The 71,793-nt window shown below is 40.7% G+C and overlaps 2 protein-coding genes across 13 annotated transcripts in view; one reads left to right on the top strand and one right to left on the bottom strand.

Annotated features, from left to right (window-relative positions):
- Positions 1-789, bottom strand: part of THAP12 (THAP domain containing 12) — a 20,700-nt gene extending 19,911 nt beyond the window's left edge. The window contains exon 1 of one of the 2 annotated variants that reach the window (XM_053934058.1): positions 448-789. In XM_053934058.1, coding sequence (XP_053790033.1) covers positions 448-536 — 89 coding nt within the window. In that variant the 5' untranslated portion in view covers positions 537-789. Of the gene's footprint in view, positions 60-447 lie in introns of those variants that run through there. The other variant, XM_053934059.1, reaches the window with a different exon arrangement.
- A 20,073-nt stretch (positions 790-20,862) lies between these two features.
- On the top strand, positions 20,863-62,375 carry EMSY (EMSY transcriptional repressor, BRCA2 interacting). Of its 11 annotated transcripts, none has more exons than XM_053933061.1 (22): positions 20,863-21,054; positions 21,689-21,838; positions 22,059-22,167; positions 25,537-25,636; positions 26,281-26,355; positions 28,579-28,754; positions 30,000-30,152; positions 34,253-34,383; positions 38,902-39,166; positions 41,179-41,451; positions 43,586-43,735; positions 45,477-45,650; positions 48,009-48,145; positions 49,606-49,779; positions 50,682-50,880; positions 52,169-52,333; positions 52,593-52,751; positions 54,441-54,500; positions 55,589-55,740; positions 57,141-57,704; positions 58,684-59,052; positions 60,628-62,375. In XM_053933061.1, the coding sequence occupies exons 3-22, from the start codon at positions 22,098-22,100 to the stop codon at positions 60,820-60,822; spliced, it is 3,741 nt and encodes a 1,246-aa protein (XP_053789036.1). In that variant the 5' UTR covers positions 20,863-21,054; positions 21,689-21,838; positions 22,059-22,097; the 3' UTR covers positions 60,823-62,375. The 11 variants fall into 11 exon arrangements, with proteins under 11 accessions (XP_053789036.1, XP_053788995.1, XP_053789004.1 ...); XM_053933020.1 differs by having other exon boundaries at positions 34,253-34,512; XM_053933037.1 differs by having other exon boundaries at positions 20,864-21,054; positions 34,253-34,512; positions 52,596-52,751.
- The last annotated feature ends 9,418 nt before the right edge of the window (positions 62,376-71,793 follow it).

Genomic DNA, 71,793 nt, shown 5'->3' with positions numbered 1-71,793 from the left:
GCCCCACATCTCTCGCAGCTATTACACCACCTCATATACAGCCTCACCCTGCCCACAGGCAGGCAGCTCCCACCCCCGTCTTGGCCAGGCACCCTCTCCCCACCGCATCCCGGAGCGCCGCCACTCTCGTCCCCACCACTCCCCCGAGGGGCGGCAGCCGCAGCCGCTACCGTCCCGGCGCAGGCGCAGCCGCCCGCCGCCACAGCCCGGAGGGTCCCACGGCCCCGCCCCGCCGGAGCGAGCGCGGCCTCCTCAGGCACCATCGGAGGTCCAGGCGTCCGCCAGCCCGCGGGTAAGGAGGCACGGGGGAAGCAGAGCGGGCAGGGGGAAGGGAGCCAGCTCTCCAGCACGATGTATCCTCAGACAGACAGCGCTGTGGGCCGGCGGGGCCTGAGGGGGAGAGCCGGGCGTCCCTCCCTCAGCCCGCCCCTCCCGAGGTGGTCTCACCTGGCCGGATCGCGGGGGAAGCGGAAGAAGGCCAGGTCGGACTGGGTGCTCTTGCGGGTGCAGTTGGGCGCCGCGCAGAAGTTCGGCATGGTTCCCCCGGCCGGCGCCGCTGCCCCTTTAAATCCGCGGGCCGGCGGGACGGGGGCGGGGGGAGGGTGCCTGTGTGGGGTGGTGGAGGAGGAGGAGGTGGCGGCGGCGGCGGCCGGAGGGGAGGCAGAGCGGGAAGCGGCTCCACAGTGCTGTGAGCGGCCGGGAGGATTCAGCGCCGCACTCCGCCTGGCCGGGGCCGCCTCCTTCCCAGACTGCACAGCGCGCGCCCGCGGCGGACACGGCCCTGCGCGTGCGCGCGAGGAGTGGATACGGCTGGGGCGCGCATGCGCGGGGTATTGGGATCTGTGTGCGGGTTGCACCGTGTGCGTGTGTTAAGGGCATGTGTCCGTTACGTGCGTGTTACGCCGTCTAGGCATTACGCCGTGTGCGTGTTTCACCGTGTTACGCCGTGTCCATGGGCTGTGCCGTGTGTGTTATACCGTGTGTGTGTGTGTTGTGGCATGTGCATATTTGTTACACCGTGCGTGTAACGCCACATGTGTGTTACAGCACGTGCGTGTGTTGCGCCGTGCATGTAATGCCATGTGCTCGTGTGTGACGTCAAGCGTGTGTGTGCACATGTTACAGCGTGCATATTTTACACCGTGGCCACCCCAAAACCCAGTGTAGGAAGGGGATCATAACATTTTTTGTACAGACAAGCACTTTTCTCTCTTCACAGCTCTTTCTTCTCCAGTCCAACTTATTCATGTCAGCCTGGTCTTCCTGCTCTTTCCTGCCACATTATCCCTTTTTATTCATTCATGTATTTGCAGCCCTACATAGTTTCCTCATCTAACCCCCACTCTCCAAGCACAGTACCTCCCATTTTCCCATTAACTCCACGACTGGTTTCCCCCCTCTCTTTGCTTACAGCTCCTGGTCGCCAGCCACAGGTCTTCAGCCAGCCACCCAACTCATTGTTACAGTTCTGATCATTTGTGGCTTGTAGGAGGAGGGGTTGGGGAAGGCAGTCTAGGGTTGCCATGAGAAACAGCAGTTGTATGAGTTCTCCACCCCCTTTTGTAAGAGAATTGTACCCTCCCCCTGTCCTGTCAGTTATTGTTCAAGTCTGCCCCTTAGCCTAGAACTTTCTCTGTTCCACGTTTTCCCTTTGGTTCTTCCACCAAGAACACTCCTTTCCCTTTTCCCCACTGGTTAATGTTATATTTCCCCTCCCTTTAGCCTTCTCCCGTTTGTACCCTCAAATGCTAAACCCTCCTACCCCTACGCAGTAAAAGAATCCTCACCCCGCCCTTCGGGGCTCTCGGAATCTGCCTCCCTTCTGCTTCGTTGTCTCCCTGTTTGCCCCTTCTGCGACCCTTCAATAAACGAGCAGGATTTCAGCAGCCCGAGTGTCCCTCCCGTTCTTCTGGTGGACCCTCAGATGTACCAGCTATCCGAGCTTCGTGCTGAGTGGCTAAAAGCCCCCACGGCTCAGCGGTGGCTAAGCTTCCCTTAGTTTCCCTCCCTGAAGAAACTCACGGAGGGGTGAAAGGAGCGGAGCAGGGCAGGGCTGGCATGCCTTTGCCTGGAGCTGCTTCCCATCTTTATATATGCTACACTGTGTCTGCTTTAAAACCAGGCATAGGGTGGACATCGAGGTAATAATGATGTTCTCTTATTTTCTTTTGTTTGGCTCTAGGTGAATGTTGTTACTCTGCAGCCTGATGGATAATCACACAGAGTCATTGAATCAATTAAAAAAGAAAAGACTTCTGCAATAATTGAGTCCAGCCTATGATGGATCATAACCTTGTCAACTATACCAGAGCACATCCAGGGTTTCCTTAAATATCTCCAGGGATGATGACTCTACCACTGAAACAGAGATTTTTGGAGTTTACTTAAGTTAACAAAATGAATTAAGCATTTATATTTTAGCTTGTAGAGTTAGGTATTGAATTTTAACCTTTTACTTAAGAAACCTCTGCCTGGTACAAAGGGCATAAGAAAATGCAAAATCCTGAAGCTTCTTGCATAAAGAACAATACCAGAGGAGGCAAAGAACCCAGATAAAGAAGCTCCTCTGTCTCCAAGCCTATTAAGACTGACAGACCTACTCAGGTAAGCACCAAAGGAACGAAAGCACACACACAGAGAGGGAAAAGTTCAAAAGTTCAGTCATGAGGAAGACCACAATCTTCAGCCTCAGGGCCACCAAGAGACCCCCGTACGACCACCACAGCAAACCACGCGTGCCCAGAAGGGCGTGGACTTATTTAGCATGAGAGGCGAGGACAGGCGGGGCCAGGGGTTGAATATGCATGAAAAAGTTGTGCAATGTATTGCATATGGAACATCTTTGGGAATAAAGGTGTGGGTCAGACTGAGCTCGGGGCACAAGTTTTGGAGAGCTATCTCACTTGTGCCAGGCGCTGACATACTTACCCACTTCATAACTACCCTTGGTTATGGAGTCTATTTATTTATTCCGTGTATCGCTTCACCACCTCACTTGGCAGACCCTTCCAATATCTAGTCACCCTTTCTGTGAAAAACATTCCTCCTGATGTACAACCTAAACCTTCCCTGGCACAGCTTAAGACCCTGTCTTCTCATTCTATTGCTGGTTGCCTGGGAGAAGAGGCTAATCCCCACCTGGCTAAACCTCCTTTCAGGTAGTTAAAGAAGTAATGGTAAAAGCCACAAGCTTTTTAAGTAATGAAATAATTAGATAGAGGTTGTACTGGTCAGAAGCCATTATTAGGTAAAAATAAAAGTTTAGGAAAAAAAAACAGGATACAGAAAACTGGATGGTAGGAAGTAGGTAAGGCCTCCCTCACCAAGTATGTCCTGTTTAAAAGTAGGTAGAACATCTGTGAAATTACAAATTCTGATGGCAAGTGATGATTGTTTCAGGTGTGATACTCCTGTAGTTTTAAGAATTCAGCTGTAATACATCCTTTTATGTATCTTCACATAAAAAGTCCTACTGTCCTGGAAATGTGCTGGGCTCTAGAAACGATAATCCAAAGACATGAAATGGCCAAAAGTATAAGTTTTCAAAAGAGTGCATAAAGAAAAAATAACAAAAAAACCCTACTTATTTGATTCCTTTTGAGATTCAAATATTTTAAGCTTTCTTTGTTTAGTATGAGCAGGATTAAAACTGTCTTTTACATGAGGAAGTCTTGTCATCAAGTGCTCCTGACCAATCACAATAACATCAGTTTATTTGTGTTAATTGTTTGCCTGAATTCTACCTTGGGTATGTAGCTGAAGTAGTTTTGAGTAGTGTCATGGTTTGACACTGGCGCAATGCCAGCGCCCCCATGAAAATACACCTTCCCAAATAAATGCTGTGAGATGTTATCAGGAACAGAGCAGAGCAGGCCCAAGCTTAATAACAAAGGAAAAAAACTTTATTAAACTACTACTACAGAAGACACACAGACTAAATCCAGGATGAAGACCTTTTAAAACACCCCTCCTCCTCCCAATTTCCAAAACACCCACCATGAAACATCACCCGGGATTCCTGATCAAATTACCACCCTTCAGATAATCAATACTCAATCTATCAAGGGAGAGAAAAGTCTCTCTTGCACCACAGACCCCTCAGGAAACACAGTTGCCACCTCCTGTGTTTCCATGTCACACATGGCAACTGCCCGGAGAAAATCTACCAGTGTGACACCCTCCTTTCCATGTCACAGTGCTCTCACCACCATGCATGGACAGACTGCTCATAGGGCTGCTTTAAGGATGCTTTAGGACCCAAAGATACAACAGTTCAGCTTCTCATCTTGGGTCTACAGTCCCCCCCATTTTCCCCTGGGGCCAAGGGTCCAGGAACAGACATCATCTTCTTTTTGAAGACAGAGGGCATCACCATTCCCTCCTCAGCTTTCCTCTGTTCTTGCCATTCCTGTGCTGTTAGTTGCTGAAGCAGGTCTCCTTGGGTCACCACTGCATCCCCCTAAAATACAGTCTCTATTGCAGGAGATTTTGGTTCAGTCTATGGCTAACAAGAAAAGTCCAGCTAAAAGCTACTTCATCATCTCCTCCCACCTAAAAATTTCTTCTTCTAACGTCTCAGGTCCCGGACTGTCTCTCTTCCACTACAAATCAAGGAGGAATAATATTTTACAAAGCCCTCATTTCCCGGAAAGGGTTAAAAGTTCAGACTCCCTGGACGGCTGAAATCTCTGCTCAGCATTCTGGACTCCCATGCTGGGCATCATCCCCCCCCTTTCTGCTTCTCCTCTGCTGGCAGATCTCCAGGTGCCATCAGGCTCTCTGTCTCTTTCTCTCAGCGGGGGGGGGGGGGGGGGGGAACGACAAAGGCATCTCCACTTCTCTCCACCCTTCCATCTGCAGGAGCTGGCTCAGTTCCAGACCCTCAGCCCCCTTGGCCTACCTGGACAAGGCTGCATGGCTTCCCCTCCCCCACCCAGCCCATGGCTGGGCAGGGGAGAGTCTGCACTCTCTGAAGACCAGAACCAAAGAGCGAGTTCTCCTGGGCGTTCTTGCTTTTAATCCTCTGTGTTCTCAGAGGCGTGTCCATACTTTCAGTGGTCACTCTGGGTGCCTATATCCAAACCTGACCACTGATTGGTTTGACCCAACTTCCTGAAAAAAAATTCACTTCCATGTCAAACCACGACAAGTAGTCATTTAAGCTAATGCTAAAGATAACTGCTGCACACCATTGGTTTGACTTTACTTGGCAGTCACCAACATTCATGGACAGTGAACTGTATAAATGAGTTAATCAGATAAGTAATCTTTTTTAAAATAAATTCAGGTTAGATTTAGTTGAGATAACTGCCATATGATCTGTGGCGCAGGTCACATAAATGTTCATGCTGATACAAGGAAACACAAAAAAAAGAGAGCAGGATCATTTTCAATTGTAGTAATAGTATAGGAGCACGACTGCATAATGTTAGAGTGAATTTTAAAACACTGAAAATCTGTTTCAGTAGGAAAAAAATTACTTCTTACATAACTAATAAGAAAATTGTATGTTCTGCCCAATACTGAAATACCTTTTCTCCTCCAAATTGCTTCACGAAACAGAAGTACTAGCATGCTAAACTCCTTTTTTGGGGCTCTGAGCAAGCCAGACCAGAATGGCAGTATTAAATTTAAATTAGCCATTGCACATTGTCGCAGTGCGCTGTCGTATCGTGCTGGGCAGTGACAGCAGGGGCGCGACCTTCCCTCCGTGAGCTCTGCTATTCCCAGTTATCGCTTGGTCCGGCGCAGGAACAGATAACGACGACATGGGACTTGGGGTAAAACTGAATGGATTTATTAGGTCCACAACCTGGGACCCCAAGACAAAGCCCAGGGCGTCTGCAGAGGTTTTTACAGGGGGAGTGGTATAGGACAACTAACCAATGAGGGCATGGCAGGGGAGGAATCTAGGGCAGGACTAACATTCTATAAACCTATCAGTGAGAGCAGGGGACGGGGATAATACAAAGCAACAAATGGAGTATCGAATACTACAAGATAGACAAGGAACACTCTGGAAAAAGGGGTAGGGATAGGGAGGATTGACAACTTGGGAGGGAGGAAGTTAGGGAAGGGCTTGGGGAGATTGGTAACTCGGGAGGGGAGGAGATTAGGGAGGAGAATAGTGGGCAAACACAAACTTAAAGCAAAGACCACACCACAGCAGCACATATTTGTGAGCTGCCACTTCTGACCAAAGTCTCCATTGATATTGGTTGTATCATTTGAAGCACTATACAAGTATGTTATGGCTGTTACCTTCTAGATGTGTGTATATTTGCATAGGAGCTATCCTGAAATGAAATGAAGGTAAGGACTTGTTTATAAAGTGGACTTACTGAGGTCTGCTGGATGGTGGTTTTTATGTGGAGACTTATTCTTAAGTGCTTTCTACGTAATGGAAAGAAAATAGACTTAATAGTTTTCAAAACCCAGTAGTAATACTAGAAACACTTTCTTAAAAATAAAAAATAGTTTACATTACTACTTACTTGGAAATGTCAAAAATTATCTTTTGTTGTAGAGTGCAGAAATCCCTAAAACTGTTCTTCCTGCACAGTAGCCTCTGAAGTGTACATATATATTTTAAGTAATCCTCTTAATTATTCAAGTCTTATTCACAGTATGCTTCCGAGTATGTCTATAGAACATTTAACAGAGATTATATATACTGTATTACTGTTGAACATATCATCTGTATTCTGATAAATTATTCTTAAATGAATTTTGTGTGTTAGTGTTGCTTTTTTCTCTGTCTTCAAAAGTTAGTTGTATCTTAAATACAGGATTTTCTTTCACATATTAGTGAAAGGGTAGTAATAGTAGTAGGTAGTAATAGTAATAGGGTATAAAATAACTTTTTCTGTTTGCTTCTGGAAATGGACTTTATGTCTCTTTCCCAAGGTGAAAGTTGATATGCCTTAATTTTCTGAGAGTACTGTTAGTGTGACAGTGTACTTCTGCAGGTTTCCTGCTATGAAAAATTTATTTGCCAGAGAATACTTAAAGTCTGAAATGCTTCCATGATTCTTTTTATTGCTATATTTCTCTTCCAAGCCTTACAGCCCTGTTGTTGGGATAACCTGAGTGTAAGACCTAAATGGACATCAGGTTCATCCCACAGAGCTAGTTTTGTAGATTTGTATCCAGAAGTATCTATTCACGAAAACTCTATGAACCCCGAGATACTTCTGTCCACAGGGTTCACAGAATCACAGAACCACTAGGTTGGAAGAGACCTTCAAGATCAAGTCCAACCCATGCCCTAACACCTCAACTAAACCATCGCATCAAGTGCCACATCCAGTCTTTTTTAAATACATCCAGGGATGGTGACTCCACCATCTCCCCCAGCAGACCATTCCAGTACTTTATCACTCTTTCTGTAAAAAACTTTCTCCTAATATCCAACCTATATCTCCCTTGATGTAGCTTGAGACTGTGTCCTCTGGTTCTGTGGGTTGCTGCCTGGAGAAAGAGACCAACCCCCACCTCACTACAACCACCTTTCAGGAAGTTGTAGAGAGTGATAAGGTCACCTCTGAGTCTCCTTTTCTCCAGGCTAAACAACCCCAGCTCCATCAGTCATTTCTCTCAGGGCTTGTGTTCCAAGCCCCTCACCAGCCTTGTTGCCCTCCTCTGGACGCGCTCAAGTGTCTCAACGTCTTTCCCAAACTGAGGGGCCCAGAACTGGACACAGCACTCAAGGTGTGGCCTCACCAGTGCCAAGTACAGGGGAAGAATGACCTCCCTGCTCCTGCTGGCCACACTATTCCTGATACAGGCCAGGATGCCGTTGGCCTTCTTGGCCACCAGGGCACACTGCTGGCTCATGTTCAGTCAGCTGTCAACCAGTACCCCCAGGTCCCTTTCTGCTTTGGCACTGTTCAGCCACACCATCTCCAGCCTGTAACATTGCAGGGGGTTATTGGTCAAAATGCAGGACTCGGCACTTGGACGTATTAAACTTCATGTTACTGGACTTTGCCCATCCATCCAACCGTTCCAGGTTTCTCTGCAGAGCCCTCCTACCTTCCAACAGATTGACACATGCTCCCAGCTTAGTGTCATCTGCAAATTTACTAATGAAAGACTTGATACCCTCATCCATGTTGTCAATAAAAATATTGAACAGAACTGGCCCCAGCACAGAACCCTGAGAAACACCACTGGTGAGCAGCCACCAGCTGGATGCAGCACTGTTCATCACCACTCTCTGGGCCCAGCCATCCAGCCAGTTCCTAACCCAGCAGAGTACTCCTGTCCAAGCCATGGGCTGCCAGCTTTTCCAGGCATGTGCTGTAGGAGACAGTGTCAAAGGCCTTGCTGAAGTCTAAATAGACAACATCCACAGCCTTTCCTGCATCCACCAGGCAGGTGACCTGGTCACAAAAGGAGACAACGTTGGTCAAACACGACCTCCCCCTCCTAAACCCATGCTGACGGGGTCTGATACACTGGCCATCCTGTAAGTGCTGTGTGATGACGCTCAGTATAAACTGTTTTATAACCTTACTGGGTACTGAGGTCAGGCTGACTGGTCTATAATGATCAGGATCCTCATTCCCACCCTTTTTGTGAATGGGTGTCACATTGGCCAGCTTCCAGTCATCTGGAACCTCACCAGTGAGCCAGGACTGTTGGTAAATGATGGAGAGTGGCTTTGCAGGCTCATCTGCCAGCTCCCTCATCACCATGGGATGGATCCCATCTGGTCCCATAGATTTATGAACATCCAAGTGGCTCAGCAGTTCTCTGACTGCCTCCTCCTGGATAACAGGGGGACCATTCTGCTCCCTGACACCATCTACCAACCCAGGAGGGCAGTTGTCCTGAGGACAAGCCATCTTCCCAGTAAAGACTGAGCCAAAGAAAGTATCAAGCACTTCTGCCTTCTCATCTGCAGTTAGTAAGTTTCCTCCTGCATCCAGTAGAGAACAGAGGTTGGTCTTACCCTTCCTTTTGCCATTAATATATTTGTAAAAACATTTTTTATTATTCTTTACAAAAGTTGCCAAATTAAGTTCGAACTGAGCTTTGGCCTCCCTATTTTTTTCCTACATGCCCTAGCAACCCCCTTAAATACTTCCTGAGAGACCTGCAGCATGCTTTTATAAAATTAATCATGGAATCCCAGAGTGGTTTTGGTTGGAAGGGGCCTAAAAGATGTCCTGGTTACAGCCCCCTACAGGGGCAGGGACACCTTCCACTAGACCAGGTTGCTACAAGCCCCCTCCAGCTTGGCCTTGAGCACTGCTAGGGATGGGGCAACCACAGCTTCTCTGGGCAACCTGTGCCAGGGCCTCACCACCCTACATAAAATGCCTAGCTATTATATATCATTTGTTATAGATGGATAATGAGATGATTGGCTCTCACAATTAAGGGATGACTATCGTGTGAATATTAAGAAAAGCTTTAGTGATGTATAGTTGTTATTGTAGTTTAGATGTCCTCTGTTCTCCCCATAGTTCCCTTTCCCCCCCTCTGTATTATTGCCATCAGACAGCCTGGGTTGTCTAGGACAGGTAAAAAGAAGGTGTGCACATGTGCCCCTTGCATGGGGCAGTTGGGAATGGAAAAGCTTGTTGCTAAAGGGGCGCAGCATGACAACACCTGACCCTCCAATCAAGTTACAAGAAAGGAGTCTCCACCAATAAACGGCAAAGGAGAGCTGCCTAACAGACTCTGGGAGGGGCCAGGGTTGGCTGATGCAACCCCCCCCGCCCCAAGTATAAAAGAGGGAACATCCATCTTGAAGACGAACCCACCATGTAGTACCCACCAGGGCAGTTCCCAGCGCTGCAAATTTTTCCTTATGCAGTCCTTTTGTTGTATTTTTGTTAAGGTTTAATAAATCTTTTAAATTTTAAAAGTGAACAGTTGTTTTTCACATCATTGTTGTTAGTTTTTAAAATGCATTATAAAAGTGGGAAATGAAGGCACAGGAGAGATCACAACAACTTGAAGAGTGTTGCTCATCAGGTCACCAACAGATTTGATCATTTGAGTTCTTACCTCCCCTTGGCCGACAAATTAATTTCACCTTGTGGATTTTTTACACGGTTGAGCTTTGCTTCCATAGGAAAGATGACAAAATGCTACTGTCAACAAGTTTGTATCTTGTTTTACTTTCTGGACAGTCAGAAAGTGCTCTGTAATTTTGGGCTGTTGTAAATAGAGACAAGCCAATCCGAATTAATAATTAATAACTAAATTTATTTGCGATCACGTAATAATTTAGAGTTCGAATTTGCCCCGACTGCAGCTCGGTCAGGGTTCACCCACACTCTACAGAGCAGCTCTGGGTGCAAACTGACAGAGTCTGTGCCTCCTTCAAGTTTGCACACCATTGTATTTCTGCAGAGGGTTTTTATACTTTTATTTCGCCTTTGGCTATAAGTCATTGTGGCAAGCTGCATATTCATGCAGTCTTCTCTCACAGAGAAGGCATTTTGGCCCCTAATGTCTTCTGAGCAGCAGATCATCAGCTAGTGATGAGTCCAGATGTTCCCCTCCTTGTCTTCCCTCTTGGTGTTGAGTCCAGGTCCCACACTTGCCTGTGATTTGCTTGGGTGTGACCTAAGAGCCAGCTTTTTCGGTCATTGATTTCTGCTGGCTAGGGCTTTTAAAATGCTAATTAGGTGCTTGCAACTTAATCTGTGAATTCCCTTCGCCCTGTTTTTTTTACAGCAACTCTAAAACATTTTATGGCTACAGTGTATAACATTCATAACTACAATTTATTACATGCACCCCCAGCTGCACAAATTGCATATAAAACAGGGCCTCCTTAAATGATGACTCAACAAGGATGTAGGTTATGAGAAATGAAAAAATGATTAGTATCTGTGAGGCATCTAAGGCTAGAAAAAAATGCTGTCATTTTCACACTGCATTTTCTTCCTTTACCTAAAATGACCTCACTTATTTTATATGAGCTTACTGACCAAATGTGGGACATTTAGCCATGTTGCTGTATTAATGAAGTAAGCCTAAACTATATTGTCTTTTTTTCTTCTCATTTTTTTAGTTTATAACTGGAACACTTGATATTTTGGTCATGAGACATAAAGAAATGCTGTTAAGTCTCAGCCTGGATTAGGCTAGGAGATCTGAGCTGCCTGCATGCAGTCATTCTGAGTTCAGACAAGCCTAGCTCAGTTTTACAGAAAGATCCATGCTGTTCTTGGACTGGTTATGTGATGTGGGATTTGACCCACATCAGAGAAGACCCTCCTGACTGAAATGAACAGGGCTAATGCCTTTATTAATGTTCAGCTCTTTATTAAAAAGATCAGCTGGGCAGGGGACTTGACACAGAGCTCGCCCCCGCGGTTGTAGCTTTCCCAGGCAGCCAAAAGGAAGGAGGTGTGCAGAGTCTGTCACTGGAGTCCCGAGCAGCAGCTGTCCTTTCTTCTTTCCTTGTGGCACACCAGTGGCCCGAGAGTGAGGAGGCATGGCGTGCAGTCTGTTGCTGAAGTCCAGAACAACAGCTGTCCCCGCTCCTTCCATGGTGGCAGCACCAGGGCTCTCTCTCCCTCTCTGTCTCCCTGCTTCTCACAGCCTAACCTAGTCTATTCTTTCTTAGATGATGGCGACAGGTAAAAGTCAATCAGGGGATGTGTTTCCCTCTTCCTCAGCTAGGGCATTTGTCTAGACTCCTCTACTATGTTCAGTTTTTGATTTATAGTCCTTTTTATCTCCTAAAAATACTCCCATGATCCTAAGGGGTTTTTATTTGCATGTTAGTCCCAGAATGGCAGTGTGGAGGGGTGGGAGGCCAGTTATCTTCAGGTAGTTTAGAGAAAACAAACAGAGTAATTAGCTAATTAGCATTTCAATATCGGTACTTAGCTAGAGTTAGTAGTTTTTTTAGTGTTGCCATGGGAACTAAGAAGGCCCTGCCTGCATCTCTGGGGAACACGTGGAAATTGTTCATTACACTGACCAGATCTTGCTGGTGCATCTGCTTGGACAATCTTGGTTATTGATCCAAGCTGATTAACCACTGCAGAGCTCTGGCCTTTTTATGCTTTTCAGGACTCATTATTTATGTGCTTTGGGCATTTTTTTACTTTTTCCATGCCATCTCAGCCCTCCCATTTTTCTGGGTAATGGAGAATTGATTGTAGGCTAGTCTGAAGTAAATGGTAACATCATGGCTTTAACTACAAGGAAAATTTGGCTTTTGGACTTTCTGAACCTCTCATACATCTCTGAGTCTGGGTCTTCATCCTTTATTAAAACAAGTATACTTGGAAATCTTCTTCGGTCATTGTAGAAATGCAGCAATCACAGTTTCAGACATTTCATACATATGTAACTGGCTCATTTTTTACATCGCTTTTCTGCTCTGTGTACTAAAGGAAATGAAGCAAATACCACTTTCTTGAATACATACATATGTATCAGTGTGTATCTGTCCACCTTACCCACAATAACTTTTTCTCTTGGCTACTTTCATCCATGTTGGAAAAAAAAAATTTAAAGATTGAAAACAAATACAAAATAGATCTAATTAAGCAAGTCTGAAAAAGGTATTTCTGCTCCTTATGAGCTGCATAATTAGCAGTGATTTCACTCTGAGAACAGAGCACTTTCATAAAGACACAAAATCAAACATAAGATCTCGCTAAAATCTACATCTTAGTAGATAAGTTTTCTTTAAGAAGGCAGGTTTGGACATTTCTGCTCATGGAATAATTTATTCTATGTTATAAATGGAATGCTCCAATTTATTAATGAAAGGAAATTTATTAAATAGTCCAAATATAAATTTAGAAAATAACAATGAAAAACCACTATCAAAAAGGTCAGTGCTGAGCCCAGGATCGGCGCTGGGTCAGACACAGGTTCCACCACTGCAGCAGAGATTCCCCTATGCTTCACACCAACTCTCCTGTCCCTGTGATTTTTATAGGTTTTTTCTTGCCTGGGGCAAAAGTCCCTTTTTTCTTTTCTGGGCTGTACCCATTCATGTGGAGTTCTTTCACTGTGGCAAGTGGAACAAAACCCCTTCGGAGAGTGATGATCGCCCGTGATCATGTTCCCAGAGTTTGGTATTCAGATGTATCTTCCTGATGGTTGATCTCGGGTATTTATCGCGTGTTCGTTGTCCAGGCGTTCTTCCATTCTTCGGATTACCTTGATGGATGATCCATCTCCGGGCTGGCCACATCTATTAGCTTGCAAATGAAGCCCTCCCTCTTTTGTCCAGGTGGCTTCAACCCAGTGTTGCAATCCCCATCGCTGGCTTGTGCATTTTATATTTTAGTTTTCCTTAGAAACTTTTATAAGAATATTTTAATTTGCACGAATTATCACATACATACATGACATTCTACAAATATCAGGGCTGGCTGTTAAACATCTTGGGTGCAATAGAACTCATACTCTGCTAGAGCATCATAATTACAAATTGTGAATAAATCTCAAAAAGGTTATATTCTGGTAGGTGGTGAGGCTGTCCTTGCCTTTTCCTGTTGACCAGAGTAGTCTGACTAAAAGACACATCTTGAGCCACCTGGTCTAGTAGAAAGACTAGTGCATGGTAGGAGTTTAAACTGGATGAGCTTTAAGGTCCTTTCCAGCCCAAAGCATGCTGGGATTCTGTGATTTCCAGATTTGGAATTTGTGATTTCCTTTCCAGTGGAATCTCTGACATGGAAAGGAAAACTCCAACTTCTGGCACAAACCTGCATCTTCCCATTTGTACAAATCTTAGGACATTTATTAGACAATATTATGCAAAGATGATGCTACTTGCCTTTGTGATAAGTTAGAAAGGACTCTTTGTTCATCAAGACAGAAAGGAGAAGCCTTGTGTAGATAACAGAAAATTAAAGGAGAAGCCTTGTGTAGATATCAGAAAACCGCAAGACAGAAACTAGCTAATATGTTGATTACTTAAGCTGATTGTGTAACTAGAACTTAGGTGCATATAACATATAACCTTATATGGAAAAGATCATTACAAGGCCGTGGACTTTCACCGAGGAAGAAGAGAGGAGCCTTCCTCAAATGACCACCAGAGAGTAAAAGAAGACCCCCAGGCAACAGAGGGCGCAAGCGCAAAGTACACCCAGAGATACGGAAGAAAAAGAGTATAAGAAGACTGTGGGAAGGGGGAAACGGGGTGAGCCATTGTCAGAGCGCTGACTCCCCGGCTGCTGCACCCAGCGCTGTTTGCTTGCCATTGCTTGCTGTAATCAATAAATTTCTGGTTGACTCTCGAAAAGCTGAACAAATTATTCGCCTCAATTTATAACAATCTGGTGCCGTGACTCGGATAAGGGCTATCCATTGGAAGCTCCTCACGGGGCAGCTGATAGCTGCCTTGGCAGCGAGCCCTGATCAGGAGTCTTCCCTCTGGGACCCTTACCAACGAACCCAAATTCGGTGGCAAGCAAAGAATAGCCGGCAACCCCTTAATCTTTATACACGAAGTCCCGGGCGAAGACACAGGACTGTGTAAGTACCTTTCAGTGGTCCTTCGGGGCTACTGAGGTTGCTCCATTTAAAGGGAATGGGGGCTGCTCGGTTGGGGTTGGGATCCCGGAGTGTAATGAGTGAGACGTCTCTGTGAGAGGACGTGAGTGTGGACCTCATAGTAGTGCGTTTCCCACACCCAGCAATGGGCTGGGCCACGAATTGAGGGCAGCGTGGAGGTGTATGTAAGAAGGCACTCAGGAAGATGGGACAGAGGAAAAGCAAGCCCTCTGGTCCCATGGGTGGGGGAACCCCTGTAAAGCTTCCCCAAATTCCTCCAGATAGCCCATTAGGACTAATGATTAAAAATTGGGATGCCTTCCCCTCCAGGAAAGGAAAGGACAAGGTGAAAATGGTGCACTACTGCATAGAGGTTTGGGGAGGGAAACAAATAAGAGGAGACCATTTGTACTGGCCAGTGTTTGGTTCATTTGAGGATTAGATATGTCAGGCTTTAAATATTTATGTGAGTTCTAAAGAGCCCTTGAACTTAGAGGAAAGCAAGTATGCCTCCCTCTAGATAGTGGGGAAAATTCGCACTAAGTTGTTTGCACTTAGTACTAGGGAGAAGAAGAAAAGATTGAAAGAGGATACAGACTTACTCGATTCCACCCCTCCACCCTACATACCTCCTCCCCCTCCACCCCTACCTCCACATTCACCACAACATCCTGAACCCTCTGCCCCAGTACAAGATGACTCGGTACAAGATGAGTCGGAGGGGGATGAGGTGAATGTTGAGCTCCAGGGGAATAACCAGCGGGTAACTAGAAACCAGACTAGGAAAAGGTGGGAGGACCTCCCCAGCTGATAGCGCAGCTCGGGGAGGGAGAAATTGCGATTTCAGTGTGTTGTGTGTTGTGTCCCGATTGCAGTGTGGTGTGTCCCAGTTTCGGTGTGGTGTGTCTGTTACATCCGGATGTGCGTGCTTGTGTGTGTGTGTGTGTGTGTGTGTGTATGTGTGAGTGAAATCGTGAAGCACGGTGCGGTGTTACTAAGATACAGAGACACGGCCCGATGGTGCTGGAGAGCACATACGTGGGGCAGCTAGCAGCCCACACTACCTGATGGAGCGGGTGGTGCGCATGCATGCCACGGGCTGTCCCTGGCGAGCGAGGGGAGCGCGGCGCGGGGCTTAAGTCGGGGCTTGCAAAGGTGCTTTAGGCGCAGCCTAGCTGATAGCACAGCGGGCGCGCGGGCACATGCCGTGGTTTGGGGAGCTGCTTTGAACGCCGCTAGCTGATAGCGCAGCTAGTGGGAGCGTGGTACAAGGTGAGAGTTACGAGCACCGCTTACAAGCATCACTGGTTGGTAAAGGGCTTGCAAAAGTAGCCAGCCAACCCGGCTAGGCTAAGAGTTCTGTTGTGCGATAGCACTGTCCTTTAGCGTTAAAAGATGCCACTGAGAGCTCCTTTGCATTATGGGGTTTGCTGTTTGGTTCTTGTTACAAGTGAGAGGCAATCTGCCCACAGTGGCTGCAGAACTCCAAGCTCAGGCCGAGGGAGCCCAGCCTCCCAGACAGGCTCTCCACAGCTGGTTTCAGCTTGAACCAAGTCAGTCTCTTCATCCATCAGGGAACTCGGTAGTCATAGAGCAGGAGGACAGAGAGAGAGACAGAGTATTCTTGAGAGGGATATACCAAAGTTCAACAAGTTGCTATCTAGTCTTTGACTGGGAATATCCACCAGTAGAACGGGCGCTTAGGAACCCCTTGAGGCAGGGTCTGGAAGGGGTAATCCCCTGTTTTGTGTGCAGATTGACAACCTTTTGCTAGAAGCCAGACTGGCACACAGCTTGGGTTCTCCTCCGATGCTTGAAGTGTCAGAGGAGGTGGTATTGTATTTCATATAGACAGAGATCCACATGTCGTGCATGTACCCCTGAATTACCGAGATACTATAACCCAGGGGTTGAACAAGCAAGGTGTGAAATAGTGAATTTGATCTGTGAGAAAAGCCACCTAGTCCCTGAAACCTGAGTCGTGTTTGAAGAAGATTGAGAAAGGATAAAGGAGTGGCACAGCCTTAGCATTAAAAGGAAGAACGAAGGAAATTTTTTTCTCCTTTTCTTTTCTCCCCAGTAGTTTAGATTGAACCCTTAGGAGTTCGTAAATTTATGTGGGACAGGGCAGAAAAGGGGGGATGAATGTGTGTGAATGAGAGGCGGGCTGGTTACCCCAGACCTGCTAGGTGAGAGCGGTAGTCTCCCATGCTGTGTTTCCGTCTTTTTCGCGAGAAAAGCAGCCAGTAAAGAGACGAAGCAAGTGATAAAAAGAGTGAGAGAACCCCCTGCCGGGGAAACCGGGACTAGGTCTTAGGGAAAGAGTGGGACCCCTATGTAGGGGAGGAAAATAAAAGATAATTAATTGGGAAGAAAAAAAAAAAAGGTAAAAAGAGGGTTTTCTTGACATAATCTATTGGGGAAAAATAAAAGGTAAAATGTATTGGGAGGGGCCCCTAAAAATTCTGCTGGATTGAGGGATAAGAATGCCCAAGAACATCCAGGATTAAACCTGCTGGGTTGACGGATTAATATTCCAAAAGCATCCAGGGTTGATTCAAACCTGCTGGGTTGAGGGATTAACATTCCAAGAGCACCCAGAATTGAGTTTGCTGTGTTGAGATATTAATATTCAAGAGCACCCAGGATTGAGTAAAAATTTTGCCAGTTTGAGGTTAAGCCTGAGAGGATCTGGGGTTGGGAACAACACAGCTAGATTGAGGGGTATCCAAGAACACTGGGACTGGCCAGGGACACCTAAAAGTGTAATAAGTGTGTTGAAAAATAAAAGGTACCTTGTTGTTCTAGTTGTTTTGTTGTGTGTGAGAGTAAGTGAAAAATAAAGTTAAGTGAATGTGGACGAATGAAAGTATATGTATGCAATCCTGCCCTGTTAGGCAGCCTCACTGTGCTCCCCTCGTGTGACCCACAGACACAGGTTACGATCCGATGAACAAAAGGACTACAGCTGACCATTGGAGAGTAACGAGCCAACCCGGAAACCTGAAGGTCACCTTGAAGAAAAACTAATGGACTCAGTGTGGATAATCCAGATAGACCAAGAAGGGGAACAAAAAGGATACACTTACCCCTTGGCTGATGAGTATAGAGTAGTGTGTAAAGAAATACGTTGTGATTGTTATCCTTTTGTGTGCTTTGTTTGTAAAACTTGCCAAGAACGGTGGTGGGTCCATTGCCGCAAAGGAAAGCCACCTACTGGGATTTGCTCCAGCTGCTACAAGCTAGAGCGAGGACTAACAAGAATCATATTAGAGTTAGGGGAATTGGAGAATAAGTGGGTAAGGTTCAAATCAGAAGAGTAGTGGGAGGTTTACAGAAAAGGGGTTAACCCTGAGAATTTTTGTTTCCACCTGAATGAACCTGCCCCCTTTGTTGCCCATATTGTAAACCGGTGTTGTCGGAAAGAACTGAAAGAAATCCCATGTGACTCATCCCTGGTCAAGGATAAGAACTGAGAGCAGTATAAGGCTAGAAGGGGAAAAGGGAATGGATGCACTGGAGAGTACCACTGCTGCCAAGAAGATGGTAATCCCCGCGGCTCAAAGCACCCGAGTTGGCAAGCAAGGCAGAGGGGAAAGAACCAGGCTCTTCCCAATCCCAAGTGGAATAATGCAGAGATACTCCAAATATTACCGACTGGGTATTGATAATCTCCCCAAAGGTACCGACTCAACCACCCCGGGTAGATAAAAAGGGCAACAAGCTAAAAGGGGAATGGTAGGGAATTATGAGTTAAGTGTAAAACCAGGACTCCATCCTCCTTGGCAAGTTATCGTTATTGTAATTCTGATTATGTTATTACCAGGAAGATATTCTCAATTTTCACATCAACCCTTTAAGTAGATATTAACCCGAGTAGGTAGGAAGGAAATTCAAACTCAGATATCGTCCAGATCTCCTAGTTTTACATCGTCATTATGCACATTGGCCCCCATCGAACCATGTCTAAATAAAATAGGTTTCTATATGTGTCCAGCATCAAATCCAGGAAAGGGATATTGCAATTACCCCGGGGAATACTTCTGTGGGTATTGGGGCTGTGAAACATTAGCATCGGATTGGTCAGTAGAAGGAGATCAATGGCTTAGTGTTTCTTGGGGACCCCATGGCTGTAAAGCTCTGCAGAAGGACTGGTCGGGTGGCATAGTCAGTCAGGGGAATTGTCAATTTGTGTATCTGAATGTAACTAAACCATCAGATCCAGGATGGACAGTAGGACAAACATGGGGTTTTCGGTTCGTGGAACCCGGTAAGGACAGAGGTAACATGTCTACCATAAAGAAGGAGCCTATCCCACCAGATACCCGACCAGTAGGCCCTAACCCGGTAATAGCTAAAGACAGAGAGCCAAGTTATGTTGAAATAATCAGTAATCAAAGTAACGCAGAAATGGAAAATTCAACTGTTGTTACCCAGACAATAGTACCCCCTAGCGAGGATTCTCGATTTAACACCCTTTGGAAGCTGGTAGAGGGAGCATACCGGGTCTTGAATGTAACTAACCCCCGGCTTACAGAGCATTGTTGGCTTTGCTTTGATGTTAACCCCCCATTTTATGAAACTGTTGTTAGAATATCAGAAAAAGGCAAGATGTGCAAATGGCAGTAACCCCCCTTCATGTAATTGGAAAGATTCGCGGGAGCAAGGAATCACATTAGCCTCAGTAACAGGGAAGGGGAGATGCATTAGCCGAGTGCCCCAGCACATAGAGTTCCTGTGCGAAACAATGACTACAGCAAAACGAGAGGATAAGTCAACCAAGTGGTTACTCCCTGCTAAGAACACAAAGTGGATCTGTGCAAAAAGAGGACTCACACCCTGCATCTCCCTAGAAATTTTCAATGATACCTCAAATTACTGCACACAAGTAGTTATAATCCCAAAAATTATATATCACCCTCAAGAATGCTCATGGGGGGAGTGGGTGTAAGCACGGGAGTGGCCTCCTTAGTAAACCAAACGAAAGAATTTCATTCTTTAAGGGTAGCAGTGGACGAAGACTTAGAGCAAATAGAGCAATCGATATCAGCCTTAGAGAAATCAGTAAGATCCCTATCTGAAGTGGTTTTGCAAAATAGGAGAGGATTAGACCTCCTGTTCCTACAGCAAAGAGGGCTATGTGCAGCACTCAGAGAGGAGTGTTGTATCTATGCAGATCACACAGGGGTAATCAGGGAAACCTGGTTCAACAGTTCCCCGTAGCTGACTACCCTATTGTCCACAATTGCAGGGCCCCTAATTTTGCTGATTTTGGGACTAACCTTTAGCCCGTGTATTTTTAATAAGATCATAAACATAGTAAAGGGATATGAACCCACACCGGAGGATCCTGAGACTAATGAAACCTTAGCCCTTAGCTTACAAGAACTAAAAAGGTTTGATGAACAAAATAAAGAAAAAGAAAAGGGGGGATTGTGATAAGTTAGAAAAGACTCTGTTCATCAAGACAAAAAGGGGAAGCCTTGTGTAGATAACAGAAAACCAAAGGGGAAGCCTTGTGTAAATAACAGGAATCCAAAGGGGAAACCTTGTGTAGATATCAGGACTTGAGCTTAGGTGCATATAACATATAACCTTATATGGAAAAGACCATTACAGGGCCGTGGACTTTCACCGAGGAAGAAGAGAGGAGCCTTCCTCAAACGACCACCAGAGAGTAAAAGAAGACCCCCTGGCAACAGAGGGCGCAAGCGCAGAGTACACCCAGAGATACCACAGACACGGAAGAAAGAGAGTATAAAGAGACTGGGGAGGGGGAAACGGGGTGAGCCGTAGGCGGAGCGGTAACTCCCCGGCTGCACCCAGCGCTGTTTGCTTGCCATTGCTTGCTGTAATCAATAAATTTCTGATTGACTCTCGAAAGGCTGAACAAATTATTCGCCTCAATTTATAACACCCCGGAGCGGCTGTGAGGGGGTTGTAGGTGCGGAATTTATTTCCTTATTGTTCCCTACAGGCGGTTCGCTACAGCCCCGTGCGCCGCCTGCGTCCGTTTTAAGTTAGAAAACTGCAAACAGCCAAATGGCGTTGGGGTGATGTTCTCCCCTGTCATATTTCGTTTCAGGAGTGGTGGCCAGCTGTTAATTCCTAGAGTTCTGGGGTACGCGGCTGCGTTCCAACGGCGCAAGCGCCCCCCAGCCCAGGCAGAGCACGCACAATGTGTTTTGTCCCCTCCGGTTGCCCGTAACTCCCCGCCGAGCTACGGCGGGACGGTGGGCGCCACTTCCCACGCGTCAAGAAACACCGAGAGAACTAGCATTCCCAGCATGCTCCTTACCTGTGCGCATGCGCAATGCCCACTCGAGCGTTCATCTTGGCAGCTGTTTCTTCCAGCTCCTCACGGCCGCAGGGACTACAATTCCTAGTGTACCTCGCGGCGCCCACGCGTGCGTAGCGCGCTCGTCCGCCATCTTGGCCCGAGTAACCGCCGTCACCGCCGCCGCTAAACAAACCCGAGCCCGGCACTGGCGAACGGTGGGGGGAGGGGGGGAGGGTTGCGGCTGCCGCGGAGCCTTCGATGTACTGGGCACGGCCGGGCAGGTGGGTCCTGCTCCCCGCCCTACTCAGGGCAGTCCGCCTCAGGGTGAGGGGCAGCTCCGTTTCCGGGACGGCGGGGACCCGCCGCCCCCTTACGGGCCCAGGCAGCGCCCCGGCCCCCGCTCGCCGGCGCTGCCGCTCCGGCCGATGCGGGGAAGCAGCACCAGCCGCCACCCGCTTCCTCTCTCTCTTTCTCCGATCCCGGCGGGGACCCAGTGTCTCTGGTTCCGGCCGGTCCCCCACGCCCAGGGCCCGGGAAGGGCGGGCTGCCCGGGTGGCGGCTGCCTTCGGGCGCCCTTGTAGGAGACCCTCCCCCCCTCCAACCCCACGCTGGAAGCTGCGACGGCGTCAGGGCTTTTGTTCCCGGTGCCCACCCCTCCCCACCCCCACTGTCGTGCCGTTCCCTGCCCGGCCCAAGCCCCACTTGCCCAACTCGCCTCCGGCTGCTCTTTTTCCTTTTTTATCCTCGTCGCATCGGGGAGATGCGCCCTCTGTCCCCGCTACCCACGGAATCTCGCTGCGTTGGGATCGAGGTGTTCCCGTGTTTAGCTTATTTTTGGGGGGAGGGGGCTGGTGTTGGTATGTGGAGAGCAAATTTTCACGCACCATGTTTTTGCTATCCTGTCATATAATATAGGCTGGCGCAAAACGCATTCTCCGGGGGGAAGGGAGCGTGCGGTTCGCTGGAAGAATTATTTTAATGAGTACTCTGCATAAAGAGAGGGAGGAGACTTAAACATCATTTCGGAGAGCGTTTCAGCCTGAAAAAAATAGGCTTCAGAAGGAGGTAGGACACTGTAAAAAGGCTTGGGTGATGCATTTGAGCTAGAGAGTATAGGAAGTCCATGCACTTGTGAAACTGCCTAATTGCTTCATGCCACTACAAAGATTGGGGCGAGGATGGGAGCGAATATGTCGGTGGAGTTGTGAGCAGGCTGAGGAGTTAACATTAATTGGCTTGGGAAATCGATAAATTATGGGCTTGAGCGTTTATATTCCTTTTCCAGCGAGACTGAGCTCTGTGGCAGCACAGACACAAGGGAAGGATGCCTGTGGTGTGGCCTACTCTTCTGGACCTCAGTAGGGATGAGTGCAAGAGGATCCTTCGCAAATTGGGTACAGTAAGATACAAGTTGTGGGTCTGTATTTTGCCCTTTTAAGATTTGCTTTCATGCTGCTTGCATGAAATATTTTCATATGTCTGCAGGCAACTGCAAGTAATTTCCTGCGTTTTCCATGTGTCATTGGTTTGACAGCGCTGGCTTAAAGTTATGTTTGGCTGACACTCTCAGCCCTAGCAAAATGAGTAGAGAAGAATTGTTTTGATTTGGTTGAATCTCTCTTGGATGTCCTAGTTGCCATGTTCCAGGGCTGGTTTCTTCTGTCACTATTAACATGCAACAAAATTTTCTGTGAAAAGAGAACCTTTGGGGTTGCTTTTTTTTTTCTGTTTTGTTGTGGGTTTTGATTTTTTTCCCCCAATTCTGTATTAGACACCTTTTTGTACCCCAAAAAACATAGTGGAGTCCTGGTTTAACTGTCACTGTAGGGATGAATCAAGTATTGGAGTTATTATTGTGAAGACATAAAACAGGATTTTAAAAAATGCTGTTCATGATTTGCAGTTACACAGGTTGTCAGGCAAGTGGGAAAATGATGTCCTCACTCAACTCCCATAACCAGAGGAGTCTTTTTCATTGTTTCAAATGTAGCTCAGTATTTGAGGCCCCTGCCCAAGAGATAGACACTGCAAGATATTTTTGTGCTCTGTCCTTGTAGATCTAAGTGTATGAGGAGAGATGCTTCTGTGTTTTGGAAAGTAACAAAACATTTGCTCTTTCCTCACTTATCTGCTTTTGGCTAGTGCAGGGGAGAGAATCCTTTGTTAGACCTTTGATCTGATCCAGCACAGTTGGTTTTGAGTTCTTATGGCTGAATTTGTGTAATTAAGGGTTTGGGGTTTTGCCAGTTAAATGATACTAGATGGGAAAAGAAAAAAGCTTTCTATTTTTCAGAGTTTCTTCTGAGGACCATAATCTAGGAGATAATGTCAAGAAGAAAGTTGAGGCTCCCTCTAACTTCCTGTGACTGTCAAGTGACAGCTTTTCTTATTCTGATTTTGTTTGACTGCTAAGACATGGTGTGCTGTGTTTGTTAACTGTGCCACGGTTCTCATACATGGTGGAGCCATCCACTTTACTTTTTGAGAGTTGAGAATTTATTTTCCCTCCCTTTGCCCTTTTTATTTCATTTCTTGGGAATATGGGATTTGCGTGCTGTTGAAACAGTGATGCAGATGTTTAACACAACATTGCAACAAGTTGTACTATATGTTAAGGTGACAACCCTAAGTTTTAAGCGAGGCTCAAGAAGTACAGAAACTAGGAGAAGGTGCAGAGTACCAAAAGCATTTGACCAGATATGTGCTACTAAGTTTCATTAATGTAGCTGTGCTGGCTGGAAGCCTGGAAGAAAACTTTCACCTGGGCTAACAGTGGTGGGCTGGCAGAACCTTGCTAGTGCAGTTGAGCCAAACAGAACTGCAGCTACCCCTCCTTCAATGACATAAACTAGGCTGACAGGAAGGAAAAAAAAAATCAAAAATAGTAATTTTTGGTTTGCTGGCATGAGCTGTGTCCCCAAAAGGGGGCCCTGCCAGCATGGTAAGGCTGAGGCACTGCCTCTAGGAGCTGAGAAGAGGCACACCACGAGACTGGGAGGTGGAGGAGCACAGGCAGTGAGAACAGTAGCTATGTGACAGTCACATGCAGCAATAGCCATCTACTTTAGAGTCCTGCTTTTCCAGCTCACAGCCCAACATCTAATTTGGCTCATGGTACACCAGTAGTGGGAGTACTCTGTAAGGAGTGAAGCAGGGATGTAGGTGAGGCTGAAATGCATCTTGAGGTACACAGGACCTGGTGTTGATTGTGGTTTATTACTGAACGAGGTGATGATCGTAGCATCTAACACTAACAATAATGATATTTACTTGCCAAACCCATTTTAGCTATTTCATGTGTTTTGTGTGGTTGCATAAACACAAAGGGGAGGAAGTTACAGCTGTTCTGTAATCCTTACTAGCTTCCAAAAGACCAGAATATGCATTTTTACCGCTATAGTGTAGAGGCTCTTTATTTATAATGCAAAAGAAAAAAAAAAAAAACTGTACCCTTGATAAATAATTATATGGTTGCATCTGAGAATTACTTTAAGTTGTTAACAGAGGAAAATAATTAGTATCATAAATATTGTAATATGATTGTCTAAATAAATGTTGATATTAGTAATAACCATTGCATTAATTAGTGAATGTTTTATAACTGAAGCTGTAAATGCTTATGTAGGTCACTCGGCATCCCTGTGCAGGCTGCATAGTTAACCAAAGTTACTCTGCTTTTTGTTTTATCTACTTAATCACAACAGGAGAGCAGAATTTCTTTTCAGGAAATTCCTTGATTTCATTTGTAAATTAGCTCTTTGGAATCCTAAACTGAAAGCTTTTCAGAAAAGCATTAGTCTTTTCTTTTGCAGTGAACTTCAATGTTAGGTTTTGGCCTGCACTTTTATTCTTTGTTTTGGGTAACTAGGATCTGTTGTGGGGTTATTTGGGTTGGCTGCTGAAGTGGAGGTGTCAAATGAAAGGCACCTATGTCAGGATCAAGAGAATTTTTGTCTTGGGTTTCCCTAAACAGTGTGAAGCTGTGAAGAGCAAGTCATTCTTTGCCAAATTAGCAGGCTTAATTATTTGCATTAGGTGTATCTTCACCCTGTCTAGTAGGACAACATTCAAGTAGCCTTTTACATTTAAAAAATTTTTAAGTGCTGATGGCATGGCATCTCAGTCAGCTGGAATTACACATTTCTAGTAAATCAGAGTTGTATTTTTGTGAGTTAGCCTTTGTCATAGTTCTATGTTTAAGAATAGCTGGATTGTTTATTTTGTGTTGAGCAGGTTTAATTCATTGTGTTGCATTTCTTTCAGATTCAAGCAGTTGTACCATATCAAGTAAATAGGCATAAAAGATTATGATGATCATTTTTAACAAACTAGAGCTGATGTTGTCCATGCTGATTAGGGAAAGGCATACCAAGAAAACCAGTTGCACTTTTGATAGTGCATTTCTTTTCCAAGCCAAGCTTTTCCATAGAACTCATAATAATGATACATGTGAAGAGAATTCTGAACTACTCTCCAAACAGTTTCTTCGAGCTTTTTGCTGGAATTGTCAGGTCAGAGAAAGCTTGACACATTCATTTGCGTTTGTAAACTAGATAATCCTCTGTGATGAGACAATTTTTTCATAGAAATGTTTTATGCTGCAGAGTAATTGACTTTTGAAATGGCACTAAATAATTAAAAGACATGTTACTCTTAATGATTTTGGAAATCACTAGAATACCATCAGTAATATAGAAAACAACATTTTTTCCCCCCTTTGCTGTGAGCATTAAATAGAAATATTATTCGCTCTAATTCTTCAGAACTGGAGGCCTATGCAGGTGTCATCAGTGCCTTACGTGCACAGGGAGACCTTACAAAAGAGAAGAAGGATCTTCTTGGAGAACTCTCTAAAGTGCTTAGGTAACCCTGATCTTTTCAAACTAAGAACTGTGACCTGTTTTCTTTTAACGTGTTATATGCTTTTTCTTTCACCGGGATCACAACGTAAATCTGAATTTGGAGAAGTAATTCTCCATGTTGCCAAGGTTTCATTCCTGTTCTCCTTGGAGTTTTTAATAAGGAAAACAACCATCCTTCAGTGGTAGAAGCCTTACTGGTTTGTTGGTACTTTTTGGGATACTGAGTGTTAAAAGGGTTACAGTCAGGTCATGAATGTACACTGGCTTGTGGTTTTGTCACAGTAGAACTCCAAGGTCTTTGAACCCAAGGTACCTCAAGAAAGAATGCTGTGTGGCCTGTGTGAACTTTTCTGCCATATCCTTTAAATGCATTGATCTCATGAGGAGGTTGGATTCTAGCTGTTTTTCAAGGATACACTGTGAACAGTAATGTTCTTTTCATTCTTCAGTAATATTTTTGAGAAATAATACAATTCAGTCTCTCTGTGACAGCAAGGGTTAAGTGACAGTCTCTTAAATGTAAAGTCCTGTTCCCTTTATTCTCTTAGATAAATTATTCATAAGTTTAATTTTAGTTGGAATTTTTAGATGAATATTTGTGTCTTCCTCTGATTAAAATATATTGCTTTATTGTTTTTTTAATAGTATTTCAACAGAGCGACATCGTGCTGAAGTTCGGAGAGCAGTAAATGATGAACGACTAACAACGATTGCACACAAGTAAGTTCCAAGTAATTTTGTCACTGATTTCCAAAAGTACCTTTTGGGAAATCCATTATGCCTTAACTGAATGGTAGAATTTTGAGGATTGATGGTGGTTTAAAGGACCAGTAGTTAAAACACTTCATGGATGAAGGAATTACTGTACTAGATATACACGAACCTAGAAACAGTTATTTAGTACCATTACGTTTTGGATCCAAGGCTATTCCATTCACTGTACAAGTATAATGTAAGAAACAGTTTTTTTGGCATGGAGACCATTCTGTAAGATAGACCAGAATAAACAGAGAATGGAGAAAATAGAGACATTCCTAAGTAGGATGAACATGTTTGCTTTTGTTTGTTTGTTTTGCTTTTAGTTTTATTTTAATCAGTTTGGAAAGGCTGTATTAAGAGGGAAGAGAAAACTACATAGGAAAGAGAAAGAGAGGGGAAGAGGTAGCAGATTAGTGGAAAACAGTGTATCAGCATAGAAAGGAAAAAATGGTCAGAGTAGAAAAAGCTGCAGCAAGCTGATGACATCAGTGACCACCACTTTCGGTGATGCAGCTGCTGTGCTGGCATCAGCTGGTATTTGATTGATTTGATTGTATTTGATTCACAAGTTCCATGTGATTTTGAGAGGTGGAGGAGCAGTAGACCAAGTGGTTATATATTTTTGGTAATTACTTAATAATTTTACTGTTAAGGACTGTCTTTAAACAGAGCTGCATTGTAAGTAACTGTATTTTTTTCTTATTCTGTGTTACAGCTGTTGACTTTTTTATGTTTGACTGTTGTAGCTTTGATGTTGTGAGGAGAAAAGAAAGGAAATAATATGAATAGCAGGACACTTGGAGTTAGCAATTGTTTGATCCAAGTCTAGTCAAAATTGGCATACTGGTTTAGTGCTGTAGAAAGACTTAAGTTTTAATTTTCAAGTTTAAAGACTCAGAAGTATGCTGCTCACCAATCAAAACCCACCAATGTCCTTACACCCCTTTAAATAAAGGGTGGGGGAATAATGAAAAGCATGTCGTTGTCAAATCAGGATTCTTTTCCTGAATCAAGTTTTCCTTTTAAGTAGTACTTCTAGTCTTAGCATTTTGCAGAACATGAATAGTTTGTCCTGAGGTGTTGCACTTCAGTGAAATATTATAATCCAGATAAGGTGCAGTTTTGAAGTGCTGATTTTCTTTATTTTTCCTATGGTGATTCCTTATGAGTGATGGTTGGTAATATAGTATTTGACTTACATAATTCTCTTAACTCATTAGGAAAGCCTACTTTGCTAGCTTTTGTACCCTTTTTTTTTTGTATTTAAAATGTATCTTGGCTTATGTAGCTGTCCTTATACAATATGCATATGTATGAGGGATGCTGAAGCGTATCAAGATTTAACAACAGAGCAGATACTCTGCATTTTACAAGCTACTTTGTGATAGCTCTTGTTGCAACTTGCTTGAAATATTTCATGTGAGAAGTTATTTTTTAGAATATATTAATACATTAAATGGGTTGATTTGCTTAAAAACATTACAGCATTGAAAAATAATTTGCCATTTTGGTTTTGTTGATTTGACAAATGACTGATGTAAAACAGTCAAAAATATTTCTCCATCTAGATAAGAACAGTGTTTTTATGAAACATTCTAGTGTGACTGTAAGTACTAAGGTTAAGAGCAAGCTAGAGCAGAAGACAGCTTTCTGTTTTAGAAAGATGCTTAGGGTGCTTTTAAATAATCTCATGTTCTGTCACCTTGTTTGGGACTGCTTTAATAAGCATCAGAGGCTCTTCTGTTCAGGTAGAACAAAATTTGCCTTAGAAGCTGAGAGTTTTTCCCTGTAACATAATCCATTTCAATAGTCTTTTATGATCTCTGTTTGGTTTCTTGGTGTTTTCATAATCCAGAAGTAGAAAGTACAGCAACTGTACCTGAATAGTAGCTAACCTAATGTGGGGGGTTTGAGTATGGCATTCACACACCTCTGGCCCTTGAACAGCTCTGTAAAACAAAACAACAAAAGAAGAGTCAACTCTTCAATTTAAAATGGGAGGGTTTTTATATCAGGTGACAAAAATGCAAGGGCTTTCATGAAATAAAGGAAGTTGAGTATTAGTGCTTTAGTAGATCTTAAACTGCCTTTTAGACTTGCACTATTGGAAAAAAATGCACTCAAATAGGATACTGAGTATTTCAAAACTCATCAAAATACTTCAGAACATGCATTTCTGTTTAGTATGTCTGGACCAAACAGCTCTTCCGAGTGGTCCATAGAAGGTCGTCGACTGGTGCCACTGATGCCACGACTTGTTCCACAAACAGCTTTTACTGTTACCGCGAATGCTGTTGCCAATGCAGCCATTCAGCACAACGCGTCTCTTCCAGTTCCTGCAGAAACTGGAAACAAAGAAGGTGAGAGAAAGATGGGATTCTGCTGTAATCAATGGGAATGCAAAAACAACATCACAATAGAAACTGGTGTCTTAGATTTTAAGTGTTAAATATTAAAGATATTTTTTTTGAGGCCAGGTTGGACAGGGCTTGGAGCAACCCAGTCTAGTGGAAGGTGTCCCTGCTGATGGTAGGGTGTTGGAACTAGGTGAGCTTTAAAGTTCCTTCCAACCCAAACCATTCTATGAACCTGTAAAAAAATCCAACTATTTCTTACCAAACATTATTCACAGAAATATAAAATACCCCTTTTTTAAAGATACCTTCATGGTATCTGCAGCATTAGTCTGACTGCTTTGTGTTACTGACACTCTAGCAGCTGAAATATAAAAAGAACCCAGTTTGTCAGGAAATGACCTTCACTGATTAACTTCTTCAGCTCTGTAAACTTTAAAAACTTGAATTTGATGGCTAGATTTTGTAAAGTTTTATAAGTGATGAAAGCTGCTTCAGAATGTTTTATTTTAAGAATGCAAGTAGGTTTTGGTGAAAATCAAGAAAATACCGATTTGGGTTTTTTTCTTCAGATTAAATGTACTATGGGAGCAAGTATAAAGGTTGCTTTCTGCTTTCCCTATGCTTTTCAAATAATGGTAGTACACGTTCCAGCTAGCTTGGCTCAGCAGGCTTGAATTAGGCTTCATACAACTGGAGATCATGTAACACTTCTTGAAACAAGCTGTTTTATCCTGATTTTGCGAGAAGTACTATATCATTGTGTTAGTACTTAAAAGCAGTGGTTCAAAAAAGCTGATCAGCACAATCAGTTCTTCACTACTGAAGGAATATTTTGGTCTTTTCAACTCATGTACTGTTGAGGCAATAACACTTTTCTGTCAGTTACTAGTCTAGATGTGATCACTTACAGAAAAGCAAAAAGATCAATATATTGAATTAATGCTAAAATTAAAATTAACAAATTATAAAGTAAAACAAAGATTAATACAAAAAATTCACAATGGCAGCACAGATTTTTGGGGATGGGAGGATGGGAGTTTAGATTCTTGTGTTGTCTTTGAAGACTGTTAATCTCATGGCCATGCTTAGCTCAAACTGGGGAGTATTCCACAGTCACAGGAATGCAGAGGCAAAAACACAGATAATGACCCAGTAAGTCTTTGGCTTCCATTTCAGTTGTAAAAATAGTGATAGAATAATGGAATTCTGCACTTCAGTTATATGGAAGGTGTCTTTTCTCCTCTTCAGTGGTGGTTTGCTATTCCTACACAAGTACCACTTCAACCCCAACATCTACCCCTGTTCCAAGTGGCAGTGTAGCAACAGTGAAGTCCCCCAGACCTGCCAGTCCAGCCTCCAATGTAGTCGTCTTGCCAAGTGGAAGTACTGTTTACGTCAAAAGTAAGTGATACTAGCAACTAATTAACAAAAGGGAAAGAAAGGGAGAACATGGCTGAAGCATAGACTGAACTAAACACTACAACACTGGGCAAGTCATAAGGCCTTTGTGCCTTCATTTAGTCTAGAGAATGAATTTATTGCTTCCCTTTTTCAGATAAATAGTGTTCAGGATAAATCCACTCACTTCAAAATGCTGCAAGGAGCACTAAATCTACAAAGACAACAAGTGAAAAATATTTTGAAAATTAAATATAGACATTTCTGTATTTCAGTGAACTTCTGACCCATCTTGTTGAGAACTAATGCATAGTAGTCACTTAGTTAAATTAGAAAAGGTCCCTCTTTTCCACTATCACAGTTGCCATAGAATTTTTTTATTTTTGGATGCAGTTTGGCAGGGGTTTATGCTTACATACTATGTCTGGCCAGTTTGTGATTTACCTGGAAGTCAGTCTTAGTGAAGCTTGTGTTCCTTGGCAACTGTGAAAACTTCATACTAATTCCTACCAGAGACCCATCTTCATGTAATTAAATCTGGAAATCCAGGACATAGAATCCAGAAACTGTCTTTTTTCTTGAGTGTATGTGTCCCCATCTTTGTTTGGCTAGTAAGTCTGCTACTTCTAAAAGCAGATTATGTTCTCATATATATGGGGAGTTTGATTTTACTATTAAAATATTTTCTTCAGTTCTTACTTGATTCTATCAAAACAACAAGTAAAGATTAATAGTAGATAAATGCTATTTAGGAGTAGATAAATGCTATTTTTATGCTTGCTCTGTATACCTTTAATATTTTTAAAATTATTTAATTATTAAAAATATTATCTTTATGCTATATGTCTACATCTGTATAAGCTTCTAGCTAATCTGAAATGCCACTTAGTACATAAATATAATGTTACTTGCAAAAAAAACATTGTTAATGGCTCTGTCAACCCATGAAACCCATTACACTGAGGTTTTTAATTTTTCTGATCTATGCACTAATCACTTGCGTTTAGTTTGAAGATTCAGGGGAAAACATTCTTAACATATTAAAATTTTAATGTAGATTTTATTGAATTACTACATGGTAATGAGTATCAAATAAGTCTAGACACATGATACAGGCATGATCATTTTCATTGTCTGTCCCTAGATTTAATTTTTTCCCCCTACTTCTTGTGCTTCATTTTGTTATAGTTTTTATTTATTTTTTAAGGAATTGTATGTATTTCAGAGTGTGTTACATCGGTCACATTGATTTTAACAAATCTGCTTAGGAGCAGATTTGGGAGATCTTAGTTACAGGACTTTGCCACTGGTCTGTGATGTAACCTCTTCCAAGTCACAGTCTGATTGAGCCATTAACCTTTCCATGGCTCTGCTTCCTTACTTGTCAAGTGTGTCAAAGCTGTATTGCCTTTTAACTAAATGTCTGTGGGAAACTTTGTACAGCAATTTCTAAAATGAAATTATAAGAACAATATTCTTGCAAAATCCCAGCAATGAAAACAGGAGAAATGAGCTGTCCTTAACATAAAATAATGATCTTCTAGTTTAATGTTACTTTCTTATGGATTGGTTAATGGTTTTTTTTTGTGGATAAGGACCACAAACAAAGTTCTCTCTATTTCTTGGTGCCCCACCAAAACAGCTATGTCCTAACATGCTAGCTGCATGTGGATTTTGGATTTAAATGGATTTTGAGATTTTTAAATGACTGCACACATTCAATATGATTAGTGCACTCACAGTTACAAGTTTCTATAGTGCACTCACAGTAATATTTAGAAGCCTGTCCATAATAAAACTTAAAGTTACGTAATCAAACCTCTGCTATAGAGGGAGGTCACCACTAGGCTTATTCAGGGGCATAGAGTAAATTATTGATTAGAATATTTTGATTGATTGAGAATAGGATAAAATATATTGATTTGAAATCTGGTTTTATAGATCCACCCTTCACTTGTACTGCTACAGCCAACTAAAGCTACGTTTTTGAAGTTTGCTTGTCTTCCCTAGTTCAGTTTCCTGTCTCGTAGATACAGTTGTCAGCCTTTGGACATGTACCTGCAAATGAGCTGCTACTCCTACTGAGAGAGAATACCATTTTTCCAAAATTGCCTGTTGTGGTGCTGGACAGTTTCTTGTCCATGTTAGTTCTTGCATCTTCACTTTTTGAATGCCAGCATATTAATTTTAATTAGAGATTGGCCATAATTAGATATTGGCCCTAATTAGAGATTGACTACCAACCACATTTGCTTTGATTACCGGCAGGACTGCTTTTTGCTGTGATGGTGTTCTTTGTCTTTAAGCTCCAGGCACATGGAACAAGATTTTCAATCATCTTTTGCATAGACATGATCCGTTCAGCTTCTTTCTGATTGTTTTTCTTTTTAAATAGTTTGACACAGGTTAGCATGGTAAACATAAATAACAGGAGTGGAGATTTGTCAAGGTTGGAAGAGACCTTCAAGATCATCTAGTCCAACCATCAACCCCACACCATCATAATCACCCCTAAACTACATCCCCAAGTGTCTCAGATATCTCCTGAACATTTCCAGACTGTTGTCTCCCCAGCCAGCTTATTCCTATGCCTGACTATTCTTCCAGTGAGGTTTTATTTTTTCTAACACGTAATCTGGACGTCCCCTGGCACAATTTGATGCTATTTCCTCTCGTCCTGTCACTTGTTACCTGGGAGAAGAGCCCAACCCCCATCTGGCTACACCTTCCTGTCAGGGAGTTGTTGAGAGCAAGAATGTCCCCCCATAACCTCCTTTTCTCCAGTCTGAGCCCCCACAGCTTCCTCAGCTGCTCCTGCTGCTCCAGACCCTTCCCCAGCTCTGTTCCCTTCTCTGGAAGCGCTCCAGCACCTCAGTGTCTGTCTTGTCAGGAGGTGCCCAGAAGTGACCCCAGGACTGGAAGTACTTCAGCAGTTCCCGGCACAGGGAATGGTCACTGCCCTGGTCCTGCTGCCACACCAGTGCTGATACAGGCCAGGTGCCATTGTCCTTTCCCACCTGGGCACACGTGGCTCATATCCAGACACCTATTGGCCAGCATCCCCTTGTCCCTTCCTGCCTGGCCACCCTTAAGCCACTCTGCCCCCAGCCTGTAGCTCTGCGTGAGATGGTTGTGATCCAAGGGCAGGACCTTGGCCTTGTTCAACCTCATCCCATGGAACCAGCTTGTTCAGATCCTTCTGTAGAGCCTTCCTGCTTTCAATGCTACCAAGTAGCTGTGAGGTTTGCAAAGTTATTAACCTGTGCCTTTCCGTAATTTATGAAACTGTTGCCTACTTTGGCATGTTTCATTTGGATTTAAGATCCATTAATCATTCTGTTATCCTTTCCTGAGCTGAATATTGCAGTGGATTTTTTTTCTATGTGTGCAGTATATGATTGTGAGGAAGAAAGAACTCTCTTGAGCCTGGACTTCTATTGTTTTTCATTATTGTGTGTTAGATGCCATTTTATGTCTGTTGCACAAAATGCACCAAAGAAGGCAAAGGCTGATGAAGTGAGGATTGACCTTCACAGTTAAACTATATAATAAAAAAAAGAATTATATCTCAAGATGCTGTATTAAGGTGAAAGGCAGAAAGACAATGAAAGTAGGTGCAAAGGCTGAAGTCTAAGGAAACTATAGGGAGATAAACTTTGATAGTCCAGTTGCTGTAAACAACCACCACCAAAAAAACCCTGAAGTAGTGTAAAAGTTTAAACTAAAATGTGTGTGGCATGATCCTAATCCCCTTGCGTGTGTAGCTTCTCTAGTCAAACTTCTGTAGGCAGAATGAGAACCCTGTACTGGCTCTTATGTTCTTTTAATCTCTCAAACTAAATGAAGTAACCCAGTAACTGAGTAGCTTGGGGTTTTGGGTGATTTGTCCCTGATTCATGGCACTGGGTGTGGCCCATATCAAGGACTAAGAGCATCTGAGATGTGATACAGCTTGGTTGTGACCATAAGATGTAATTTATCTTTTATTTCTTTTTATCTTACTTGAAAGAGGGTGTAAGACTCAAAAAGGATGTAGTGTTTCAGAAAGCACTGAGATCTGCAGATAGGGGAAGCATAATTTAGAGAAAGTATTTCTTTTCCAGGTGTCAGCTGCTCAGATGACGATGAAAAGCCCCGCAAAAGACGGCGAACAAATTCTTCTAGTTCTTCCCCTGTTCTCCTGAAAGAAGTCCCGAAGACAGTGACTCCTGTCACTAAAACTATCACAGTGCCTGTAAGTGGGAGCCCCAAAATGAGTAATATAATGCAGAGCATTGCCAACTCCTTACCACCACATATGTCGCCTGTGAAAATAACCTTCACTAAGCCCTCAACACAGACAACAAACACCACAACACAGAAGGTATGTGGGGGAAGCTGCCAAATGTTACTTTATTCTGGTTTTATCAATGAATGAGATGTGATGTTTGACTCTTCCTTTCTATGATCTGACTAGCTGTTTTTTAAGGATTGCGCTTGGGATAAGGTAATCCCTCTTTAAAACGAACAAAGGGAAAACCAAACTCTTGTATGAGTTTAGTTCACCTGTGTGTGAAAGGACCTGGATTGACAGCCGTGGAGACTGAAGCCCTCTTTTTATCCACAGAACAGGTACAGCACAGGCAGCGGGAGTGCAAGCTTCCCCCAGACTGCCCCACCAATGTGCCTCAACCCTGACCTGAAGGGACCACTTCTAGGGATGAGAGGGGATTCAGTCTCCATGCTCATTCAATTCTTGGCCTGTCTGGTGAGACTGCCAACAAGGTTACCAGTTAGTACCATTTGTGGTGTTGGGTTTTGTGATATGGACACTAGTCCACTGAGAACTGGATCACATAGGCCACTGAACAGCCTTCAGATGGTAACAACTGTTGGTCAAAGGTAATCTTTCTTATTTATATTTTCCTTATTTATAATTACTCTTTGCAGTAGAAGAAATCCAGGACAGGTGGCATGGTTTCCCTTGCCAAGCCTTTTATCTAGACACTAGTTTTTTGGGATCTATAACACTTATTCTTGGAGCTGGTCAAAGTCCAGGGGCTATATTTTCCTTTCAGTACTAGTGTGCCATTTCTCATTCTACATTAACAGTGTTACAGTGGTCAAAATCAGTTGCATTATTTCAGCTGAGTGTGCCTAGGTTTCACCACAATGCAAAGTTCAGAAAAGGTTTTCCTTGTTTAAATTTTGTAGTGGACTTAGATTTTTAAGTGCCTAATCTATGGCATGACTATATTGCCATTATTTAGGAGGCATTTCAGTTGTGTCTATTTTTAAGATTAAAAAAAAAAAAAATAATGGTTCAGACCAAGTTCATTCTTGGTACAGTTATTTAGTACAGCAGACTTCAGGGAGAGGTAGGGTCTCTGTGGAATTAATTTTGCCTTGATACCAACAGACTTCTGTTAGGCTGGCCACTAACAAGCATTTTTTTCCAAGTGTGAGAATTTGACTATTGAGCTCAAACCTTTGCATGGTATTTGTCCTACTAGTCTTCTTAATTGCTTTATGACTCTTTTCAGATTAGCAGAGTTTCCATGTCTTGATTTTTGGAAACCTTAAAGCCAAGATTAACTGAAGTAATGTGTGATAAAGATCTTGGCTTTCTGACCTCTTCCCACTCGAGGGAAGATTCTTTCATTTGATTCACTGTTCTTTAACAATGTCCTTAATCAAATTTCATCTCTGAATACACGAGAGTATTAGAGAAATCCATGTTTGAGCATAAACCATCAAATTAAATTCAGTGCAGCAAGTCCACAGCAACTACAGGACTTAACCTATCCATCCTGTTGCACATTGGGGTTATAATTTATGCAGGAATAATTTTTTCCCTTAAACATGTGTAGGGTTGTATTAAGTATGGGTGTTACATATCATGGAAGTTAAAGATGGAGTGTACTAAGTCTCCAGAAGAGTGGACTGTTGATAGGACCTTTCCTGCAGTTATGCCTTTCCACTTGTTCTGACATGGAAATTTTAGAGTTCACTTTGCATTCTATTATTTGACTATCTTACTAATCTGCAATGACAGGAAAATCAGTACTTGTTTTGTTAGGCAGCCAGAATAGCGTTTGTATCTGAACTTGTCACAGTGCCCTCTTTTGTTGGATTTACATATTCCAAAATATATAACTGGATGATTTTGGTGGGAGAAATCCCCTTTAGTAGTTTTAAATTAAAAGTTAGTCTTGTTCATTCATATCCAACAGGACATTTCCAATTTGAGTGTAAGTTGTTAGATATGAATGAAATCTTTTGTTTCTGCATGCCACCCCTTTGAATTGTTTTGACATTTTAGTAGGTTGGAGGAAGATTTGTCATAACAGCTAATAATGTCACAGCTTGTAATAAAGTCACCTGTGTAGGACACAGAAGGAATCTAGCTAGTGATGTTTCTGGCAGTTATAATAAACTTATTTTTTCAGGGACTAAGTTTTGACATTTCTCAAAATAGAGCTGACAGGACTAAATTCAGTACATATTGGGAATTAGATTTTACTGTAACAGCTAGAACCATCAACAACAAAATTACCACCTTGATTTGTGTGTGTGTGTATGTTTAAAGTCAGGCAGTTTCTCTGCTGTAAAACATGGGATGCAGTTTTGGTATCCATGATGAGATTATTTGGATAATTTCAACATATACAACAGAATAGTATTTCAGAAATACAATGGTTGTGATTTGAACTTTAATACTTAAATTTTTACCTGAATTTTATGTTTTCTGGATATACTTAATGCATGTGAAAATAACCTTCACTAAACCTTCAACACAGACAACAAACACCACAACACAGAAGGTACTGAACTTTGCTCTGCTGTTAGTTTTGAAAGATGAGATAGAATAGACACAAACCTACTTAGTCACAATATAGCAGTCACTGTTGAACTGTAATGCTTTACAGGCTTTATTCTTTCCTTGATTAAATGCAGTTGACTACAGGAGTTGTGATTATGCCCAGTTTCATTCTACATATCTGTATTAGTTTTGATGCTGAACTTGCCCTGTTGTAGTATAGTTCATATTCACTCTAACCTATTATCTGCCTTTTTAACCTGCAAGTTGTCCTTTGACTGTGTTCCTAAATTAGTTACTCTGGGTGGAATGGAGCTGACCCTAAATTTCAGACAGTTGGAAGTATTCCTAGTGTAAACTGACAGTTTAAGAAACAGGATAAAACTCCAGAGGCATATCGTAGAATCCTTTCACTTCCAGTTCTCACACTAGAACAAGCTGTGTCATGTTCAGCTCATCTGCATGTTTGTAGCTTAAGAGCAATTTGAGAAAGGTGTTTTGATTAAATCAAAATTAGGCAGAATGCAAAAATAAGACTGCAGAGAAAATGTTCTCGCTGAAGAATGCAATCAAGTAGAAAAGCAGCAGAATGTGGAAACCTTGTCCTTCAGAGACTGGTTAGAAGTGGTCAACCTGCTATAGCTTGCAGGGTAGGAAGGTTTTAATTTTCTGAGATCAGGATATTAAAGATTTATCTGAGCAGCAGAGACCATCAAACTAAGAGCTGGTGCAAAAGGAGAGGCTGAACAAGCCATATTGGTGAAATTTGCTGCTTTTATTCCATCCATGTGGCTATTTCCCTTTTATTTATTTTTTCTTTTCTTATTTTTCTTTAAGCAACTTATAAACTTGTAATCTCTTGATTGATTTGTTGCTTAAGTCTATTTCTGGTACCATTATCATATTATTTCTTTATCAGGCAAGGTTTCAGTAGCACTTGGCTAGCAACATAAGACTTCGTGTGTGCTGACACAGGTTTTCTTTGCCCCTTTTGTGACTTCTTTTTTGATCAGCTTTTGTTTCATTGAATCATTAATAAGTTTAAATTTTCAAGGTTTTAATTAACAACATTTTTGTTGGGGCAACAGCATTATTAAAGTAATTTCTCAATATTCTTGCATGGTAAACTGAAAATGTATTTTTGTGCTTCTTTTTCTATTTTAACTATATAAGTACAAGAAGGGACATATAAGTTGATTAAAAGGATTTTTTTTTTAATGTAAACAGTCCCCATATTCAATACTTAATAAACGTTTTGTTTCCTAGGTGAATTGCACAAGGATAGACTTCTTCCAATGTCATGAATTCTGTGGTTTTCTATGTCAGATCAGATTCATGGAGTTGTAGTTGTAACTTGCACTGGGGTGGTGTTTATTCTCTTCAGACAAATCAGAAAGAATTTCTTGCTATTGAGAGCACTAAATAAAGCAGAAATTGCTTCAAACCTACAGCATTTTTCTTTCACTGATGAAATACTATTTACAGCCTTGTAGATCAAAAGCATTTCCCATTACTGACTCAGCAAATGCTTGTTAATGGTTAAAGAATAAAAAAATCGTCTATTTTCTCTCATTGCTGTTTCTTGATATTTTTGCAAGGTTTGGAAGAGTGACACTTAAAACTTGCTGGAAATCAGTTTCTCTTAAGATGGGTTTCAGGCTTCCTGGCCCAGTTTAATGAAGTCAAATTCATTCCTGTCTGTTTGCCTTCAGACATGAGATAATTCTACTTTAATTCAATAGTAATTTTCAGTGTTTTCCTTAAAAATCCTAATTTTAAGGAAATGTTTATCACCACTTTTTGAAAATAGTTGAAACTTGAGCAAATGTGATTGACAGTCTTAAAAGCTCTTAGTAAATATGTATCCCTAAAACTAAATAGACAGACATGTTACTGAAATATAGATGCAAGGAACAAATGAATTTCTTCTTGTTTTTTTTTTTCTTTTTTTAGGTCATAATAGTAACCACCTCTCCAAGCTCAACTTTTGTACCCAACATCCTTTCCAAGTCTCACAACTATGCAGCAGTTACAAAACTTGTCCCCACATCAGTCATTGCCTCAACTACTCAAAAGCAGCCTGTGGTTATCACTGCTTCCCAGTCCTCTGTGGGCAGCAGCAGTAGCTGCTCCACTCCCTCCTGCACTGCAAATACTATTGCTGTGACTGCTGTAGTGTCATCCACACCATCAGTGGTTATGTCAACAGTAGCACAAGGTATGGCAATTCTCTTATAAAGGCTCTTTCATTGAGGAATTGGACTTTGCATTGAGAATAGCACTGGGCAAATGCACTTTTTGATTACACATGAGTAAAGCACAGGACATGTGAAAGAAATCTGCTGATGAAACTAATCCAAGAGACTCCACAAAAGTTCCTGTTGAACTGTTTTCCTCTGCACTTAAACAGTTAATGTGCAGATTCTCTTTTTAAAGAGGATATGGTGTGGTGGTATGACCTAGCTCTAAAACAATATAACCTCAAAATGACTGGCTTCAAAAACTTTGTCTGGTGCATAGAAAAATGTTTATTCTTCAATATTTGAAGGTGATTGCATCTTTAAAAGCCCATTTTATAAAAACATGCAAAGATAACATCAAGTAAATACAACTTGCTAACATGCCCAGGTGACAATTCTGAAAGGTAGAAAAGTGTTTACACCTTTTTATTGGTATATTTTATCACCATGCCAGTTTTAAAGTCCTTTATAATTAAGACCTGAGTGGGCCTGATTAAATTTCTTAGGTTTCTGATTTCAAATTCCAACTGTGTATGCTAGCATGACTGTTTCAGCTTCACAGCCACCAGCTAGCATTTAAAAGGGAAGCTGTGAATGAAGGGGCCTTAGTGAGCAACACTTGAAAGAAAAACTGCCTGACAATTACTAGTGTCACATCACTATTTTTCCTGGTCTGTATTTTCCATTCTTCCATTCCACAAAACATTGGGTAGCCATATCAAGGCTGAGGAGGTATTTTCCTTTCCTATTGCTTGTATTAATATAATCAGATACTAATCTGTGGAGCAGAAGGGCTCACAGCAGGCTTTCATATTGTTTGAACTGTGGAGTCTTAGTTGGGTTTCATCATGGAGGAGGCTTTAATTCTAAAGTACATTAGGTGGAGTATCTCTCCAACACTTTTTTTTTTTTCCCAAGACTGTCAGTGTCATTGCAGAAGATGCTGGTGAAAAGTTTTGTGACATGAACTGGTAATATCTTCAAATGTAAACTTAAACTCATGAATGAAAATAGCTGCCCAAGGAAGTGGTTTAGTCATCTTAAATGATGCAGTGAGAAAAGGATTGCTTATTTAGATTGCCAGAATTGTACCTTTACTATGACTTCTGTCATTATCGCTGCCATCTGTTTCTGTTTTCCACTGCAACTGGGATTTAGTTAAAAAATGACTTCATAAGATATGGACTTTGTTTTGTTGTTTATGGATGCCTAGTTTAGAATTATATACAAAATCAGATTTTGCTGTAAATGTTGTGACAGCGAGGTAGGGGAATAATAGAAATAAGTAATAAGATTTATTTGGGAAGTTTGTCTTTCCATCTTTCTGTAAACTTCTTTTAATCACTTTTGCTTATAAGATCACCTAACCTAACAGCACAAAACAGGTGGCCCAATTTTATAACTTACATACAATTACTTGTTTTTTTTTTAAATGCCAAAGAACTCTTTTTCTAGGAGATACTCTCTTCCAGTGTTGATGGGTTTGATATTTGAGATCGTCCTAATGCCACCTTCTTGCAATTGTGATCTTACAGAATGTTTTGGGTTGAAAGGGACCTTAAAGATCTAGTTCCAGCCCCCCTGCCGAAACACCAGGGGCCGAAACACTTTCCACTAAACTAGGTTGTTATAAACGTTTATAAATACAAATATATCTATATTTAAAATACTTTCACTATAGGTATTGTCTTGAAGCTTAAAGATGAGACTTTGAAAATATTATTGAATTATTTGTATTACAAAAGATGCAGAAGTAGACTGGGTTTATGGTCTTTCCATTAGCTGCTGTTCTGCTGCCACATTGAAAATCTGTATAAAGCTCCATTGCCTCCTAACAGAGCACTTCTGCTACGTGGGAGCTTTATTTCCTCACATATATCAATGTATTTTTCGGTAGTAAAGATAATTGAAATGTAAGATTATTTTATAAATTACAGTATTTTTCTTTCTCATTGCACTGGTGAATCTTAAACCCTTTACTCTTTCACAGGTGTATCTACATCAGCAGTTAAAGTTGCCTCTACCAGACTACCTTCCCCAAAAGGTTTGGTTGGGAATCCAACTCAGATCTTGGCACAGTTTCCCAAACAGCATCAGCAATCTCCCAAACAGCAGCTGCACCAAGTCCAACAGGCCCAACAGCAGCAGCAGCAACCGCAGCAGCAGCAGCAGCTGGTGCCGTGTTCTGTAGCCCAGCAGCAGCCACAGCAGTCTCAGCTGCCAGCTGGCATCAAGCCCACCATTCAGATCAAACAGGAATCAGGTAGTTGATCTTGGGTCGCATTTATGAGGTCTGGCTGCAACTCAGGAAAGTAGGGCAGAATTCTGCCCCAAATGTTTATGGGGGAGTGGTCATGAAGGCATAATTTCTTGAGTACAGGATTTGGCTTCAAACATGAATATAAGTAGATAGTGAAGGATGTTTTAATGCTTTCAAGTAACAATAATTAAGGAATTTGGTTCTTTCACTCTTATTGTTTGGTTCAGGTGTTACAGACCATGCTTTAGGTATATATGTTTTTATCTTAGAGGTTGAGAGGTATGTAAATAACTTCAAAAGTAATGTGATTGGCAACCTGAAACACACCAGTTTTCTGAAGATCCAAGAGTTGTTCAACTATATCACCTGGAAAAAGAAGTTACTCCATGTTTTAATTATTTTCTTTTGTCCAGAAATCAAAGTGTACGTTTGAGATACTTGTCAAAACAAATACAGTTAGATCTTGAAGTTAGACTGGATTCTTTTTGTGATATTGATTCATTCAGCTGACTTTGGGCAAGTCATGTTATCTTTCTTTCTTGGCTTTTCTCTGCCATAGCAGACAGTTTTTATCTCAGCAAGAAGTAGTAAGAAATAAAGTTTGCAAAGTTAGCCAATTCTCAAATTTAAGTGCTATAAAAGTGCAAAGTATTTTTATGTATAATAATATAAAATCAATATTTTATTTTAATCCTGTCAGTAAAATTCTTATTTTATATTATACTATTTTGATAAAATAATTTAAATAGACCATGGAATGAAAAAATAAACAGCCCTACTTGTGTCCTTTGATAAAACTACCTTTTGGATTATAGGACCATTGCTTAAGAAAAATAGTAGCTACTAATTAAGACATAAAAAAGGCTTCCAGCCACTGAATAATATCAACGTGAGCTTCATTTCCTCGTCTTCTACAATGAATTTAGGCTTATTGTGCTTTTTAGTTAAAAGTTTCTTTGGAAATACCATCTGATACAAATTCTTTCTGGAAGATGTGAATCAGTTTTCATGGAGACTTCACTTTTTATCCAGTTTTGTGTTTGGATGATGCAGAGACTTCAATTTCTCTTTCAATATGGAGCTTACTTGCTCTATACTGCTTTTATAATCAGTGTAGAGAGAAGAAAACATCTGTGGAGGATGTTCCAAATCTCAAGTGGACAAAACTTTTCACCTAGAAATACTTGTGTGCAAACATAAGTGCTTCATCTAGATGGGATTCATCCAGGCTGTGTGTTCCATGGCATTTGGCCACCACAATGCAATGCATTTACCTCATAATGGAACAAATCATAAGATGCACATCTCCTGGATGTACTTTTGAATAGTTGTTGTGAATTCACTGGTTTGCAACTGAGAAGTAAGTCTCACAGAGGTACCATTCCCCAACATAAAATGAAGAGAGAGGAAGCAGAATCCTGGTGCTACTAAGGTGCCCTCATCCTTCATTCTTGCTGATTCTACTCGTAGCTTAAGCCAAATTTCTTTGTGGCTTTAAGATAACCAGTTAATCAAGGGGAAAGAGAGCAGTTTACTTGAAGTAACCTTCCCTAGCCAGTGTCACAGTTACTTCCTTATAGTCACTAATACTCCTTGTGCAGAAATTGTTTTTAATTTATTCAGGATGGTAAAGTTTGTCTAGGCTTATGACACATTAGGATTTATAGACTGAATTTATGAAGAATTACTTTGCTTCTAGATGGTTCATTTTATATGAACCTATTCAGTCTTGGTTGTAACCTGTTGGCTCCTGGGAAGGTTCTGGTTTTTTGTATCATGGACCAGGAAAAATAAAAAATAACGTCAACAAATCAGTGATGGAATGGACAGTGGAAGTACTAGGAACTGAAACAGGCACATGAAAGGCAATGATGACAACGATTACTTTCTTGGTATTGCAAAACAAACAAGACCCAACCAAAACTAAGAAAAAAAAAAAAAAAAAAAAAAAAAAACACCAAAAAAAACCCAAACCAAAACCAAACTCAAAAATTAAATAATTTTTTTCATGATCAAGAATATATGGGCTCAGAATTGAAGCCTTGTGGGGCTACTTGCCCACTAGGTCTCTGAGAAAGCATTTCAGAAAGTAACTTATCGTGCCTGTATTTTAACAGTGACCTTTCTCCTTTCCTAGGTGTTAAAATAATCACTCAACAGGTGCAGCCCAGTAAAATCCTTCCCAAACCAGTTACAGCGACCTTGCCCAGCAGTAGCAATTCACCCATTATGGTGGTTAGCAGTAATGGGACTATCATGACAACTAAACTGGTCACTACTCCCACTGGTAAGTTATGGCTCTGAGAAGGGAAGGGAGGGTAAATCCAGACATACAGGTGACCAAGCATGGTTTCCTAGGGTTAAAAAAAAGGCACTTACCTCTTCTGAACAGTGGGCACAACGGCACATTCACAGTCCTCTTGTTATTTATTCTAGATCAGGATTTTTGCAGAGTACTCTTTAATTCTACTGTTTGAATTGGTACACAAAAATACCATTATTCTCTCCCCACCGGATTTATTTTAAAGGAAGTTTTTTATGCAATCTATACAGATACTTTGCACTTCTGTAGTACCTTATATTACATGATTTATACTGATTTAACTCAAGCAGACATGTCAGCACCATTCCTGTTTTGCATAGATGGACTTTAAAAGACATGTGACTTGCTCATAGTCCTGCAGTGAATTTATAAAAAGATCAGTGAGTTAAAATTCAAGCTCCCAGTGTTTTTCTGAGCATCTGGTTGTATTTGTGTTTCTTATAGATAATAATGCAGACTGTTCTGATTGTAAACTTGCATGAGGAAAACTTAAAAGGTAGCTTTATCCTGGTTTTCAGAAAACTCTGAATTTCCTTATTTTTTTTTAGCATGGGCTGGGAATATTAGAACCATGAAATTGTTATGGTTGGAAAAGCCCTCTAAGATCATCAAGTCTGACCATTAACACAGCACCAACATGTTCATCCCTAAAAACCTTGTCCCAGGTGCCACATCCCCATGGCTTTTAAATGCTTTCAGGGATGTTGATTCCACCACTTTCCTGGGCAGCTTGTTCCAATGTCTGACCACCCTTCCCATGAGCAATTTTTTCATAACATCCTACCTGAACCTCTCCTGGTGCAGCTTGAGGCCATCTCCTCATGTCCTTAGCATAAACTAATGGTTAATACTCTGTTTATAACTTTTTAAGTACTCCACAGATACATTTTTGAGTACATTAGAAAAAAAACAAATGTTTTGCAGTTCATTTAGTTTGTAAAATCTATGCTGTGCTCTCTTGGATGTGAACACACCTTTCTTGATGAAACAAATTGCTTTCCTCTTTGATCTTTAGCAATTAAGGGAACTATCTGCAGCATTACAAGCAGAATGGAATTTCAGTGTTTGTGTAGCTGTTGCTGTTTTTGAACAAGTTTCTTTTGTGGACTCAGTTCTCTTTGCATTCAGAAAAAGACTAGCTCTAAAAACCAGCATTTATACTATGTTGAGAGGTTTCTTTTGTGCTGCTGTATACTAAGTCCGTGAAATAGCATCATCATTATAAATCACAATTTTTTCTAAGGGTGTTACTTAAACTAATCATTGGTGGTTTTCTTTATAAGCAATCTATCATATAGGAGAAGTGTCATTCCTGAGAGGAAGGGATGAATTCTGGTCATGTCATCAGATGCCTGACTCCTGAGCATCTAAGGGAGCAAGAGGCAAACATACAAGCAGAATCTGCACATCTATTGAAAATTACAGTCTTGCACACAAGGATATGAATTAAAATAAGGCAGTCATGGAACATTTGTTAAAATACTCAGAAGACTCTTATATTCAATTTAAATTTAGTATATACTTGGATATTGCCCTGTGGATTTAAAAATTACTAGAATAATTTTAAAGGGTGATAATAGATTGCAGGCTGGAATATCTTTGAATAAATCTGACACTTTTATCCTAAACAAACATATTTTTTCCACAAATATTAGTAGAGGATTATGTTGTAACAGTGAACATTTTTTCTCTCTCTTTGAAACAGGAACTCAAGCAACTTATACACGGCCAACGGTGAGCCCCTCTCTGGGAGCTCGGATGGCTGGAACTCCAGGGGCTGCTACTTATGTGAAAACTACAAGTGGTAGCATCATTACCGTAGTACCAAAATCACTGGCTACTCTAGGAGGAAAGATCGTCAGCAGTAACATTGTTTCTGGTAGGCATATGGGTACTGTTGTTACTGGTAAGACTTTTATTTCAAAAGTAACTTCGGGCTTGTTTTAATTGTTCAGGACTTTTCTGTGAGTTACATGCTCAAATAGTTATTAGGACCTTTGTTGGAGAATTCAGAGGAAAAATAGCTGAGCATGAAGAAGAAGGTAATTAGATAGAAGTTTGAAGGTGGAGTGTTCCTAAGGATTGTGGTAGTTCTTGTGTTTAGAAGGAAACAGCAGATATGAAGGAAAACTGGGAGGGAAGAGAAATATGGGGTGGGGACTAGTATGTTGTACAGAGGATGGAAAGATCAGAAAACACTATTGGCCCAAATTCAAAACATTTTATAATCTCAGTGCTGCCCTTCTCTGTTCCACTGCATATCCAAAGAACTGGAATAAAAATGGACTGTGTATGTTAAATTCAGCTACGCAGTCTCCACCTTATTTTGATATTTTACCAGTGGCAGCATGTCTTTCCTTTAGGCCATGTTCTGCCTTAAGCTTTCCCTCCCAGCTTTATGCAGACTGTGCTGGTTGTCTTTGTTATTCTGCTGATTAGCCCTTGGTCTCCCTGCTGGTTATGTGCTGGTACAGGTCGCCCATAGAAGCTGTAGCTGCCCCAGCCCTGGAAGTGTTCAAGGCCAGGTGCGATGGTGCCTGGAGCAACCTGGTCTAGTGGAAGATGTCCCTGCCCTTGACAGGGGTGGAACTGGATGAACTTGAAGGTCCCTTCCAACCCAAAGCATTCAGTGGTTCTATCATTCTAAAGATCGGGTTTCTTTGGGACCGAGACCAAGCACACTAATACCAGTAACAATTTCTTGTATATGTTTAGGACTTCAACTTTGTTTAGCAAAGACCCGACAGGGTACGTGCCAGCTCCAGTCACTGCAAGGTGCTGCACAAGCTATCCAGTAAACACACTCTTGGGCTGTAATTTGATAGAGGAGTTTTACAGGTTTTGATTTCCACAGAATTATATTTAGTGACGATACAGCATCTTCTTTGGCAACAATTAACTTTTTTTAGCCTGTTGTGGGTGTGGTGAATTGTTAAGACAATTTCTAAATTTTGTAATGAATTATACACAAGTGGAAGTATTCTCCTGAGCAGCAGCTAATGTGGGGAAACCTGTGAGTGATCCTGATGAGGATAATAATGGTTGTCCTGAAAGAACACAAGTTTGGAAATCATGCCTGCTTTTTTCTTTTTGTTTGCTTAATTGTTTTTGCCAAGGGAGCAGTCTTTAGATGCCTCTGAAGTCAGTAGGATTAAATAAATTATGTCTTAAATAAATCTTGTCTCAGCATGTCTTCCCTTTCCCAGAATTGGTAGAATTGTTAATCTGAAATAGGTTGTGAAGAATCTACAGGCATGACTAATGGGTAGAAGGTAGTAAAGGGAATCCTTGGGTTTGCAGCTCTGTTGTGACTAAATGGTGCTTTCCTCTGGAGAAAGGAGAAATCGTTGATAAAAAGCTGTCTGAGTAGCTGATGGCAGCTACTCAGTCTGGTAGCACTGATGACTGACTCCAATGTATGTACTTTTGTAGACTGTGGAAGGCTGACCAGAATTACCTGTCAATGCAGGTAACTAAAAGCCTTATGAAGGGAATGGAACTAATTAAATCCTAGCATAGGAACAGGAGCCAGGACAGCTCTTCAAAAAACAAACAAACAAAACCACACAAAAAACTAAAATAAAACAAAAAAAACCAAAACAACTAACAAAAAAAAAAATCACAAAAGAAAAAAGAAACCCCAATCCACAAAAAAACACAAAACCAACACACTTCTAAACTTAACTTTTTTGGACTGGCTGTGAAACATAAATTTTCCTTTTTTTCTTCTTTCAATCCTCTGTTCATCACTTACATTACAACAGAAAGAGGTAGTGTTTCTCTTGACTGGAGATACATCCTTGGCACGTAGATTCTGCTGCAGAGATCATCTGTAGAAGAGTATTTGTCTGTGCAAATAGGACCTTGAGCTGAATATTATTGATTCCTTATCCCACCCTAACTCCAGCCTTTTGAAAGTTCTACATGTTTGCCTGAGAAAGCTGTATTAATCTGCTCTGTAACTTGTGAGAGGGGGTTGCCTATCCTCATGTAGAATACATTATGTTCCCCTGAGCACACCTGTTTATACTGTAGGTGAAAGATTTGTTGAGTTGGCATGTAATCTTTCCACGTTGACTTGAGTGACATGAATTCCCATTCCAAATGCTGCTGGTTTCTTGATGTGCTGTCAGATTTAAATACAATGATTCCTCTATAGCTCACCAACTTCTATGGTGAAAGGAAATATACAAAATGTGACAAACAGCACATTATTTTTTTTCCTACAAAAATTTAGGAACTACGACCAAAATCACTACCATTCCAATGACATCAAAACCCAATGTGATTGTTGTGCAAAAAACTACTGGAAAAGGAACTACAATTCAAGGGCTTCCAGGCAAAAATGTTGTCACAACACTGTTGAATGCTGGGGTAAGTAATTGTTTCAAGTCTCAAATTGAGAGCATAGTGACAAGCTGTATGGTGGCTGCTGCTTGTCCTCTATTCTGCTAAAGGCTTAATTAAAATCAAACTGTGCATGAGCTCCTAAACAGATTCGGCATGCCTTAATGTCAGGGATCTTTGAAAACTGACTGTGGTTTGCAGAATATGCTTAAAGCAAACTGGGGATATTTTCAAAGATAAAGGAAAATATAAACTTTAGAACTTTTTTCCCATGGATAATGACTTCGTATTCCTGAAGCAATTAAGTAGATGAAAATTACTAGTCCTGTGTTAATAAATAGCATCTCAAGCCATTTTTCATTTGGGTATAAAGGGCAGTCGGGGAACCACTTTCAATTAATGTGGTATGTAACATTGTGGCATCCTGTGCCCTGGGTACTGCATAGTGGTGAATTATTTTTTGGATAACCTGAGGTATACCTAAGAATAAAATCAAGTTTCTAGCATCAACTGAGCTTATCTGTAAGTACTAGTAAATAAAAATTATCAATGTTCCTAGATAAAACTATGAGATTTAATGCCTTATTCATGTAAAATTTGAAAGGCTGCTTGAGTAGCAGAACTTCTGAAAGGTTTTTTAAAACCTTTTATGATTTTTTTTTAATTTTTGAACTTCCCTAGATTTAGAATTAAAGGTGTATTTGCAGACAAGTGGAAATACTATGATGCTACACAATAATAGCTACCAAAATGGGATTGTGTTTTTGAAACAAGTATGGTTTGGGGGGTTTCCAGCTATTTTATGGATATTGGTAGGAACTGGCTACTAATGTGTTACTCACTTGGTTTGTTATGGTGCAGAGCTTAAAAAAACATGCTCAATGTATTTGCACTTCTTAAGCTATCAGGAGTCTAGTCATATGTAAACACTATTCTGTAGTCAGATGATTCCTGTGAAACCACTGTGAATCTTCATTTTTTGATGAAGTTAACTTTTAACTGAAAAAAAATCCATACATAATTAATGTCTTGGTCCTGTAGACAATGCAAAAATCTATATTTAAATAATTTCTTTTAGAATCTCAATTTAAATAATTTTTTTAGAATCTCAGTTCAAGTTTTGTAGATGTCTTGCCAAAGTTAGTGTTAACAGAAATCGGTGATCTTAAAAAAACATTTGTGAAGGATTTGAAGAAAGTTCCAATTTTAAAAACTTCATGTCTTTTAGTTACTTCTTTTTATTCATCCCTTCAAAGCTGCTTGAAAGATAAGGTAATGGAAAAGTGGATTTTGGTAGCTTTTTCCATTCAGAACCATACGATTTTTTGTTCTTGGTCATCCAGTATATTTTCTATCAAATAAATGTAGTTGTAGCAGCAGATTTATTTCATGGTACACACACTCACATATAACTGTATTTTTTTTGAAAATTGGATCTCAGTGAACAATTCCATTAAGTTAATCTGTAAACTTTGACTTCTCTACAGGGGGAGAAAACTATTCAGGCAGTGCCAGCAGGAACAAAACCTGCTATCATCACTGCCACAAGACCCATCACAAAAATGATTGTTACACAGCCAAAAGGAATAGGGTCCACGGTCCAGCCAGCCACCAAAATCATCCCAACTAAAATTGTTTATGGTCAACAAGGGAAAACACAGGTACAGTGAGGAGCACTTTCTGTCTTGGAATGTACCCCTAAATTTTAATGGGAAGTAAATAATTTTTCAATATGTTTCCTCATTGTTCCAGGTTTAATATATATCTGTAGGGAATGAGACTTAGTGGCGTAATGGGGTGGCCTCAATCCTGATTTCTCAAGCACAGTATCTGCATTTGTTAGCTTTTTCTGAATGCCTAGAGCAAGCCAAAAGGATTTACTAAGCCTTTTCTGGAACTGAAACTGTCTGGCCATGTCTCCAGATACTTGTTTACATCTTACTGCTAATGGTTAGACCATTAGAAATAAAGATGCAGAGTCTGGACATAGGTCATTCATAAAATGTGAGGTTTTATTGAAGTTTATTTTCTGCTTAATACCTGTTCTGGCTGTCCCTGCAACCTTGTGTAGTTGGTGGGGCTGTATACAGAGAATCTGGCTTATTTCTGGATGCTTTCAGTTTCAGCTTTTTCTCTGGCTGCACTTAGTATTTGAAAGAACTAAGCTTTTATGAGATGTAACATTTTGTGTGTATTGGTTGTTCAAGACTGTATTTATTGTGGAAGTGCTTGTCCTTATCAGTGCCGTGCATGTTCTAGCTCACTTGCATAGCTTTCTCTTATCACACTTGTTTTATCTAGTCCTGAAAAATAACTGTTTAGTGGTTTATTGTATTAAACACTTCAAATTACTGAATGAGAAGTACATTCTTGTGCATTGCCATTTACTTGGATTTCATGATTTAATAATCAAAGTTGCTGAATTTAGAGGTAGACTTTCCAAGTAAAATATTAATGTTATGTAGGTGGTGTACATAGATCTGAGTGGTACCCTGAACTCTGATTGCTTAGAACTATTTTCTTGAGTGCTCTTACTATAAACAAAATTTATCTTTCTAATTAGGTTCTTATAAAACCAAAGCCAGTGACATTTCAAGCAACAGTTGTGAGTGAACAAACCAGACAGCTGGTGACTGAAACGTTACAGCAGGCTTCAAGGGTAGCAGAGACAGGAAATTCATCTCTCCCGGAAGTGAAAGAAGAACCACAAACCTACACTGACAGTAGTTCTTCTTCTACAGAGTCTTCCCAGAGCTCTCAAGGTCTGTGTTGGTCAGATAATGTGTGAGTAGACTGTCTTCCAAGCATGCCAGCTTGCTCCAGAGAGCTCTACGTGTCTCCTTTTAGCACAGGTTTCACCCCATCTGTTTGCAGTGAAGCACCATTGTTCCCGTACCATTATATTTTTTCTTTCTTTTGAGCTACTTACCACTTTAATCCTGAAAAGTGGTGATAAAGGTGTCTTGCTGGGTTCCAACTTGCTGTTACAATGCAACCTGTTCTCTCTTCCTGAAGAGTATGCCAGAGGTAGACAGGGTAGCAAATTTTGGAGGTTATTTTGGCAATCCATGTTCTGCCATTGTCTTTCCAGATTGTATAGAAACATCTCTCTGCTGCATGTCTGAAAGCTGCCATGGGACCAACACAAATCATGGTCCTTTTATAGACATGTACATGCATCAGGACGTGTATCAGACATGCAGTCCTGATGGGAATTCTGCCTTGGCTTCAAATCATTATACAGATCCAGCTCTTTGTGTGTAAGAGGAGCAATAAATAATAGGGCATAAACAAAATCCAACCTGTGTTCACGAGTGACCTGATATGTATCAGTACAGCAAATTAAAGCAAGTGTCTCAGTGAAACCTTTTTACCTTTTCTATATAATTTTGTAACTGTTGGTCTATATGGCCATCTAAGTAAGTTTTAAAAACGTTCTGAAGATTCAACCAACTTACCAAAATTTAGGTGCTGTTAGTTCAGAATGCTGAATACATGCTGATCACCTGAACTGTTAAAACCTTCTGGAAAAAAAGTTAAATCCAAGGCAAATTCAACATAGAAAGAAACCTGCTTGATTTTTCAAACAAAATCTTTTACAAAAAACAAAGATACAGAACTTTCGGGTTTTTGCTGGAAACTGTTCATAACATCAACAGTGTTTTACTTCAAGAATCAATTGAAATAGAAACTAAAGTGTTGCAGAGTGAGAGTATGCATCCTTGGCAATGTTCAAAACTAATAAGTAATGAGTAATTTGGTATAATTTTGAATTACTACCCTGCTTTAAAGCAAGAAGTTGGATGAGAGCCCTCCAACCCAAAATGGTTGTGTGATGACTTGAACTAGCACAGGTTGCCCAGAGAAGCTGTGGCTGCCTCATCCCTGGAAGTGTCCAAGGCTAGGTCGGATAGGGCTTGGGGCAACTTGGTCTAGTGAAAGGTGTCCCTGCCCTTGGCAGGGGGTTGGAATGAGATGAGCTTTCAGCTTTATTCCAACCCAAACCATTCCATGATTCTGTGATGTGCCTTTGGTTTTTTTTGCAAACAGATTCTCAGCCTGTAGTCCATGTGATTGCTTCAAGAAGTCAAGATTGGTCAGAACATGAAATTCCTGTGGACACAAACTCTACAATAATTTACCAGGATGTATCCAGTGAATCTCAGTCAGCTACTTCCACAATAAAAGCTTTGCTGGAACTTCAGCAGACAACAGGTCTGAAAACCCATGAGATTGTTTAGGATAACTTCAGAGGTTATTTTTTGCTTAAGCAGGCTTTTCTAATAAGTTTTGTAATTGAAAAGCACTTATCTTGAATCAACTTGATTCCTTCTTTTTTATCCTGTATCAGTTTGTTTGCATCTCTATTTGTTCACTATATTTAATTAAATTAGTACATTTATATTATAGGTTTATTTTATTATGAAGGTTTATTTATTAGAGGTTGATTTTATGCTTTGCTTTTTTTCTAAAGCAGTGAAGGAAAAGTTGGAATCAAAGCCAAGGCAGCCTACCATTGACTTGAGCCAAATGGCTGTTCCAATCCAGATGACTCAAGAAAAGAGGCATTCTCCAGAAAGTCCTTCAATTGCTGTTGTAGAGTCAGAACTAGTGGCTGAATATATCACAACTGGTAAGTGTCAAAGGTTAGTGTGAGGATGGTTTAGCAGTTGAAGTCTGAGGACTTAATTTTGGAATTTTCTTACAATAGGTTTTACTTGTGTTTTTGCTATAATTTTCTGTAGAGGAAATGAGTATTTTCTTTCATTCCTGAGACCCTATGCAGGGGACAGAGATTGCATCTGCCTTGCTGGGGCATAAGGGAAAATGTTTCTAACTGAAACAGAGTAGTTGCTTCAGGATAGGCCACTTGAGTAGATCTTCCATTCCCTGGATGTAGAAGACAAACTGTGCCACCACCCTTAAAGGAAAATGTCCAGTAAGAAGAAAGTAGAAAATGAAGCTAGAGGAATATACTGAAAGTCAGCCTAGTTTTTGTACATACTGAAAGGAGTCAGACATTGAGTTTGTTAAAATCCATTTAGTCCCAAGTTAAAGCCAGGTGTGCATTTAGCATGGTAATGTAGCCCCAGTTTCTTCATTTACTAGAAAGCCTTGAACTAATAAATATGCCCTTCTAAAATATATAAGTTACTCAAATTCATCTCTTTAAATTCTTGACTCCTCCTGTTTGGACATCCATTTTGTGTAAGTCCTTTCTCTTGTCTCTCTGTTCCCTACTACCCCAGAACACTAGGTATGCACCACTTCCATACATACATGAAAGGGTCAGATTCCCTGTTTTCCGTTTTAATTTCTTAAAACCATATTGTTGATCTCTATATTATTTGGAAAATGAAAGCAAAAACGTGTTGAAAGTCTACATTGAAAAAGAGAAATAAAACTTAATTGTATTAAACTGTATTACTACATATCTGTAGCTCCACAATTTTAGTGCTAAATGTCTAATCTGATATTTTCATTTTGTTCTGTACCTCCTCCCCTTGCTCCCATCCCTTGAATGGTCTGAATTTAAGTTGTGTGAAATCTGAGCTATTATTATTTTTCTTTTAAATGGCACTTGCTGTATCTGGCTTCAATTTCAAATATTTTAATCATGCTCCCTTGGATCTCCTTTAGAACAAGCTCCAAAGTATAATAAATGGTGTTAAAGTGCTTTCCAATTAGCAGTCAAATATCTTCACTGACACAGATATTGAGCTTCTCTTCAAGGTTCCAGTTTTTGATAGGTCTTGCTGTGAAAGTTGATGTACAAGAGGGCCTTTTGCAGGGAGGATGGAAAATTACAGTCAGTGTCTTTGTAGACTTCAGTAATTTTCTGCAGCTTAGAAACCATACAAAGTACAATGGCTAAAAATTTCCTGGAGATATGGAGATACTATCTGAAATATTAGGATTTCTTTAAATATGGATTTGAAATGTGGGAATCTTCAAGAGAAGTGCAGGCTCCTATGGATTGGCAGCAGCAGGTTCTCCTGCAGCACTAAACTGGTTATTTTGCACTTAGATTTTTGTCCTTTCCCCCAGTTTCTCTGAACATTGCCAAGGAATGCAAGTAATTTAGTTTCTTTTTGGTTTGATTTGTGCTTCTCTGAATTTATCAGTAACCCACATAGCTATATTTTCTGCTAAAAATTCAGTAGTAAGATGGTAAAGAATCTATAGTCTATTGTGAAATGTCCTGCATGTGCCTAGACCAAAGGATTATGTATTTGGGAGCTGGGATTCAGAGTGTGCTTCCTCATGAGATGAAGGGAGCAATTCACACATCTTAGTGTCACTGTTTTCTGTCTGTCTGCAGACTCAGGAAGACAACACTGTATTGGTTCACATTCAGAAGAATATCCACACAACCATATAGGTTAGAAACTTTATTTTTAAATTAAGTTTTCAATTGTGTAGTAATTGTTGGGAGATATCCAGAATAAAACTGGCACAACATGCAGCCAGTATTGATGTAAACCAACTTTCTCAGCGTGAGAAAGTGAAATTGCCATATTAATTCAAAATTTGACCTTTCTTTAAAAAAGAAAGACCTTTCAGGAAGGTCACTAGAAACTTTTTAATTTTAAGTTACGTTACAATTGAGTTTAAACTTTGCTTGTTCTCCTTCAGTGACTAAATACTTTGTAACTAAGAAATTAGGTTACACAAATATTTGCATGTTAGTATGGACAGACATAACAAGCTTTGGATTCATATCTTATCAGTGACTGGAATATAGAATTTTTTTTGTGGTTTTTTTTTTTTTTTTTCTCCGCAGCACATGATTTTTCTGTCAATCCACTGTTTAATTACAGGCCTATCACTATAGCTCTGTAACTCAAGCTAGATCTGTTTTCAAAAGTGACATAGACCCATAACAAGGTCTACATTTTTTGATCTATCATTTCTGATCAGCCTCACTTGCTTTAATAATACCCAAACATTTTCTAATCTATGTTATCTTGCTAATCTAATCTTGCTAATCTTTCAAATTTAGTTTATGCTCTGGGGAGTATTGTGTGCAATTTATTAGTGGTAGAAGCCTGGTGAGCAAGGCTTGCTGTTCTTAATTGCAGTCAATTGTGGACATACTTTTAACAAGATAAAAAACACAATAACTTGTGTTCTACAGCAATATTCTAGTGCTGTATAAAGAAGCCAGCTGAACATAAAGTGTAAACTTTGCTTGCAAAATTGGTGTATTGGGAAAGGGTGTCTAGAGGTGGTTTGGACCAAGTGTGGTTACTTAGGAAACAGAGACAAAAGCAAAGCCTCAGAGTTGCTACTCTAAGAGGTTTCTCAGAATAGATCATTAAGGTTGGCACTAGGACACAGTGAAAGACATTTTACATGCTTAGATCTTTTTCACTCATGTAGGCTTTCAGTTGAAACTAACTGAAAAGCAAACAGTTGAAGTTCCTGCAGTTAGTTCTGGAGAAGTGCCAATGACCTCTTTACTTTCAGTCAGTCATCGGTCCCAGCCCCACCAGTCTTCTCAGCCCCAGAGGACTCTGCTGCAGCACGTGGCTCAGTCACAGACAGCAACGCAGACTTCTGTTGTGGTGAAATCTATTCCTGCATCCTCCACTGGCGCCATTACCCATATCATGCAGCAGGTTGGATCCTTTATTTTCCCAGCAGTCTATAAACAGCAGTAGGTCATATAAATTACATAGGATCAGGGCTTATTCTAAATGTATGTATCATGGTGCTGCAACCAAAAATATTCAGCATACAGGCAAATTAATGATTTTAACATTGCTTCAATAGCCAAAGGAGAGGACATTTAGGTTAAATACTAGAAATAAATTATTTACTGGAGGGGTTGTGAGGCACTGGCATGGGCTGCTTAGGGAAGTTGTGGATGCCACATCCCTGGAAGTGTTCAGGGCCAGATTGGACAGGACTTGGAGCAACCTGGTCTAGTGGAAGGCAGGTGTGTTGGACTAGATGGTCATTAAGGTCTTTTCCAAGCCAAACCATTCTGTGATTGTGTTTCAATGATGAGGGTGGTTGTAGTATTGTGGTGGCCTGACCTCATTAGGTTATATTGGTGGTAGCCTAGGGGAAAGAGGGCTGAAATGGAATCTGGTCAGTACACAGAGCACACAATATCTTTTCCATTTGATGTCTTTAGTTTGTGAATAGGAAAACTTCTCTGAATGGAAAACTCAGATCATATTTAGCTAAGGGCTGTGGGGATTCCAAACTATTCAAACAAGAAATGCAGCTTTGTGGTGAAGTCTTGCTGAAGCCATTTGAATGACTTTGATCAGGACCTGCTCAACTCTGCAGTGCTTTAACTTCTGGGAACTTCAGCTGCAGTCCAGAACAGTACTGTGTTAGAGTTATAAACTCATATCAGGCAGTATATTTTTACAGGTGTATTAGGCTGTTTGATCTTGCTAACACCATTTTTCAGTACATTTATACATTTTGGTTTACAAAGGATAGGTTGTTTGTTCCCTCAAAAAATGAAATGTTTGTGTAATGCCCAAGAAAAATTGCAGTGCAATTTTGAGAAAGGAAGAAGAGAGAATCTCTGCTAAAATAGGACAGACTGTAGGTAAATGGGGCCGTGCAGAAGAAATCCTAGAGAAGATGATTAGGCTTTCAAGAGGCAGAATAAAAAATTAATTGTGCAGAGAGACTCTGGATTGAATGAGGAGCTACTGGCTCAGCCACCTGCTACTCCCTGCTGCTTCATATCCAACTGCCAGGCAACCTTAGGGAGCTTTGAGCCTCAGTCTGACACAAGAGAGATCTACATAATCCCTCAGAGGGTTAGTTGTGATCTCTCACATAGAGATGTACCACAGTTTAACATGATAATAATAGATCTTAATTGTTTATATACTGTGAAATACCCATGTAAGAGTATCTTTTTACACATGCATTGGGATTCTATAATGGTAAAAAAAGTTAAAGTAGTCAGTTTGAAACATTAAAAATTATTTCTAGATTGTGTATTCTTATATTCCTCTTTACTAACTTGCTCTAAATTCTTCTTCTTAAGGCCTTAAGCAGTCACACTGCATTTACCAAACACAATGAACAACTTGGAACTGAGGAAGGAGAAGTGGAAGAGATGGACACCTTAGATCCTCAGACTGGCCTGTTTTACAGATCTGCCCTGACACAATCGCAGGCACAGAAGCAGCAAAAACTGAGTCAGCCGCAGCTGGAACAGACTCAACTGCAAGTGAAAACTCTGCAGTGTTTCCAGACTAAGCAGAAGCAGACAATCCACCTGCAGGCTGATCAAATCCAGCACAAACTCCAACAAATGCCCCAACTTTCCATAAGGCATCAAAAGCTAACCCCCCTGCAGCAAGAGCAAGCACAGACCAAACCAGATGCACAGCACCCCCCACATCATATGATGGCCAAAGAAAGGCAACTCCCTACCTTAGTGGCACAGCCACAGCAAACTGTAGTACAGGTGCTTGCAGTAAAAACCATGCAGCAGCTGCCCAAACTGCAACAGGCACCAACGGCACAAAAAATCTACGTGCAACCCCAGCCCCCCCAGAGTCAAATGCAGCTACCTGCCTCTTCAGAGAAACAGCCAGCAAGCCAGGTAACGGAATATTGATAGCATGCAAAATACACATCGCTGTTCAAGGAAAAAAAATAAAACACTGACCCTGTCGCTGTAGCAGTGTTTTGTCCTGGCAAGACAGAATCCCTCATTCCGCTGGTAGTAATTACCCCAGCAGAAGGTTGACACTAGGAGAGAGAAGCACGTGTTATAGGGGAAAAATCCATAGAGCTCACAAACTTATTTTGTTGGACAGATTTTATTAATTTCAGCCACCACTGGTGCATGGAATTTGTCCCTAGTTATTTTCTTTTAATTTTTAGATAATGACACATTTGTAATTTCCATTCTGGTAGCACTTTTTATTTCTGTAGAAATAAAGATGAATACACTGCAGTCTCCTAAGGCTCTCCATTGTTCATCTTCCTTTGTAGTTTACATCTTCCTGAAGTTATATGGCTTTCATGTACAGGAGTATTTTGATTTTCCTTGGGAGGGAAAAAGGCAGAGACTGAGGAACGCAGTAAAAAAAGTATTTTAACTAACTCCAGAAAAATTTTTTTGGCCCTTTCAGGAATAGATGTGAGAACTAGCAAACATACCAGGGGGCTGTAAATCCCAAAGGAAAATCAGGCTGCTGTGGTATTATACTGCTACAATCCTATCTAGCAGCCTAAAAAGCTGCTTTTCCCCAGGCTTCAATTAACAATCATTAACAATTATCATTGTTAATTCCTTTGTTAAAACACTGAGTTTCAATTGTCTTCCTAATAGCAAGTATGTTGTTTGTGCCATTCTGTCCTTGGAAATATTGATGAGGATTTCAATTAAAAAATATTAACTGTAATATGCACAACAAAAATTTGATATTCAGGTACAACATCTAACTGTAATGCAAGGATCCACTGTTAGAGAGATAACTTTTGAGGGGCATGAGCCTCCTTTTGTTTCAAAGGTAGCAGGTGGCAGTTCTGTGCCTAAACTGGCATTGCTGGTTACTAGCCTATTTCCCATGCAGGCATCTACGGAGACATCAGTAGCAGATATATTGAGAGTGTCTATGGTGGAAGCTCAGATTGATGCAAACATAGAACATACGATAGTGGATCCCCCAGACAAGGCCACGTCCACTAGTAAGCCTGCTAGTGAAGCAGAGTCGTCACCTTGTACCCAGGGCCCAAGGGTGGCTGCAGTAGGGATGATGGCACCTTCCATCCCCCAGCAACAGACACATACAGAATCCAGCTCAAGTCCTCCTGCTGTTGGTCCTACTTTAACAGAGAGGAAACTCGATGCACAAGGAATACCTACAACAAACCAGTTTATACACATTCAGAATATATCACAAAAGAAAGCTGAAGAGAGCTCATCAGGAATTGTTGTCCAGGTAAGAGAAGACTGAGGAAATAAGGCAAAGATTGAGCACAGCAAAACACGTCTGATGCAATGATAGTCACTGAATGATGTTTGAGTACTTCTGGGTTTGTTCCCCAGGTTTTGGTTCTGTTTCTGCTCTTGGCTTGTAATCAGTTGCTACATTGAAGTGTAATTCTTTTTAACTGGGCTCAGGTTTCTCTAGTACCGTGTATCATTCACTCTGCCTTCAGTGTCTTCTGTTAAAAAAATAACCAAACTCATTTTACAAAGTACTTTAATTTACAATGCTTAAAACTGCTTCAACACTTAGTATGGAGTTGTGTTCTAGAATCTTTTATATTATCTATTAAAGTTGCTTCTGAGTGTAAAATTAATGACATTGTAGGGTTGTGCTTATTGGAAAGGTTCAACAAATAAGGTCTGAAATCAGAAGAAAGCTTTTTAACTTCACTTAGGTTAAGACCACCTCTGAGATAAAATTACTATTGATCTTCAGCCTAAATGCTTTGACTCATTTCCTAACTGCTATGTTTGATATTTTCATTGATTCTGCTGCCTTAAATATGATGGTTTATGTTGTAATAAGTTGTCAGAATGTCAGCTTAGGAGGTATATAAGTCTTCCAAGTGGTATAATGTGAATCTTTGTAGACAAGTTGGCATGGCATATGTTCACATAAATGGTAGGATGGATTGAAATTGTTTTACTATGTATCGTACGTTTGCTACAGTGAAAATACTTCTGATGTGGGAAACAATTTGTGTACAGAGATTTCAAATTTTTCATTTTACTTCTTGAAGTCTTTACTGAGGCTAACTTCTCTTTTGTAGAAAGTACCACTTCTGTATTCATTTTTAGTCCTCCTTATATAGACAAAGATGGATTTCTGTTTTACTTCAAATCTGTATCTTTTGAGAATTGGTACTATTTATCATTGTGGCTTGCTATGAGCTGTTTCAAAAGTCAAATAATGCCCAGAATTTCAGTGGTATAAAGTCAGAGATGTAGCTTTTTAACCTATGAAAGTACAAGTAAAAATAAATAACATAGTAACCAGAATAATAATCTTAGAAATAAATAGCAATTGTGTTTCCTCAGCCTCTGAGCTGCAGCTCTGAGCAGGGCCAGAGCTTGAACTGTGTTGTATACAAAAAACATAATCCTCCTGGAGTGCTTGGACAGTGCACTGCGTGGTGGGATTCTTGGTGTTGTCCTTGTGCAGGGCCAGGAGTTGGACTTAAGGAGATGGTCCTTGTGAGTCATTTTAATTCTTTTACCACCGCATCTTGTCTGAAAAAGATCAGGCTGAAGAAAATATTATCTCTGCTTTGGGTTTACAGAATGGTGGATGATGGGCATTGGTTATGCTGTCCCAGACCTTAAGGGAAGATCAAAGGCCTGGAGAGCAAGATTATTCAAATTTTAGCTTTCAAAATACAATTCAGTGAAAGGCTGCTTTGAAGCCTCAGTTAGGGAGGATTGCCCTTGGAAACCAAATAATCCCTTTTCCACAAATCTCTGTGCTTGCACAGATGCCTTTACCTTCAATATTGTTCATTAAACTTAAATATTTTCTTTCTTTCAGACTATCCCTCACTATCCCATCCCTTGTCACTCCAGTTCCAATGTGGTGGTGGAACCCAGCGGGCTCCTGGAGCTCAACAACTTCACCAGTCAGCGCCTTGATGATGAGGAGACAGCAATGGAGCAAGATGTGGACAGTAGCACTGAGGATGGCACTGAGCCCAGCCCTTCTCAAAGTTCTGTTGAACAATCCTAAGGAATAGAGATACTGGAGTGTACTTTAAAATATCTTGGGATTTTGAGCATCCAAGATGCCCTTCTATTGTGATGTCTTAGAGCACTTTGCCTATTAGAATTGTTCATCGGACTCTTGAAGCATCAGTATGTTTTAACAAGACAGTATTGCAAAAGCTGAATCTTAAAAATTGTTTTGAAAAAAAAAAAAAAAAGAGAAGATGTAGGTACCAAGATTTAGTAAACCTGTGACAGTGGAATGTACTCCTGTTCAAAAACAAATCTAATGCTGTAATGAATTCTACAGCTTGTGCTATTGAAGCCCTTGCCCAGATACTGAAACAGCTTTAAGTGAAAAGGGATCATTATTTTGCTGTGTCTTTTTAGCTGTTGAGCAAAACACCATTAAAAAAAAGGAAAACATTTAATAAATATTTTTATTTTCAAATAGCATGTGAGAGAAAAAATGTCTCTGACAGTGCTGGAAAAGCTGCAGGAATTTTGGAATTGGTTGGCTTTCTTGCACTCATGCTCACTTAAAAAGTTTTTTTAGAAGCTTAAAATATTTTTTTTAAATTCTTGTTGGTGAATGTTTGGAAATAAGCAAAATCTCTAACTGGTAGCAAAGTGGATTTGCTAGTGGAGTTTTGTTTTCATGCTTTACAAGAAATAGGGTGGTAGTAGATGAGGCATTTCTTTATGCCATAAGCATACAAAATGCTCATCTACTCTAGTTAATCTTTGATTAGTTATTTAAATATGAAATTTAAAGTGAGACAAGTTGTTGAAAAAAGTTCAGGTGAAACAGGCAGTTGTATTAATTCTAGTAGAAACCAGGGAGAACTAGGTGCATTTTGCTATTAATCTGTTTTTCAAAATTGGGGATAAATAGTTCAACATCTTTCCAAGTTGAACTTGAGAATTTAGAAGTGAGCTAAGACTTCTAAAAATCTATATTTTACTCTTACATGCTGTTTTAAAAATTGACCATTTGGGGAGTTTAAAAGCTTAAATGGGTATATAATGGTGGGTTTTCAAAATTAGCCTTATGCCTTGGCTTGTTGAAGCGATACATTGGGGTTTTGTGGTAGTTACAAGTCACAGAGAGCATTTTGAGTTCAGATGGGAAAAGAGGGCCAGTTTTAATACATTGTGCTAATAGATAAAATACTTTTTTTTTTTCAAAATGTATATAAAACCATGTTTTTAACTGTTTTGTATAGATTTCATTATAAATAACTAAGCATTTTATGACTTTGACATATCATCTAATTATATATAAGCCTAACTGCTGACTTTTTGGTGCTGAAGTACTGTAAGTAGATATCATCCAAAGTCTAATACAGCTTTTTGCGTCAGTCTTTTCTTTTTAAACTGTCATTTTACTGTTGATATTGTAGTTAAGGTTAAATTCCAGTTGGAGTAACTCAAACTGAAAAATACAAACCCTGAAAACCATTTATCTTACCTGTTCTGAATCCACCTATGTTAGACGTGCAGTAACCCCAAGAGGGGGCTCTTGATTGTCTCTAACGTCAATTGTCTTATAAACAAAGTCACTAGGACCTTCACATACTTCTTTTTTCCTTCTGTTTTCTTTTCCCATCAACATTAGTTCTAAAATAATGTAGAATATAATTGTGGAGAAATGTCCTGATAAATTTGACATGCGAATACTGGAATAGTGGGTTACGAAACCAATGAATTTTGTGTTACCTTTGTACTGAAATAACTATTGGTTTGGATTCTGATGTCCATAGTGCTCAGGATTGAAGAGAATAATATGTTATAAATGAAACATTCCACATTTCTTTCTTTAGTTAAATAATAACCCTGCCAATATGCCATTGTAGGTAGTTAAGGTTTTGATAACTATTTGGGAGATTTTACTCTTGTTTTAATGAAATCACAGCAATCAACAAAAGTGAAAAAGTTATGCTCTAAGTGTGAAAGTTCCACATTGCTACAGGATAACAAAAAGAGGCTTAATACCAATGTTATTGGTAATGGACAGTTTGTTGTGCTTTGCATGAGTCAGCATAAGGAATGGTCTGTATTTCCATACCCAGTTGTGAAGAGCCCAAAGCAGGTGACATACACAGTTCTTTTGGCTTATATCAAATTTTCATTGTCACCTGGGCTCTTGCAGTGCTTTGAGTGTCCCTGGTATATGTAGGACTGGAAGGCCATGAGAATATGAGAGCAAGATTTTTCTTAAGCTTATGACTAAGAATATTGCCCTAAGTTACAGTTTCAGTTTTAGGTGAAGGTATATGTTCTCCCCAGCCAAAAATAGATACCAAGAAATAGTGTAAGGTGAATTCAACACATAACAGATTCACTATATTGTTGAGTTCTGGTCCAAGGTATTCTGATGTTTTATGTAAGACTTTTGTTTGCTGCTTTAGTGATGACTGGAGCAAAGGTATGGACAACTACAGTGGACTTATTTGACAATTTTTTGAAGACAGCAAATTGTTTAACATCTGAAAGCTTTTCATGTTTCTCTGAGAAGGGATTGATTTAAGGTTGTCAAGTTGAAGCACATGGTGGGGATGTCTAGGGGTGATGTGAGAAATTTAGAAGAAGGAACTTTGGTAATCAGTGTGTTCATTCTTGACATTCTTGTCTTGCTGCTTTCCCAAATTTCAACTGTTTTTCTTCAGATTCTTTTATTGCATTTGTGTGTTTCAGCATTTCATCATACAAATACCTTTACAAATAAGAAATGGACAAGATGAGATAAAATGTAGGGTAGATACAGTTAGGTTTTTTTTTTTTTTTAACATGATTTTTTTATAATGACAGTAAGATAAGGTGCTTGGAGCATTTGGCCTTCTCTCCTTTGCGTGAACTCCAGGCATCACTGCCTGTTCTTTTGTCGTGCCTGGCAGATGTGCAGCTTTTTTCCTACCTGCCTTTGGGATACTTAATCCCCCTGCAGCCATGTATCCACTTCTCACAGCCCTATAAATATAATTAAACTACTAAAAATAAAACATCAGTATGTAAAATAGTATTTGCATATTCCATGTCCCTCGTAAGGTGCATCTTCATTCTGGAAATTAATTTGATGTCCTTTCTTGGAATGGAAGAAGGAGTAGGTATGGTGGTGATAATTTTTGGTACTGGGAATTAGCAGGGAATAGACTTGTATCTTATCAGAAAACTGGGTATATTGTAGAGCAAGTGAAATGGCATTAATTAGTTGCTTTGAATTCAGCAGTTTAATGAACATACTCTGGTGCTGCAGCAACACACATGAATTTTCAAAAAAGGATGCTAAGAAAGTGAACTGAAGTTAGAGGAAGTACTGAAACTAGGGAGAATTTATGTGTCCTTTAAAATGCAGGGAATCATAGAAGACTTTTCTGAATGTTTTCTGGAAAGGTTAAACCATTGTGGTGACTATTTTCAGTCTCAGTATTTCTCCGACTTACAAAACAAGCTTTTGAAATTTCAGGGCAAAATAGAAAAAGGGCCCTTAGGGCCCTTTGAACAGAATACATGACTAAATCAATGGGATTGAAAAAAAAATAAAACCACCAAACCACAAAACCACCTATCTAAAACCTTCTCAAAATCTTTATATATGTTTGTTTCTAATGCAGAAATTGTTCCTGAAGTCTAATGATTTCACAGCTGAAGGTGGTCGTGCATTCCCACAGGTGCACACGAAGGCAGACGATTTCAGCTTGGCAACATTGAATCCAGAGAAAACTGATCATAATTTGGGATAATGAGCTAGAAAAATACTGCTTTGGGGTTTGCCTGTATTGGAAAAAAAGTATGTTTAGCACCTGTGTGTCTATGCTTGGCTACTTTCCCTTAGTTTTGAAGTAAACCATGACGAATGTTTGCTAACAGCCTGTGCATGGTTTCCTTCCAAACTGTGGGACTGAGTTTTTTCCCCTACTCAAAGTCTGTCCTGGGAATCTTTGAATGTGTTTTCTTCCAGCAGAAAAGAAACACTTACCTTATGATAAATTTAGAGCTTAACATAGCTTATCAAAGAGAAAGCTAGGGAAGAAGTACCTTTAGGTGTATTTGTGGGTTCCTTTGCAAGAAGAAATTGTTGTTGAGGCATTTCAGTCTGGTATAGAGGCAGAGTATCATCATCAAATAATTTGGGTTGGAATGGACCTTAAAACATATCCAGTTCAACCCTCCAGCCATGGGCAAGGACACCTTCTACTAGGTTGCTCCAAGTCCTGTCCAGCCTGGCCTTGAATGCTTCCAAGGATGGGGCAGCCACAGCTTCTTTGGGCAACCTGTGCCAGGACCTTGACACTCTGACAGGAAAGAAAAAAAAAAAAAGCTTGGAAAAAACTCAGTTGTAAGATTGAAGATAACTAACTGGGATTGACAAGGGGGATAATATTTTCTGTCATTTGCAGTCTTTTCTCTCCAGTCAACACAGATGCTGCAGTTTGAAATCTAGTGGCCTTGTATCTCCGATACCGGCAATTGAGAGTTGCATTAGTATGCTAAGGATTTAAACTGTGGGGAAAAAAAAAAGAACTTGGTGGTACCTTGAGGCTTGTAGAGCTATGACTGAGTACCTAGAGGCATGCAGAGATAGTTAATCATCTTGGATGGGTTTGGTGGGGGTGGTGTTTTCACTGTACTCTGGTGAAAAGTTGCTGAAGTTTTAAAATAGAAAAATCAGTACCTGCGAATTTGCTCATTAATTCCAGAGAAAAGGGTCTTTGAATTATTTGGTACAGAAAAGATATTAAGAAGGTTTCAAGCACTGTGGACTGAAGAGTAATCAAATGGTCTTATATCATTTTTAAAGCCCAGGACTGCCCCCACAGCAGTAGATTGAAACAGGATGATTTACAAGGTCCTTTCCAGCTCAAACTATTCTGTGATAACTGTTAGAAATGTGCAATACTCCAGACCTGGTCCTACTTAAAACTTCCTATGATATTAGTTTTGCCTCTTAAAAAAGAAAAAAGGGAGTTTTTTATGTTTGTTTTCATTTTGTTTGTTTGTGAGTTTTTTTTGTTGTTTTTTTGTTTGTTTGTCTGGGGGTTTGTTGGTTGGTTGGTTGGTTGGTTGGTTTGTTGCTTGGAGTTTTTTTAGGTTTCTTGGTGTTTTCATTTGCTTTCCAGCTCAGTATGGCTTTTAGCAGTTTTGAAATTTTCTGTGATCCTCGTGATGCTGTTTTCTATAGCCGTTATTAAATGGATTTAGAAAAGCTACTCTTGTCACCCAAGAGTGAGTGTGGGAGTGGGTGATTAGGACCATGGGCTTTTTGGGCTATTATTGAACCCTTCAGAGAGTGGTAGGCATATCAGCCTGTCTCTTACAGACTACATATGGGGTTTAGACTCCATAGAATGGTTTGGCTTGGAAGGAAGGAACCAAGATTATCTAATTCTGTCACTTGAATGCCCAAATTACCTAGCATGAATCCTTTTTGATGACAATTTTACTAAAACTTCAATAATCCTTACTTGTAAGAGCCTAATGTATTACTCATTAGAGCAATACATTGTTCAGAAATTGTCTTTTATGGTAAAAGAAAAATCAGCTTGTCACAGCTCTTTGCCAGAACTGTTCCAAAGGTTTATAGATCTCCAGTACTTTGTGACTTCCTTCATGCCAGGCTCTACCAGAAGTCAGATAAAGGCTCTGGAAGTCTCTTTGTACAGGTTTTTTTACAGTTAAGGATGCTGCCCAAGACCTGCATACAGCAAAAAGCTGGGAACAGTTCTTTGTGCCCACATGGCACTGAGGTTGGCAGGAAGCTCTGGAGATTATCTGGTCCAACCCTCTTGCTCAAAGCGGGGTCACACTGCTCAGGACCATGTTGTCTGGGGTTTTTGGAAATCTAGCATGATGGAAAGTCAACAACCTTTTCCAGTGACCACCTGTGCATTATTTTTTCTTCTTTCCTAGTATGTGCTGTGTTTTCTGGTTTTTCTCTTGGTTTGTTTTGGATGTGAAATAAAAATACTATATTGAGAAGAGACTCACAATGACATGAGAACAAACCACAGGGGAGAAGCACAAATTTGGTGAGAACAAAGTGTAGCTGCAGTGTTCCCAGAAATAGGGATATTTGTTTTCCTCTCCAGACTTCAACTTGTTCAATTCTCCCTGCACCCACTTCAGGTCTGCAGAGACACAGGGTACCAACAAAACACTGTCATCAGATGTCACTTTCTAGTATTTCTTAATATTAAAAAGGTGTCCAGAGAAAGATTTTAATGCTTGGAAATGTTTTTTTCCAACTGCATCAATTTACAGGTGGATGCAATAGCTGTTACTGAGCATTGTACAGCCTTGGTTTTTGCATGAAAATATATAATATAGATCTATAGGTGAGCACAGCACAGTTTTAGCTCTTGATTTACATATTTTGTTCAAATATACCATGTAAATGTTGACACATCCAAGCCCAGAATTACTAATTTGAGAGCTGGAGGGCTGCCTTCCCTGTGAAGCAGGGATTTTGGTCAGGGTGGAGCCTTGCTAGAGCCATTCCTTGAAGATGCACATACTCATTTGGTTGCAGATTGTCTTCCCCTCTGAGTTTGTCTTGAGGAATGCATGAGTTCTCCTGTAATAAAGAGAATTGAGGAGACCAAAATCATAATAAAAATCTGCCAAAGTATCTTTACCCAGGAAGATGCTGCAAAGCAGAGCTTACTAAGTACAGAGAACACAGGATAAGGCTTTACTACAAATAATTGTTATCAAATGGCTGTATTATAAATAATTGCTATGAAGTTTAACTGATAGTAGGGCATGGACTCAGTGAGCAACTGCCTCGCCTGATCAGCCACTGTGCAAGTTCTGCAGGGCTTGGGGTTACTTCTGTTTAGGGTTAGCACAGGTGCTTTATGGAAAGTTATTGTTTGGAAATAAAATAGGAACCTCAAGCTGAAATAAACAGGTTGAGGAACAGGAGTTGCAAACTTTAAACTTGAGGGTAAATGTAACCTGGATCCTTTAAATTCTTTCAATCAAGGTGCAGATGGCATAAGAGCAACTCTGGCCCCAGAGCTTTAGTCCCATTGCAAAAGTTGGATAGAAGAGTTGATCTGGTAAATTGTTTGATTTGGATGTACATGGTATGTACAGATGGAATGTGGGAAATGATGGTGCACAGATGCCAGCAGGACAACTGGAGGGGAGCTACCAAAATCCCCTGCAGAGAGCTGCAGCTTCTGTTATAGTGAGACACAGCCACAGTTTGCACCTAGATGGTTGATTTGGTAGTGGTACCCTTGTTTGCAAAATTTATAAGAACTCAGAAACTTACCAAGTTCCTGAGTGAGGTGGGCTATGCCCCCCATTACCTTTTTTCTTCTTACCTTCCACACCTAGAGAAAAAAGTTTAAATTACCCAATTCATTCTTAAAGCGACTGGAAATCTCTTTTCCCATCCAACAACATTTTTAGGAGAGTGAGGTTTGTTTTCATTATAAGTGACATTCTTGATCTTGTTTCAGGCAGAAAGGGTGTCCTTTGTGTGATTTCCAAAGGACTTAATGATTTCCCTTTCCCTTTTTCCCTTTTCCTTCCTGGACTTTGTGGTCATATTGCAGTAATCTACAGCCTAGAGATTAGCAGGAGAGCAGTAATGTAAGGAATGGAAGTTCTTAGGTCAAATATAAATTAAGTTCTCCTTGGAAATTACCAAGAAATTATTTAGTTAGTTAGGATGACTGTAGAAAAGCATGAGACAGCTTCCTCAGCATAGGCCTAGATTTCCATGCTATGGAGACTGCCTCACAGAACTGAGGTTTGCTGTGGGATGGGACACTGGAACAGGCTGCCTACAGAAATGGTGGAATCACCATCCCTGGAAGTGTCCAAAAGATGTGAACGTGGCTTGGTACTGAATATGGCAGTGCTGGGGAAACAATGCGACTCAATAATCTTTTCCAACCTAAACAATTGTGTGGTTTATGATTTGGAGGAGGGCATGTGGCACTCTGAATGCATGGCACAGACCAAGGTGCTGATGTTGTGTTACACATGCACTAATTCTTTGAAGAGACAATGAGCTACTGCACAGGTCAGTGGAGTTCACAGGGCCATTGAAAAGCCGGAAGGAAGAAAAAGAATGTAGTCTGGTGAACACAGCAGGTGAAATGACACATAAACTTGCAAACTTCAGGTTGTCAATCACACCCCTGAGAAATGTGGTGATATCAACCATACAATCATTACAACTCTCCCGTGGGATTTGTAAAGAGTCCTGGATGTGATGAAATCAAGCAGTACAAAAGCAAAGACAGACATTATAATGACCCCCCAAGGACCTGTGGAGTCTCCTGTGAGGAAGCTAATGCATTTTCATCCTTCACCCTCTTTTTTGGTAGGGTGCTACACAGTCCTCCACAAATAAATGAGTCCACTCTACAAAAACATTCCCCATTGCCAGACATCCCATTTGCTGCTGCATCCTATGACAACATCCCTTAACGCAATGACACCTCCTGCATTATTTTTTGAGCTCCCTCATGAACCCTGGAGTATAATAGGCAGTGGAAGCACCAGGATGCACTTGGACAGCTTGGATTTTATTCCTATGGAAAATGGTGATTGTTTCTCTTACAGACTTAAGAATCTGTTTCTAACTCATGTTTCAACTTTTTGGCTTGATGTTTTATGAAAATTCAAAGTCTTATGATTTGAGCCCTCTTTTTGTAATATTCCACACATCTTGCTGATCATAATATTTCTTGTACAGTCACAAGTTTCCACCAAACCAGTATAAGAAGCCCAATGAAACAGAATAGACTCACTCCTGAAAATCTGGTGTGTGTCTTTCTGGTGTGACTTGTCCATGAGACTTGTCTTGTGCTTCCCTTGGCCAGATGTGTTTTGCAATAGCAACTTAAAATAACACTCACTATTGCTGCTGTTGGAGCATCACCAAAAATGTTGTTTGGTATTTAATTTCTGCATTTAATTTCTTGATACCAAAAGACATTTTCCAACTTGGGAGAGCTTAGTGTAGATATCTTCTGGTTTGGCTTGGCAGGGACCCAGCCTACAGAGGTCCATAATATGTTCCATGCTGTGCACAGTGTCTTGACTACAGCCTTGTTCCTCTTAGTTTGTGGCTGTAATGTCCCCATTTTGCTATTGTGGGGTGTTCAAATTTGTCCTGTTCTTCCACAAACATTTTGAAAAATTTCTTCTTAATCTAGTGCCTTGTGTTGGTCCATCTTCTCACCAGAGAGGAGTCACCAAGGAGGACTGCTCAACTTCACTCCTGCTTCCTTTTCCTTACAGTCTCATATTAACACACAGATTTAGTTTTCTCTAACTATTATTTACTGTTTTATTACTTCACGTAACACCAGTCCCTTCTGAACTATGTAGGATACTGCTTGTTTGTGTAATAGAAAAGCAAGGAGGCTCTGCAATTTCTAATGCACTAAGGACAAAGAGTAGCTCAGGGCCATGAGTAGTGTGGATGGGTTAAACAACAAAACTAAAGGCCAATTATACTTTGGATTTCATAGAACCATAGAAAGGCTTGAGTTGGAAGGGACCTTTGAAATCATCTCATTCCAATCTCCCTGCCATGGGAACACATTCCACTGGACCAGGTTGCTCCAAGCCCCATCCAGCCTGGCCTTGAATGCTTCCAGGGATGGGACAGCTACAGCTTCTCTGGACAGCTTATGCTAGAGCCTCACCACTCTCTGGGAAATGAGTTTCTAACCTAAAATTCTCCTCTTTTATTTAAAACCATTGTCCCTGATCTCCCCTGGATTTCCATGGGTTTCTCTGCCACAGCTTCAATTTCTGCTTGCTTTTGGGTACAGCTACTCAGAATTCATTGTTTCATATGGAAAAAGTAAATAGTTTTGCCAAAGTAATATAACTTGATTATAATGGAAGTGAAGAAAGACTGCTGTTTGGAAAAGACTAACTCTTTCAATTGGATGCTTCATTTTTGAAACATGAGCTCATGATGTCATATGTTTCTGTTTTTCTTTTATGAATGATGAAGGATTTTGCTGGCAGAAAAATGTACATGAGTTTTAAATTCAACATATGATTTCACTCTGTCTCCCTCAAAAACATACAGTTATTGATGTAAAAGACAAATCAAAGGGTCAGGTGCCTTTACTGGATGCCACCTGCATGAAGCTTTCTAGGAATATAGCCAGGCTTCTCCAGCCATGCAGTAAGCTCTCTCTTGTTTTCCACATGCAGATGTGTCACAGCAAACCTAAGCCAGAACAGCCCAAACTGCATGATGCTATAAATGGTTTCCTGTGAAGAACAATACCTAATCAGTTTTTATGTTGCAGTTTGAGTGTGGTGGCAGGCTAGTCTTCTCTGTGATCTTTTGACAAAAGAAATAGCTCAAAAAATCAAGTTAATACCAGAAAATCCCCAAATTACCTAATTTTGTTATGCCATGTACCATGACACTATAAATACGAATTTTTCACTATGAGAATGAATTCTTCACTATGGGGTTGGAAGTAGATGATCTTTAAGGTCCCTTCCAACCTAAATCATTCTATGATTCTATGTGTCAAATGGAATAAAAATAATTATGCTTCTGTATTTAATTTCTTATTCTGCTGTTCACAGGTCTCCCATATTCTGCTTTTGCAGGTGAACTTTTGTAATAGACCTTTTAAGCACAAAAGGCTTGTGCTGAAGCAAGGAAGACTATACTGAATGATGGGAATGTCACCTAGTAATGACCAGTTTTATATCAGTACTGAACTGCCAGTCTAAAAGCCACAAGGGAGTGTTTTTGTTTTGGGGAACATGTGTTAACTTAACCAAACTGTTCAGAGGGTGGGAAATACAGGTGGACTAGCTGTGGCTTCCAAGTTGAGAAGTATGCAGGAGTCCTTTTCATGTAGCCTATGGAAAAAAAAAAAAACCATGAATGGCTGTAGTGGACCAATATCTTGCTTCTCATCAGGACCCATCCCACTACTGTCTCTCATGAGCAGACCCAACAGTACGATGCAATGTGAGCTCTGCCTCAGTT

The sequence above is a fragment of the Vidua chalybeata genome, chromosome 2, assembly GCF_026979565.1.
Source record: "Vidua chalybeata isolate OUT-0048 chromosome 2, bVidCha1 merged haplotype, whole genome shotgun sequence".
In the NCBI taxonomy this organism is placed as follows: domain Eukaryota; kingdom Metazoa; phylum Chordata; class Aves; order Passeriformes; family Viduidae; genus Vidua; species Vidua chalybeata.
This window is presented reverse-complemented; position numbering and strand designations above follow the sequence as displayed.

Excerpts from the sequence above, each read along its gene's own strand:
- EMSY (XM_053933029.1), top strand. The coding sequence starts at position 22,098 with ATGCCTGTGGTGTGGCCTACTCTTCTGGACCTCAGTAGGGATGAGTGC. Across the intron at positions 26,356-28,578 it reads CTAACAACGATTGCACACAA|TATGTCTGGACCAAACAGCT; the intron begins GTAAGTTCCAAG and ends ATTTCTGTTTAG. Across the intron at positions 41,452-43,585 it reads TCAGATCAAACAGGAATCAG|GTGTTAAAATAATCACTCAA; the intron begins GTAGTTGATCTT and ends CTCCTTTCCTAG.